Source organism: Engraulis encrasicolus, chromosome 23, assembly GCF_034702125.1.
Source record: "Engraulis encrasicolus isolate BLACKSEA-1 chromosome 23, IST_EnEncr_1.0, whole genome shotgun sequence".
Classification (NCBI taxonomy): domain Eukaryota; kingdom Metazoa; phylum Chordata; class Actinopteri; order Clupeiformes; family Engraulidae; genus Engraulis; species Engraulis encrasicolus.
In genome coordinates this window covers 15,783,626-15,855,714 of record NC_085879.1, presented here as the reverse complement: position 1 = coordinate 15,855,714, position 72,089 = coordinate 15,783,626, and the positions used below count along the sequence as shown (strand labels likewise).

Sequence of the window (72,089 nt, the reverse complement as noted above, 5' to 3'; positions counted from 1 at the left end):
GTGGATGTGTAAAATCTCAGTTATATATACAACTTTTTGACATTACAATAAGATCTGCACAGATGACTGCACAGATTGAATGAAAACAAGTTCCAAAAAAAGAACATGGTCTGACAGTATCGTAAGTGTTTGACATGAATATGTTGACATAACATGATGGCCCAGGTCTAGCATCTGGCCTATTATGTCATACCGTAAAGAAGCTGCGTATGTGTGTAGGGCGGTGGCCAGAAGTGGTACTACAGTCAAAATCAAAATATGGCAAAAGGATGTTGGGACTGGAGAACAGAGGCAAAATACAAACATAAAGTCAATATATCAAATTAGGGTATTAATGGCACCTACTTTCTTTGATTGTTTTCAGTGGATTCATTGCAATAAGTATTTTGATTTCCTTTCCATTTCTCATATTGTATGTGCACTGTGTAAAATTTCTGACTTCTATGCAAATAAAAAAAAAAAAAAACAACTAACAGCTGGGCCAGCCTGATCTCCAAAAATTCCGTGCCCCTGGACACGGATGTTAAGGACACGAAATCCGTGTCCAGGAGCACGGATTTTGCCAAAATTCCGTGCTCCTGGACACGGAATTGTTTTCCGTGCTCCTGGACACGGAATTGTTTTCCGTGATGGGCACACGGAAGTGCTTTCTATAGGCTATTAACACAGCACTGTGTTAACTGTGTTAATTAGAAAATACATACCAAATGCTAATCCTAAACAAAATAATGCTATAGCAATTTAAGTTGTGCCCTGACCAAAACATTCCCTAACCTTAACCTGTCATTAAAGACATATTTTTGAGAAATACCTTTTCCAGTTGGTTGCTAGGCTATCAAACTCATATAATGAATGAAAGAAAACTAGCTGTGCCCAGACCAAAACAATCCCTAACCCTAACCTGTCAGTAAGAAATGTTTTTTTTGAGACAAAATATTTTGAAATTAGAAAAATCCTGAGAAAACACAAGACTGTGGAAATAGCCTATAGAAAGCACTTCAAACAATTCCGTGTCCAGGAGCACGGAAAACAATTCCGTGTCCAGGAGCACGGAATTTTGGCAAAATCCGTGCTCCTGGACACGGATTTTGTGTCCTTAACATCCGTGTCCAGGAGCACGGAATTTTTGGAGATCATGTTGCCTGGGCACTGGACTGTGGGCAACCCGGGTTCAATTCCCGGCCGGGTCATTTCCCAATCTCTCTCTCCCAGCCATTTCCTGGCTGTTCTCCACTGTCCTGTCAAATAATAAAGGCGCAAAGCCCAAATAAATAAATAAACAAATAAATAAACAAACAAACAAACAAACAAAAATGCAAGCAACTGCCAGGGGGAGAAACCCCATAGAATGCTAAGTTAGATGCTAAGTTGTGCGACAGTCCTTTTCCCAGACGACAGAAATAAAAATAAGAATTTCCCTGTGGAAATAACACTCAAAACTTTTTTTTTCATTTTGTTGAGTGCATTAGATCATCTGAAATTTGATGCACGAAATGCATTTGCGGAACTGGTTTAGTGCGCCACCCAAAGCAACAACCACCTTGCAAAATATGTGAGTGACAGAGCCAAGGCAATAACATACATAATTTAGTTGCTTGACTGATATATCCCAAAGTTTGACTACTTAATACTCTGACCTTCAACAGATAATCTCTTTAAATGTCTTAGACGCGTTTGACTGACTCAGTGCTGTTCTGCTATTTATTTCAGAACCGTGTGATGAATAAGACCTGGTCATTCATGGATTTTTCCACACACTTAGAGAGCATCCATTCAAATAAGCGCAAGAACTCAAGGAGCAAAATGCAATGCAGGGAATTCAGTCTGCGCTGCCAAACAGTGCTGATAACTGACTGAAACAGGTGTGGTGTTGACACACCTCAGTAGGAGGCAGAGTGCAGTACAGTAGAGATAAGTCAATTATGCCAAAGGAAATGACAGTGTCCAGCAGCATAATAAAACAAATATCCCGGGCCCTACCGTGGCCCTACTCGTCTACTACGCGGTCGACCTGGGTTCGATTCCCGACCTCCCCATCTCTCTCTCCACACTCGCTTCCTGTTATTACCTCCTGTCGAATAAAGGCAAAACCCCAAAAAAGTATTTTCAAAAAACAAATATCCCACATGTACACTTGACTGAACAATCTTCAGACCAGCCATACAGTATGTGCATGCATACGCCCCTTGAGGGGTGAAACTCAAAAAGTGGCTTTATTCTGCAGCAAAACAAAGGCAGAGACAACATTATATTTTGTCCTTTGGCCACTCTACTCCTCTTCATAATAAAAGCAATGGCAACAGCCTGACCCTGTTGTCCTAAAGGCTCCAATTTCAGTTTGTGTCCACCAAAGAGAAAGAAAAAACTAGATAGTATCAAAATTTGACAATGAGAAGCCAGCTTAAGATGAATTGCTGCACCAGGTGAGTCAATCTATACTTTCTTTCAACTGCATTCATGTGTACTTCAGAGAGCTGTGTGACTTCCAGCTTTACTGGCTGTGGTGGCGTAGTGGGAGGGAAAATGGGTCTTTCTTTAGCCAGATTTAGTGCAACTTATATTGTTGTTGTCTCTCTGTCTTTGTTCTGTTGCAGAATAATGTCACTTGTTGGGTGTCCCCCTCAAGGGGTCTATGCCAGACATAAGCGCTTCAAAAAAAAAAGTCCTTCAATGTTACATCTCTGCCAGGTGTTCTAAGAGATATTTGGTCTTGTTACCAGACAACCAGCTAATCAGTGAATAGGGGAGGAACAGAGGAGGGACAGAATGTTATTGATTGGGTAGAATAAGATAGGCATTTCCAATCTTAAATACATATTTATTTTCACCTATATTCAAACAGGATAGTGAAGAGTGGAACGGGACACGAATAGGAGAGAGAGATGGGGAGGATCGGGAAATGACCTCAGGTCGGGAATCGAACCCGGGTCCTCCCCAGCACAGCAACGCAGTGCCCTACCGCTTGAGCCACGGCAGGGCCGGCATTTCAAATTTCACCCCTCCCACCACTCATCGTCTCTCAATTCGGCTGTTCCAGACCCTCTGCATGCACGCATGAATAAGACGGACTATAACATCAGATTATTAGTCTGGCACTGCACCAATGGCAAAGATGAAGGTTGTGTTGTCATTGTACTAAGACTTCCCCAATGACTGGCAACCCAGATTCAAACTGTAAAAAAAAGCCATTGACACACAAATAGAGCGTTGCAATCGGCTTGGAGAACAGATTTCAGCGCTAATTTCCCCTATGGCGCTGTCCCAGACCAAACCACCTGGCCAAAAAAATGTTTCCTGCCACTTGGATTGGTCTAGTTTAATAGGCTATGACTGTCTTCCCAGCAGACCACAAATGGCAGGTCTGGGACCTATAACCACTGAGTTCCATGACCAAAAAAAAAAAGACAAAAAAGGAAGACCGCCAGGAAAGTCTTCTTCAAGGTTATGACCCTGGAGTTAAACGCTGCAGCCACACTCCTAGGAATTGAACCTGTCTTTCTGTCAGACAGGCAAGACAAAAGCAGATTTTTGCATATTGCCATGAACAACAGCTCAGTGGCGACAACACACCTATGGTAGTGCACGTTGCTCGCCTCGGCTCCAAGGCTCTGTCCTGGGAGACGGTAGTCTGTCTTCTTGTCATCCGACTGTAACTGTTAAGAGTGCCTTGAGAGTGTTTCTACCTGCCCTCCCATCTGCACCCGGCCCTTTCATCAGCGGCCCCAAGGCCTCTGATTAGCCATGAGGTGAGTAGAGCTATCCCCCCTTGCGGCCACCTGTAAACTGTGTTAACCCCCGTGAACTTGGCGTGATGGGACAGGAATTTGTTTCAAAAGACTGTCACGTTTACGGTATACGCAAACCAAGTATTGATGCATCGAGGCAGCCTCTTACTGCAGATGGGACCGTCGACCGGCCTATTCACTCCCTGCAGAAAACACTCAACTACACCATAACAACATTGCTATGACATTGCTGAACCTTAAATAACAGATTAAGAGATGGTCATTACAATTTTGGTGACAGTAAGGTTATAACACTGGCTCTGCGTTAACGGGTGAAAACGAGTCTTCATAGCATCTGCTGCACATCTTTTGGATGCTTTCCATAGGAAGGGTAACAATAGCAATGACTGCCAATGCCATACAGCTGATACCCAGCCTGGGTGACTCAGAGCCTCCCTAGACACATTTTCCTCACTTACAGTAAATAAGTACAAAAAATATGCACTCCGTACATTTTTGATTTGTGTGACAGTTAGAGTCAACACTGTAAGGTATTTTTGGGAATATCACCCACGCCCAGTCACCCTCTACTATACTGCTGGAAAACAACTTCTTGTCCGTTCTGCAGTCTTTCCACTATTTACTACATATTGTGTTACAATAGGACTGTAACCAAGCACAATTGTTCTTCTTGAAGCATTTTCCCTCTAAAAGGCAGATGAGGGAAGTCCCCTTGACTGCTTTCATGCATTGGGTACAAAAAGTGGCCACCAAAAAAAAATACCAGATGTTTAACATGCTCGTCACAAGTCTATGTTGCCATGGTTTTGTGGTGTACTCAAGTACATTCTGATCTTTAAAGACCGAAAAAAAGTCGAGATGTCTGTTTGTGACTGAAATAAAAATCAACAAACAAATGACAAAAACAAACATGTTAAGATTTTACCCCTACTGACCAGCACCAGTCTACGTATGTTGCCATGGTTTTGTGATGACAGGTCTGGTGCACTGTACTTTCACCCAGCCTTTATGTTTGCGCTCAGAACCATCTCAGATGCTTAATGGCTGCCATCCTCAATCAAATTCAGATCTTTAAAAATTGAGATGTCTCTTTGCTATCTGTTTGTTTCTCAAGTAAAAAACAAACATGTCATACAACAGCCCATTGAGACCTCACCCCTAGTGTGACATGAAATCAGCGATCTCATTAAATCAATAGAGTTTGTGTTTTGATCTTGTTTTTTTCCAAGAGCACCACTAGGCCTGCAAACATACCCTCCAGGTGAAAAGTTGCTCCCTCCCTCTCTCTCATTCTCTCTCTCTCTCTCTCTCTCTCTCTCTCTCTCTCTCTCTCTCTCTCTCTCTCTCTCTCTCTCTCTCTCAGACACACACACAGAGGCACAGACGCACAGACACACACACACACACAGACGCACAAAGCATGCACACACGCACACACACGTTCTCTTCCCCTATCTTACACAAAGCAACTCATACAGATGGCCCTTTCAGAGCTGCATTCACACAGCATCTTGCAGATCCTAACACCCCTCTACACACACGCACACACACACACACACACACACACACACACACAAAGACACACAAATCCATGCACTGCACACACACACGCACGTACGCACGTACGCACGTACGCACGTACGCACGTACGCACGCACGCACGCATGCACGCACGCATACACACACACACACACACACACACGCACATACAGTATGCACAGACACACGCAAGCACATGCATTGGACGATTGTAGATAAGGCACACAAAAAAAACAAGAGTGGGGACATCTCTTACCAGCTCTGAAGGAAAGACAGCTTCAACTAACAGACCAAACGCATCCCTACCATGCTGAAGGCTCGGTGAAAATGTTATGTCACCAAAAACAAATGGCGAGTCTAACAGGCACACAATATATGTGCGATTATTACACAAGAACAGGTGGGCCACGTGTCTCTCTCTCTCTCTGTGCCTTTTATTAGCTCTGTCAACTGCAGTCGCTGCATGCAACAAGCTAGAACAGACGAGACCGCTTACCACTGAAAAAAAGGTATGATTATCATTTCAAAGAAAGCATTACTTCAGTCCGTGCCTCCGATACAGTATCTCTGGAAAGGAGCAGCATGAATTCTCTCTTAACGATAACGATGACTGCAAATCCTCATACACAGACTGATAACCCAAGCAACTAACCTTGTTTAACAAGCCTAATGGTATGATATGTGACCCCATGGGCTTACAGGCTTTTTTTTAAAGAGAACCGTAAGTGCTCAACCCCAGGTGCGCTTAACTCTTGGGATGCATGAAACCAGATTATTTTACTGAGAGGTGAAAAGCCACCCTCCTATATTCATTTTATGGCAGTTCTTTGGGAAAGCACGGCAGACAAATATTTCGGCTTATGCCATCTTCAGCATCAAAGACGTTCAAGCGCGTGGCTTTTCACTACTTAACTCCATGGAAGAAAACCTAGACCACTACAAAAAAAAAGAAAACCTAACACTGAATGGCTTCAGCCTCCCTTTACATCAGATTCAAGACCAGGGTTGTCAGATGATACTGATGATTTCCAGCCCAAAAAATGCTCAAACGCCGCCTGGAAGCACCAATCTCGCCCAATTCTATTGATTTCTATGGCCAAAAATCAGCCAAAACACCCACCCAAGTGCCATTTATACCCGCACACGGCCATCCTAAGTAGCCCAATTGTGCGGAAAACCGCCCAATCTGGCAACACTGTTCAAGACAGTGACATTAACAGTGACATTAACTTTATTTAAAAGTTTTGCCAATGGCCTGTTTGCACCATTAACTGTTGTTACCTACTATCAACAATAGTCATATACTGTATTCAGGAAGTGCTTCACAAACTACTGCATGTGGATATGGAGAAAATATGCTTCAGGCTTCAAATTATTCTCCGACACAAATGGCAAAAATACACAAAGGTCAAAGAAAGGTAAATGTCAGTTAAGACGGTGTATGCCTTGAGAAGTCCTGCTCCCTGTGCAATCTACCGCATCTTGCTCTTACAGGATGTCAGCACAAATGCACAAAAATATGAGACAACGTGCAATTATTTCTGCCTCAAACCAAAGCACCGACCCTGCAGTTGTGCTACTGTAAGACAGCATCCACCACCTGGGTCTGCCCCCTTGCATGGCTGAGGCATGAATGCAATTATAGCTGTGTGCAGTGAGCACTGTGTGCTGTGTCACAATGACAATAAGAGTTTCCCACGTGGGCTTTCACGTTCACCTTTTCACTATGAGCAAAGACTTTCAAAAGGTCTTCAGTTACGTTTTGGATATTTTCACCAACACTTGAATATATTATTGGGGTTTTTGAGGCGCTCAGGAGTTGCAGTAAAGTGTCGGGATGAGAGATGATGAGTGTGTGTGTGTGTGTGTGTGTGTGTGTGTGTGTGTGTGTGTGTGTGTGTGTGTGTGTGTGTGTGTGTGTGTGTGTGTGTAGTGGTTAAATGTCAGGACAAGGTGTGTGTGTGTGTGTGTGTGTGTGTGTGTGTGTGTGTGTGTGTGTGTGTGTGTGTGTGTGTGTGTGTGTGTGTGTGTGTGTGTGTGTGTGTGTGCGCGCGCACGTGCATCTATGTGTGTGCACGCGTGCGCCCGCATGTGTGTGTGCTGAAACCGACAACTATCTTATCTTATTCGCAAATCCACTCACCAGGCCGTCGCAGTTGCTTATGGCCACAGCAGCCCCGTGCGTGCCGAGGACCTCCCCCACGTACAGGCAGCCGGTGTACAGGGGCTCCGAATACACCGTATGTCCCGTCGGCTGCCCTCCTCCTCCTCCTCTCCTCCCCTCCTCCCTCCCTCCTTCTCCAGCGCTGCTATGCCACTCCATCTTGGCTCCGGGGGCCACCAGTCTTGAGTTGAGCCTCAACCGAAGGTGCATTTCCCGGCCGAAGATGGTGACATTGTAGTATAGTCGCTCGTGGAGAGTACTGCTGCTGCTGTGGCTGGTGCTATGGCTGTTGCTGGTTCCGCTGCTGGTGCTGCTGCTGTTGCTGCTGGTGCTGTCACTGGTCGCATGTTGTTGTGGTTGTTGTTCCCGGGTCGTCTGGGGGTCATCGTCCTGGGGGTCATCGCCACCGTCACCGTATGACCCCGCCTCTCTACGCCAGCGCCTACGGAACTGCCGATCGCTCACCTGGCCGACTGAGACGGCGTGCGAGAGGAATCGGCCTTCCGCGTCCGTGAGCATGGGCCTCACCAGTCCATAGTCCCCAAGCTTGTGCTGCAGGGAATCTGCAGGGGGTAAGAGAAGGGAGAGAGGAGGACAGACAAAACAAGAGGTTATAAGGCAAATGTGGCAAAGCAACAGGGAAATAGTTTGCATAAGAGATTAAAGGAGTAAAAAACACTATGTGAAAGCAGGGACGGATTATGATTCCATGGGCCCCTGGACCAGACAAGAAGAAAGGGACCCCTCTATGGGTGTTGCTAGTTTAAAAAAAAAACAACTGAAGGTTCAAGGCCAGACGTGAGAGTCTATGTTGATGGGGTTTTTGGGGGGGGGTGTCCCCCAAGAAAATGTAAGCATTCAGTTGTAAGTGCAATTTTAATGCAATATGAAAAATGGGAAAGGAGGCGTGGACTTCAGGACCCTCTTGACTCTTGGGCCCATGGGCAGGGCCCGGTATGCAGTAGTCTGTCCCTGTGTCAAAGTAACAATGCTAAAAAGACAGCACCAGTCCGTTGTCCCCAATCTTATGCTGCAGGGGGAAAAGGTTGGAGAGAAAGAAGACAGAAGAGACAACACAAGATCATGAGGTTGGCAAATGGGTAGGAAAGCAGTTTACATGGCAGAAAGGAGACAAAACAAGAAGTCACGAGAAGATATAAAATGTAAAAAATGTTGTTATATGCAAACAAAAGACAATGTAAGGCATGCTAAACGGATAGCAGTCCATAGTCCATTCCCCAAGCTTGTGCTGCAAGGAATCTGGAGGGAGTAGAAAGGGGTCAGAGAGAAGGACTGAAAAAAAAGGTTATACGAAAGGGTGGCAAAGGAATAGGAAAACCGTAAAATGATAAAAGGAGTAAAATCACTATGTCAAGTAACCATGTTAACCATATTCCCCAAGCTGTTGGAGGGGGCTGGTCTGAAAAAAGACGAACATTTAATGTCATTAAGCTGATGCTTTCTTCCAACATGTCTTACAGTTATTACAGAGCAGGACCCTTGGTCAGCAGCACTAACCATGGATGAAGGTGTAGAACCTGTAGCCATCTGATTCACTGACCAACTCCCTTACCACTAGGCCATGGCTGCCCAACAAGAAGGGGTCATAAGAACAGGGAAGCGGACAGGGGGGACAAAGGGGTCAGTTGTCCCGGGCCCAGGGAGAGAGGTGGCCCAGAATTGGGTCCTTGCATTATATATATTGGGAGGGGGCCCTTTTAGCTGATTTTGTTCCGGGCTTGGTATAGCTGGTATATATAAAAAGTATAGTGTATTATTTTCATATGGAAACAAAACAATACAGGACTAAGGCATGTCAAAATGACGTCACCAGACCATGGTCCACAAGGTTGTACTAGAGGGAATCTGGGAGAAAGAAAATGGGGTCAGAGAGTCGGGAGAAGCAACAAGAGGTCATACAGTGCATTGGGTGGCGAAGGGGCGGGAAATTCCCAAAAGAATTCCAAGAAAAATTCCAGACATTTTCCAATAGGAATTTAGAAAATCCATGTTTGGAATTTTGGAATGTTATCTTCAAGAAAAGATGGGAGACTTCGGCACCTTGTGTTATGGGACCATGTAAAGAAAGATTCAAACCCAGGCCTCCAACATACAGTACAACAGGTAACTACACCATTGTGTCGAGCTCGTTGGCATAACAGTAAGAGCACACACACACAACCATTTTGATGATCACACAATCAAACCGCTTTCCCTCTGTACTTAACACACTAAGGGTGGTGTTCGATAGACAGGCGATGATCCGGCCTCGGAGAAGGGCATCAGACTTGTAGCCCAAAGGTTGCCGGTTTGACTCCCGACCAACCAGGTTGGTGGGGGGAGTAATTAACCAGTGCTCACCTCCATGACTGAGCATGGTACCATCCCGCCGCACTGCTCCCTTGGGGTGCCATTGGGGGCTGCCCCCTTGCACGGGTGAGGCATAAATGCAATTTCTTTGTGTGCAGTGTGCAGTGAACACTTGCGCGCTGTGGAGTGCTGTGTCACAATGACAATGAGAGTTAGAGTTTCCCAATTGGGCTTTCTTTTGTTTTGCCAAACCAAGTTCCATCAGGCTTGGTAAAAAAAGCCAGGCCAGGCTAAGCCAGAGTGCTCTATGGGCCTGACTAACCCACACCTGCATTGCACTCTCAGGTACCCAACAGAACGGTATGAGGAACAGGGTATTCCCAAAACATTTGTGTTTACTCAGAGCTGAGATGACCTTCATTGTCTGTGCCGTTATGTTGGATTAACCAGCATGCTTATATCGAAATAACTTTTGATCTCATTTAATAAACTCCAAACTCTCTGACGAAGGTATTTGCAAATTAGGGAAAACTTCAGAAACTGCTGATAAGTGTGCATGTGTGCGTGCACACACTGACAAACACAAGCATCCCTAGAGCAAGAGCATCCCTGAATCACATCATGTTAATCCTGATTTCTATCAATGTTTAGCACGTGGACACAAGCAAACACAAAGGTCCATTAAGTTACCCATCTCTCTCCATATTTTGCAATTGGAAGTTTAAAAAAAAAAAAGTCTACACAATACTGAGCTATCTTCCATAAATGAGTGTGTTCAAAAATAATATTGGTTAAATCCCTCTTCCATCTGTGCACCAAGTAAAGTAAAACATTTTTCTTTTCTCTGTTTTCCATACGAAAACCCCACCCTGGACCCTCGTGTTGCCCGCGTGTGCACAAGTTCTGTGTCTGTGTGTGTGATGCGCGCGCCGCTTCGACTTTTCTTCCACAACCGGTGCCAGCTCCCAATCAACAGATAAGCCAAATAGATCAGGGTGATAATTGCACTTCTTGCACAGTGAATAACATATTCTCACAGTCACCACACTCCCCCCTCTGAGCTGCTGCCAAGAACTCTTTCGATACGGCTTCCAATTCGAGTGTCCAACTCAGACACACACCACAGCAAAGCACCTGCGCGTGCGTGAACATAACATTCTTGTGCGTTACTGTTAGGGGCTCGCTCACACCTTTCTACATCAACAACCTCCTGTCACCTTTCACGGCACATTAACCTGGTATATAACCAGCCATATTTCACTGAAAGAATATATTCACATCACACAAGACTGCATTATGTGCTTGTTATCCAGATGGCCTTTTGATACAGATATTGATCTAACCGCGGAAGGGACCTGGATAAATGTATCTTTGAACTACACCTTCCCACCACGTAGGCTACTTGCTTCATGCTTTTAAAGTTAATATGACGAGCCCGTCCAATGTATCATAAAACACGGTCTCATAAAACAGTTATTATCTTTAGTTAGACACACACACACACACACACACAGCCTATCAGTGGCACATCTGCAGGTGCTATGCTAGCCAACAATAATTGTATAGCCTGTGCGCTCTAACCTAGGCTACAATTCTTTGAAGCTGAATGCAATTCAATTAAGATATAATCCTGCTAAGAGATGACACCCACCATGAGTGCAAGAATAGTAAGCAGATGTTCTTTCTTATTTCTCAGGGAAATATGAAATATAGTGATACTCTCTATTTAGATGACAAGACGACCAGGTGAATCATTTAAAACTCAGGTAGCTTCCACAGAGAAATATACCTAGAATTTAGATAGACATGCTCCTTTGCCAGTTGAAAACCCTAAGTCAACCTGCAATTTAACACACTATCGTTATCTGTAACCTTTTGCGGTTGCTGTTGGCTTATAAGATTGTGTAGGCTACTCCGGATACACACTGCTCGCAGACAAGGACAAAGACACAGAAATATTAATCATTTGGCTAACCTACTACCGTGCAATTTTCCCTAATGCAACAGATCAATAACTGACCGGAAGACTAGGGAAGATGTGAGGTTGTCATGGTGCAGTAACTGTTCCATGTTTTGTTAAGTTAATAATCCTATCACATTTTCCCTTTAGATCCATATCAGCTGAGCCGTATTTATCTCCTCTGAGATGAGAGGGGTGTAGGCTACACTTCAAAACAGTAACCGATGATACAGCAGATCAGAAAACCCCACGATTGCAAAGTGCTGGAAATTCTTTAAAAAAAATACATCTACATTCGGACAGAGATGCTGACACCCTGGGTGATGGACAAAACAGCCTACAAGGTTGTCAGGAGAGGCGAGGTGAGGGTCGGACAGAAGGTTTTTGCCCGGCGGACTTCAGAGCGCTGTCTGAAAGTGTAAATTGATAAACTGTCTCACATACCTATGCTACTGGAGATATAGAGACCGCTCGTTTGCAGAAAGACCGGCAACATTATTAAAATGGCAAATCCAGGTGAAAGGTCCATGGCAGCTCCGAACTGCGCGGGTAACAGAGACGGACTTTGGGATCCAGCGTGTTGAAGTTCCCCGTGACCAGCGACCGCCACGCCAGCAACAGCCGCCTGCAACTTACTGCAAAGTGCACCAGAAGAAACCCTTACTTCTCTCTCTCTCTGTCTCCCTCCCTCCCTCCCTCTCTTCCTCTCAGCTACCCTATTGAGTCTACATGCACATTACACACGCACGCGTTCTCTCACGCGCCCACACACTCGCGCTGTAGAGTACAGGGGTTTACAGAATTCTTCTTGTTTCCAGGGCGTGGAGCCGCGCTTTCACGGTCCTCATCAATTGCGGAAAGTTTTCGTGGGATGTGGGATAAAATTGACAACTTATGTTATTGTGTGTTTTTTGTGACAAAGGTGACAAAGTAATTTCGCATGGTAGTCACCTCGCTGGGTTCGGACCGCTAAACTAAGCACAGGCCTATTGCAGATTGCTTACTGAAACGGAGGCAGGATAGGCATGCACACTGTTGATACAACAGCTCCCCCTGTGGCAAGTAAATCACATAAGAGGTCAATACGCATTAGGTAAGGTATGCATTTTAAAGTGTCAAATGGAGTAACAAATTAATTTTAAATTATTTTTGTGCGTAATGCGTGCGTCCGTGCGTAATCCACAGGATTCCAATGGTTTCTCTTTCTGCACCTGTTTAATCCTGGTAAAGATGGGGTGTTGTTGAGTTTATGTTTTAGTTTTTTTTCTTTTTCTTTTTTTTCCCTAATAATTAATTGAAATAAAAGAGCATTGCATTTTGTGTTGTGTGTTCGCGTGGCTAACGGGAATGTCACAGATTTCTTAACCCCCGAATAGGCTGCAAGGCTAGTCTAGTGCTGAACACCTTTGCTTCCCACTCTTTCCCCATCGCTGTGGCGTTACCATGGTAACGCCAAGCCCAGCGCCCTGAAAAGTACACTTGGAAGGGTTGGTGCGCATTAATATCACTCCTAGCAGACAGCTCCCTGTTTGTGTAATGCTATTACAGGAAGTCATCAATGAGACAAGCTGGGGAAAGACAGAGGGAGCCCGTGGAGCTGAATGCAACCAATTTTAGCCACAGGAGCCTATATTTCATAGGCTCAGGATGTTTCTATAAAAATAGAAAATTGATGTAGGCTACCCTACTGTAGGCCTATGTGTTTGAAACTTGGTCGACAGAATGCCAGATGCAAAGTATGAATACAGTAGGGGGAAAGATTATGGAAAAAAGGATTTTCTAATGCTGATATTCAATTATATCAATGTAGGATTAATCCAGGTGGACTCGTCATTAAACACACTAGGCATCCTTCAAGTCACTTACAAAGGCCTAGTCCTAATGGTATTCACATACTATAATTCTAGGTCATAACATGTCAGAGGCCTAGGCCCCCCTAGGCCTACAAACACAGAGAAAATGAAACGTGTCACAACCTCACCAAATGTGTTTTGATGCACCCACCCCACCCCCGCTCACACTTATCCAGCACTGTTGTAGATCGATTACTTTAAAGATAAATAGGCTAACCTTTCTTTAGATATTTTTGTGACGATATACTTGTATTTATCATATGAGCATGTACGTAATGAAAGTGTTTCTTAATAAGTCACTGTCTTTCAAATGCATTCTGATGAGCACAGTACCCACCACTGTAGATCACACTCGAGCTCTCTGAGATGAAGGGATGCTTCTCGTCCTTGGAGCATGGGGTCAAACAAATGGCAGCCATTTGCCTGGCATACATTAGCATGTCTTATGAGCGCAGGGACATATTTTAATTGTGCTCTTGAAAGGTTATGCCATTATAGATCTTACACACAGCAGCAAGGAGAACGACGTATGCTGTTGTGCGTAATGCTGTCTCGAAATGACTCGTGAACAGATTTAAAATGTTACCAACTGGATCTGTGGTGTTTATTGGCTTCTTCTTTAAGTCTTTTATTTCTTAGTTCTTTCTTCTACAGAGAGTCTTTAAATTATTCTGCTGAATTGAGTTGGTATGGCACTGGGACTGACAAATAAGTGAACAGATTAAACATTAATGAACTCAACTTAATCATTACGTTGCATTGCATTTAGAGAACACTTTCATCCACTACGACTTACAAAATTAATTTAAAATGTTATTAATTAAGAATAGTGCAGGCTATTAAAATGTATGTTCTTTGTAATTCAGTAAAACAATACAGTGGCATAGTACAGGATATGTTCCCAACCCATTTGTCCCATAAGCCACCATCATCGTCACGCAAATGAGCAGAGAGACGTGTAGAATTTCACAACCAAAAAGTAAACAAGTAAACAAAATACTGCCAAGACTTTCTTCTCTTTTATTGCGCTGCATTTCATTGATTCGTAAACAGAATCATTGTAGCACTGCATGCCGAGACATACTACCACAGGCAGCACCACTTCAGTAGGGTGAGCCATACAGCTTTACAGCCTGACCCGGGACAAAGTCATCTGAAAGGCTCCCCGACTCAATACATGCCATATAATGAAAACCCAATTCTGGGGGGGCCCGTCTCTCTGGGCCCGTGACAACTGACCCCTTTGTCCGCCACCTGACGTCTTCCCGGCACCCTGGCACGCTTGACCGTTTAGTATACATGCACAAAATCCTGTGCCACTGCTGTGGCCTGTTGTTGCATTCCACTCTCAGGTCAAAGAATAGCACTGTCTCCACCCATGCAGACCGAGTTCAGCCAGCCAGCCAGGCAGCCTCTCCTCTCAGCGGAAGCAGGAGCTGAAAGGCCTGGTAAGCCAAGCAGGTCAAATTCCAGCAGCCAGACAGTACAGTACAGTAGGGCTGGCTAGTGGTTGTGGTCATCACGCCTGCCCACATCTGGGCTGAAGGAGGGTGACGGAGGTCAAGGCCAACCACTGGGAGTGTGTGAATGTGTATATGTGACGGATGCCAACTAGCAGAGCCCAGTGTACAGGACGTTTGTGAACCTCCCCCACCAAACTCTCATATGATTATGCCACTGCCTTGTGCTACTGACTATTGACTGAGCTAGAAGCATGGCTTTTTAGGTCATTTGGTAGTGCGTCTGACCCCTACAGGAGGCTGGCTGGGTTGCGATGCTATGATACCGACTTACAGTAGAAGTCTGGCTTTTAGCCACCTTGGTAGTGTGCCTGCATCTTAAGCATAAGGTCACAGGTTTGTGAGGTCACAGGGTTGTTTTTAAAAATATATTTTTTGGGGGGGGGGTAACCTTTATTGCGACGGGACAGTGGAAAACGAGACAGGAAGCAAAAGGGGAGAGAGAGGCGGGAAAGGGTCAGCAAAGGACCCGGGCCAGACTCGAACCCGGGTCAGCCGAGCAGCAGACGAGTGTCTACGGTTAGAGCCACAGAAGGACCATGAGGTCACAGGTTTGACAACGGGCCTGCCACAGATTTCGTGTCCCAAGGGTCTGTGTCGATTTCAGGGTATTCTGTGAGATCAGGCTGGGTCACAGGTTTGATACCATATCTGGACTAGACAGTGTGACCGCAGTTACTATGGTGCTGTGACACGGATGGGAGTGAGATGCAGGAGCAGTGGTGGACGAAGTACACCAGTTATGTACTTGAGTAAAAGTACAGTTACCTTGCATTGAAAACTACTCAAGTAAAAGTAAAAGTATTCACCTCACTTTTTTACTTGAGTAGAAGTACAAAAGTATCTGCCGTCAAAAATACTTAAGTACTAAAAGTAAAAAGTAAAAACTTAAAAATGAAGCCTTTGGTGCAATTTTAATATGTAAGTGTTGTAGGCCTAGTTTGGTCATAACTAATTACATATAAATAATAATTGCATAGGCTATACCAACATGTTAGAACTAGGCCATAACAGGCCTAAGAAACACTGTGGAGTAAGTCCATGGATGTTATAGCATCAGAAGTTCATTTTCACCTCTCTAAACATTTAATACTGACTCTAACATGCCCAAAAGAACACATGAAAGGGCCATTAATATTAAGAATGATTAGGCTGAAATTGGTTATATGCCTATTAGAACAACTACTATAATACCCCCCAGCCGTAGGCCTACAGTCCAGTATATGCCTACTTATTTGTGACAGCAAGGAGTTAGAGTAGCCAATAAAGTACTTTATGTTTAATTTTTGTTATAATTATGGTTTTGGTAGACCTCTTCTTCTTCTTCTTCTTCTTCTTCTTCTTCTTCTTCTTCTTCTTATTATTATTATTATTATTATGTCGTGTTTGGTTATGTTAAGGTTGGCTTAGGCCTATGTATGGACAAACAGACTTCTTGTGATTCTAAGCAACCTTTAAAGATAGGAACATCTTCATATAGGCCTACTTGTAATGGTCTCTATTTGCTAGATGCCAATGATTTGCAATAGCCTACTTGATACAACTTAATTGGAACACTTATCTGTCTGATCATGAAAAAGCCTTTTGTGCCTGTGCACATCACTGGGCCAATATTTAGCCAAAGTCCACTTTTTTTTTACTTTGTTACTGTTGTTTTTTACAATCTCACTTTAGTGGTATTGCCACATATCCACTGTAGCCCTGACTTAAGGGAAAGGATAGGCCTACATGTTGCAAGGATACATGTTGCATGTAGCCTCACTTTGCAACATATGGTGGGCATGCCAATCCTCATGTAAAGATACAAACCCTTTACACAAGCCTCTTTTCCATAAAGTTGAAGCAAATCATTTTTGGTGACAGGGAAGTCTATTAGACAAGTAGGCCTAACTAATTGATATCCCCAACTACTTCAGAAAATACTGCAATGTATTGAGGGGAAAGAATGCTCACGGAGTTGTGCGCCTGGATGGTTTGGAATAAGCATTTAGGCATCCTGTGTACTTGACTCAAGAAACCAACACGCTACAAAAGCGGCAATTATGTGACTCTATTGTAAGCCATAACACAGATATAACACAGTAAGTCAAATAAGCAGTAGGGCCTACATTAAGTATCAATTCGCTGATTATTCAGTTCAAACGCGAAGCCTATCTGACAAATTTCGTCTGGTCAGGCGAGTGCAGCCTGCGAGCTAAACCTCTCCCCCCTCACACAACGAATACGGCGTGCAGATTAATACACTCTAACAACGTTATTGTCGCCTGCTTTATTGTTTTGCTGTGCTTTCCGCGTGTTACTAGAAAGTACCGTTGGCGTTTCTTCTTATTTCAATTCGTCTCGCAAGACGCAACAGTGGGCACATCAGTGGTCTTGCTCTGCTCGCTTTCCTTCTAAAACTAAATCTGTACAGTAGAGCTTGTTGTCACGTGACACATTACAACCAATCACAATGGCGAATCTCTGAGTCTGCCAATCGGATTCAGTTTCACTTCCTTCACACAATCTCAGATTTCATTTGATCAGGGCATTAAAAATGAATTAATTCACCTGCCGTGTATCGCCTAAAAAAAAGGAACGAGTAAGGAACGAGTGTTTCTGTAAATGTAACGAAGTGAAAGTACTAAATTTCGCTTTGAAATGTAGTGAAGTAAAAGTATAAAGTCTTACCAAATAAAAATACTTGAGTAAAGTATGAAAGTATGAAAATGTTACTTAAGTAGGGTGACTTCAGGTAATTTGAGCCATCAGCTAAAATGAGCCATTTAAGGTTTTGGGGTTCTAGCCCCTCTGGAAATGAGACCCAATGACTACAAAGTATGGGAATCTGTTGCCACAACAGTTCATTACATGTAACAGGGGATTTTATTGAGTTTTGATTGATATGGTGGGCGGGATACTTATTCCAATGAAGGCTGCACCAGAAAGTTGCATGGAATTTAGCATGGCACGCTAAAGTTAGCCAAATTATTATAAGTATTATAACTTACATATACCAGTAGATATACACATAAAAACAAAGTATGTTTTCTGTGTGGATGGTATGCACTATATTAATGTTTGTTAGTGTGGCATATTATTACCCTTTTTGGAAAAAAAGTATGTTTATGGTGTTTCAACTGTTAGCTCAGTGGGTTAAGGTAATTTGAGCCACCACGTTCAGCTAATTTGAGCCACCATTATAATCAATGGGAGTTTGCTGCTGTTTGCTGCTGTTTAGCGGTAGCTAGCTCATGTTTGTGTACTTTTGGAGGAAAAATTAAGGAAGATGACAGGTGAAAAGAAATGAATGCAGATGAAAAGAGAGGAGACAGAAAAAGTGAAAAAATAGGATGAACACTGTCCAGAGACATGTGGCTGTACAGAATTGTGATTTAGTATGAAAAGGAATTATGAATTATTGACTTTTTCCCTTTTTTATTTAACCGGCTCAAATTACCAGATAAGGTGGCTCAAATTAGCTGAAGCGGCTCCTTCCAAAAAAGTTGCCACATCCAGGGTTTCAAGACTTGTGGGGCCTAAATAATTATGTTTTATAATATAATTCCAACACAAAATAATGATGAAATATATTAGTTATTAATTATATATACACATTAAAAGTGCATAGATGGTATTTTGTTATTTTCCCAAGCGATTTACCAAAACGTGGCTCAAATTACCTGAAGTCACCCTACAGTAACGAATTACATTTACTTCGTTACTGTCCACCACTGTGCAGGAGGGTGAATGTAATGGATGGCAGCTAGCAGTGCTCTGTGTGGGACGTTAGCAAACCTCCCTGCCGAAGCCTCATAGAATTGTGTTTATAACTTAGGTAGAAGTCTGTTTTTTAGTTCACATGGTAGCGTGTCTGTAGTGTGAGGTTTTAGTGTGAGGTTTGACACTGAGTTAGGAAGAATGCACAGGATGACGTCTGTTACAGAGATGCTGTGACCTGGACAGCAGTGAGATCTAAGAGGGGGATGTATGCTAGCCAGCAGTGGTTGCCTTAGTAAACCTCCCTCAACTCTCAACCTCTCTCCTGAAGTCTCATACAATGTTGTGGTCATCAGCTAGCCACACACACACACAAACACACCACTTCACATTCACAAAAAAAGCTTTTGTGTCCCCCTCAATCCTGCTGTTGAATCTGTGCCGATGTCTGGTCTGAAGGAGGGCGACAGAGGACAAGGTCAACCACAGAGAATATGAATGTGTGCAAATAGATGGGCAAAGGACGCTGAATGTACTTTGCTGCCAGAACTTTCATCCAGCAAGAGTAAGATCTTGATTTCATGATCAAAAATTGTGTTGCTGTCCATTTCCATAAATATTATCCTTGATTTTCCATTATTACTTTCATCCTTGAATCTTTTGTTTGAACACATCGTGTGTGTTCCAATATGTGACCTTGCATCCTCCACTTGCACTTGTGGCCTCGTACCAGGAGGTAATACGTTTCTCATTTGCAAACTGGATAATAAATGAAGAATAGTCCCACAGAAGTTGTTGTGGCTAGGATGACAGCGAGGAAACGCAATTGTTTTCTCCACGGAGGCGGGGCATCAGCAAAACGTGAGGCCACAAGCAAGTGGTGCCACAAGTGGAGAACGCAAGGTTGCATATTGGAATGCACTCATTATAGTAGGCCTACATCAAACAGTGTCCAACCACCATTTTCATGTGCCATCTTGAGCTATACCTAACGTAACCAGAGACATACTGTACAGTACATTATTTTGTATTTCTTATGCTTTCAAAGACATAAACTAAAAAAACACCTCACGAAAGCAAGGCCTGTGGAGCTCATATTGTCACTTGACTGTTTTTAAGAGGAGGGAAATCTTCCAATGACAATATGTTTTTGAGCCTTCCTTGCCTTTACCGGACAGGACAGCCCTAGCCTGATTATCATCGACTTTCAAATCTCTTCGAGACTTGGTCTGACCAAGAGCATAACAATTAACGTTTCCCAAACGGCATGGTTGACCCGCCGCCCTACTACTACGTTTGCTACTAGTTGACTGGATTCTGACAAAGTGGGTGGAGTTCCCGATTTTTCTGGAGATCAGAAACGATATTTACATTGCTCTTGGCCTGACTAGAAGCAACGCCGAAGGTGTTGGAAGGTGTCGAAGGTGTCTGTCTTGGACAGCCCTAGAGGAGACAGGAAAGCGGAAGGAGAGATTGGGAGAGTGGGAAGATAGGGAAATGACATCAGGCCGGAATTGAACCTGGGTCTCCAGCGTAACAGTTAGTGTGTCCTATCTGTTGGAGTCATTCGGACAGGGCCAATCAAACTGCAACTTTAAGGTGAAAGTGATTTTTTAACTGCAGGTCATCGGAGGTAACCTCCCCAGCGTGGGCTTTGGCACACCTTAAAGTTTCCGAGAACCTCAGTCTTTCTGACCATGGCCCATTATAAAAATCCAAATTGTGTTTTGAAAGCTTCCACATTGGTACTTTGGCTACGGTCATCATGATAACAGAAGCAGACACACAATAGCCAAGCGGTCCCTGCAATTTTTTTTTTTTAAGAAATAAAATGTCCACCCACACCTGTGTTCTCGTGCAGTACTTTCCGAAACCAAACGAAGGAGAGACCCAAGCAAGCCAAACTGAGACCCATACTTAGAAATGATTCTAGGTTTGCTGCTTCACCATACTCCAGGGTCTGAGTCTAGTCTAACAAAGACTGGCTGAGGAGATACAACTGTGGCTTCAAAAGGCGTCGGTTCCCAAAGACTGGGTCGGGACCCACACAGGGGCTTGGGGAAGATTTATTTTAGGTCACGTTTGTTTTGGTCTCACATGGGCCCCTAGTTCACAGTCATTCAAGCTCTCTGCATCAAACCTCAGGATATAGCTGCAACTTCTGAACTACCATTTATTAGCTTAGTCTTGTTTAAAACTTGAGCAGGTAATACTAACAACAGTATGGATTTGACAATAAAAAATAATATAGTCCCAATAAAACTAATAAGTCCCTACCTTTATTTTTTTATTTAGGAATAATGCCTTTTGACTTGGGTCACAAAGGTTTGAGACTTGAAATGTGGATCCGCAGAAAAAAAAAGTTTGGGAAATATGCTCTAAAGCACCGGACATAAGGTTTGAGAGAAGAACCAAGCCCAGCCTTTGCAGCTGCTCTGATTAGAAGGTGCGTATTAGATGCATGAGTGAAGTTCTGTTTTCCACATTTAATAACGCACTGCACTGAGATCATCCAAAACCAAAAGTTTATGCGTAAAAGAGCCTTTATTTATGGGGTACTTCAAGCTCACCTCGGCTTAAGTTGCTTAGATTTTATTTTTAGAGCATACCAAAATATTGTGTGCCTGAGTGCGTGCATTAGTGTGTGTGAGTGTGTGTGTGTGTGTGTGTGTGTGTGTGTGTGTGTGTGTGTGTGTGTGTGTGTGTGTGTGTGTGTGTGTGTGTGTGTGTGTGTGTCTTCCAGAAAATAAACAGTATTCTTAATACAAAGATTTTTAAAATTTTCCATTTTTATCTAATATCAATCTAAATCGTGTACATACATCTTGCACTCAAAGTGCTTCCTGAAACAGTATAGGCCTACTGTATATGACCTGTCATAATGTTGAGTACTGTATATTGCCAAATAGTTTTTACAATTGTCTTCATTTTCCTTTGTTTACAATATTCCTTTTACCTGCATTCTGTATTATTGTGTGTGCTGCACATTCTAGAAAAGCGCATGAAAAAACAAAACACAAACAAATGTAAATAACAACCCTGCAAAGGGAACACAGTATGCATGGAATGTTAGTGCCATGGAATGTCAGTTTTCTCATGCCTTTAAAATTCTAAATTCTGTAAATGTTAAAAAGAGAAAAAAAAGTCTACTGACAAACAATACTTTGGAAGTCATGGGAGTTTCCTGATTTATGTTCCTTCAAGACAAGACTGTCGTAGCTTTTCTGCAGCCATCCAGGCCTGACAATGTTATAATTACAGGGCCTGGTGGCGGGTGAGGTTCTTGAGGGCTTTGGAAACGGAACAGTGCAGCTCTTAAGCTCTTATTAAAATGAAACTGTGGAAGAACTTGGATTGAACTTCAACCAAATCAGAAAATAAACTGAAAACATGTATTTACACGGCAGCCAACTGTCTACTGGCCACCTGTTGCTCTCTCTCTCTCTCTCTCTCGCTATCCACACTGAGCAGACTAGTTACGTTGCGTAGCCTACTTTCAGAAGTCTGTTTGGAAGGAGACAGGAGAAATGTATACATCATGCATCATTGAATTCAGGGGCAGGTCTTTACATTGGAGGACATATTTATACGTGTGGAGGCACACTTTTGGGATGTGTTATATTGTAATATTAAAGACTGATATGACTAAAATACACTATATTAATTTTATATTTCTATTTTAAATGCAAGAGCTGTTGAAATTTACAGATATTATTCTACCAGTCATGATATCAGACCAACGCTGAAACTGTTTGTATGTTCTAATGCTCAACATAGTCAATCATTTGGAATGTGTGAAATAATAAACTCATATTCCCCATCTCAGATGTGGGGTATGAATTGGGTCTAGTCTGACTTTGTTAGACATATTCACATGGCTCACATGGCCAACTCGTAACTGGACTGGATGAAGAGGATGAGGAAGAGAGACAAATCAACTGCAGAGATGAAGAAAGAGGTAGGCCTACAGGATACGCAGCTTCAGATGTTGTGGTCTCTACCTTGATCAGATATGAACAGGAATCTGCAATGTTGCATTATATATCCCTCATTGATATATTATAGACAACTACAGTATCTACTATGTTATATGTTCTAATATACTAAGTTATTATTTTCACATATGGTTTATTATTTCATTCCGTTGGTAAAAATGGGAAATAAACAATATACTGTAGTGGGCACAGTGTTATCCTATCTGTGTGCTTCACCTGGGAAAGTGAATGCGGTGTTTATCTGAGGTGAGACCGCCGTGTGTGAAAGTGAGAGTGAAGAGACTGTCAGCGAGAATAAGTGAGCGAGCGGACGAGTGTGAAAGAAAAAAAAAATGAGAGGAAGTGTGTACCAGAGGAAGAGAGACAGAGAGAGAGACTGTGGGTGTGTGAGTGAGAAAAAGAGCTCATGTCTGTGAATTTGTAGTAAGATGGTATATTTCCAGCCAACCAACACAAAAGCAGAACTAATTTTCGAGACTCAAAAGGCAACGGTGTAAAAGCAGAACCTCATGAGAGGCACCAAAGAAAACCTGTGAACTTTTAGCAAAGTCTAGAAGATTGTGATATTGGCATTGGGACAAATGTGGATTTTCAGTAATGTACATAGGCTTTTGGATGAGATCGAGGGCCTATACTACAAAGCTGGTTCAGGTTAAATTAAAGTTAAGTTAAGAGGTAAATCATCTAATACAAGAGCTTTTCTTAAGAAAATGAGGAGCCCCTAAATATATATATATATAAAAGAAAAGAAAATGAGGACTCCAGTCTCTTCTATTGGATGATTTACCTCTTAACTTATCCTGAACCAGCTTTGTAGTATCGGCCCCAGGTGGCATGGTATGGCTGCAAGCGGGCATTAGGTATTAGGGTCAGAAAGGAACTTCTTCATGCCTTTATTATAAGATTGGTGTTACCAAACTGGTAAGGACCAAGAGTTCATGTGCCTATCAAGACCCTTCGTAATGTCATAGCGATGTATACGGTTACGGTTATCTTGGTAAAAGTTTGCTTAAGAGTGATTCTCCGATTCGTCTACACTTTTAAGTCCGTGGATTTTATTTGCCAATTCCACTAACTATTAACTGCATCCAATGATGTTTTGGACATTAGAAAACATTTATCTTTCATATAATACAGAAAGTGTAGACATGGCATTATTTCCGTCAGCAAGAATTAATATTTAATACTGGTTTTGGGCGTTTTCATGCCGTCCTGTTTTCCAAATGTCAGATTCAGTCTTCATATTAGCATGTAAAGAAACTTGTTTTGCCCAAGACGATTACAAATGTTGATTCACAGTAATCATCACAATATGACAAAACTGTCAGAAAGACCACTGTCCTTTCCATTATACATGAAATTTGCCATTTTGTGTGTGTCCACGAAAACTGTGTTAACCGTGTCACTGTCTGAAACCCCCTCCATAAATCAGTAATGGTTTGGTCTTAGGCCATACGAATAACATCACGTGATGTCATAACCTCTTTGGCAGGATATGGGAAGACTTTTTGGTAAGTTTTGAGCTCCATCCTTCCATAATTTAATCCATTCTTTTTCATGTTCTCGTAGCCGGAAAATTTCCTGTCAACTGTGTTATCAACTTATTCATAAGAATCTGAATTAGAAATCACATGTAGAAAAACACAGATAAAGCATACAGATACATGAATTGATTAAGGTGTTGTGGTGGAACTTCTGAGGTCCTCAGTTAGCACAACACCATAAAAATGGCTGAAATGTCAAGCCGTGTTACCGTCAATGGTGTTACAATTAGCTATGACAGTCAGGGTTGCCAGATGAGGCTGATGATTTCCAGCCCAAAAATCTTTCAAAATCCGCCTAGAAGCACAAAATTCTATGGCAAAAAGTGGGCGGGTTTTTCTGATAGATGCCATTTTTACCCCCACACGGCCATCCTAAGCATCCCAATTGGGCGGGAACCAGCCCAATCTGGCAACACTGATGACAGTTGAGGAGGAGTATGTTTTTGCCAATTTATCTCCATATCGACAGACAAACAAACAAAATAATTTGTGTTCTAGGGAGATGGGTTTGTCTGCTCTGTTTTTTCTCCTAAAAAAGTGCCGACTTGTTCCCCTGCACTGTTGACCGTAACACAGTTGAGTAACACGGTTGACTGTTTTGAAAGTGTTTTTGAGCTATTGATCCCTTATGTGTTGGAAAAATCCTATGAACAGACACTAGGGATTATCTCTGGAGAAGGAAGTCTTGTGTAAGGAGGGTGACTAAATTCAAATCAGACGTTACAGGGATTTATAATGAAAAATGTGTCAGTCTGTATCACAGTGAATCATAAAATCCTACTTATGAAGCTCAAAAATCACATTTTCTATATCAGTTGCACAGATTAATGACAACATTATTGCTAAGGGACATAAGCACTTTCAAACGTATATTGTTTCAACTCTGTAGTATTTTTTATATATGTTTGAAATTACATAGTATTTGTCCATAACACTGTTGACAAAATAATCAAGCAAATGTTTGCTTTCATTAGAGTATTTATCAAATGATTTAAGATTAAGCTTGGCAACTTAAATATATACACTATGTAAACATCTAGGTCATTTAGTTGAAAAAAAAATACTGATAATTGACATTTTGCTTTTGCCAAAAGTGTAGGCGAATCGTAGAATCACTCTTAAGAGGCCATTCCCCCATGGAGAATGCTGGAGAAAAAGTCTATGGACGAATGCCATGGTGTGTATAAGGAGATTACTGGGAAAGAGACAGGAGATGGATCTGCATTATCGAAGAAACACAGGTAAAATGAGAGTATTGGCAACCATGCACCAAGGGTAGACAGAGGAAAACACCCAATGAAATTGCACTAATTGGCCGATTGACTGTTGGGAGCGGAATTATCCTGACCTCGCCATACGTAAGCTCCAGTCAAAAAAAAAAACCCTTCCAAGTTATGTATGGGCTGGTGTTCTGGGAGGGCTTATGTCTTGTTTCCAGACAAACGGCCAATCAGTGAATGGGGGATGAAAGAGGGAGGAGGGACGCACATTTCAAACTTTTAAGGAGTTCACTCTTTCTACCAACAATCGTTTTGTCAATGTCATGACAAAATAGTAGCGATTGAGTGAAATAAGACACAATTCCTCCATCCATTGAACATTTTTCAATTTAGTCGTTCCAAACCCTCAGCACGAATGAAATGTATGTAGTATGAGGGTATGGAAAAAGACCAGGCTAAATCGCCATATAGCTCTGCCTACATGCCGACTGTGCTGGGGTCTGAGAAATGGAAGAGACACCAGGCTAAAATGGGAGCATGGCACCAAGGGTATAACACAGGAAAACACCCACTGAAATCGGCAGAGCTGTTGTCCGATGGTGGGGGAGCGCCATCGCTCTGCCTACATTGCCGACTATGTTGGTGGCATGGCGCACATCACAGCGAAGACACCACCACCACCACCATCACACAGAGCCATCTCTCTCGCCACCCACCGCCAACACATTTTAATTTCATTTTAATCTTCCTGGTTCCATAGGGACCTGGAGGTATAATTAAACTTTATGGCATTATCCTGCAGCCCATGCACAGACACACGCACATGGAGATGCATTTTTTTACTCACTGCTCAATGAGAATGGCAAAACAAACAAAAAAACAGAAAATGCACACACACGCACACACACACATACACACACTTTAGGGACGCAAAATAAACTCAAAGTAAATAAATATTTAGATTATGCAAAAAAAGAGGTTGGCCACAACAAAGATCCTCCCGTTTATTAAGAAAAGCTGTCTGTCAACATATATAATAAATAGTTACGTAACACAGGCGCCTCATTGTACATTATCTAATTCCTGTGTGTGTTCGGGAAGATAATGAAATGCAAGTGTGTGCATTTCTGTGCACACAGAAAAAAATTCCATTATCTTTCGAATGTTTCAGAAATCAGATGGAACTAGTCTATTAATATGCTTCCTTTCCTAAGCCAAGCATTTTAAAAGTAATGAACTAATAATTGTATTACCAGTCGCAGGGTTGGAATTTGTGATATTGGGACTTTGACAGTCAGGTCCTGTGATCGTAACTCAGTCACACAAAATTATGAACGTGTTTGCAGGGGCAGATTGTGATTCCATGGGCCCCTGGACCAGACATCAAGAAAGCCCTATATTGCCCTAATTCTACATTGTTGGGAGTATAGGGGCTTGTCCTATGAGAGAATTTGAAAATGCAGTTGTTAGAAGTGTGATTTTAATGCAATGTGAGAATGCAAATTTATAGACTAGAGTTTCAAGCCCCCCTTGACTCGTGGGCCCCGGGGCCTAGGCCCCGTAGGCCCATGCAGTAATCTGTCCATATGTGTTTGTTTGGAGCTACACAGCAACATATTATCTGGCGTTTTCCGTCATGAAGGATGAGAGAGACGTCTGCTCGGAACACTGTGTTCATTTGAAAATGCTTGAAGTCCCTGAAGGAAAAGCAATAAGGGCGCACGCTCGTTTGTTTTCCAGATGACTCGTGCATGGCTCGTCTTTATTTTCGTCTCATCGTTATTGTTTAGTGTGCAGAGATATCGATACAGCAACATACAGAGTATCATGATACAATACATTCCAGCATATGTAAGGAGTCAATGGTATTATTTAGAGCTGTCTGCAAACACATATTTCAATCTTTTTTTTTGGTGTGTGTTTGTTAAAACAAACCTTGTTTTGAAGGCCTATTTGTTTGTCTCTATCTCTTATAGAATTCAAGGAAGCATTAAAAGTAATGAAGTGGTGTATTACGCAAATAATACTGTATCATAAATGGGCTTGCATGACCATGGGGACCCGGGTTCGAGTCCAGCTGGGACTGTAAAACGCAGGGGCGCCGCCGTTGAAAAGATTCAAAAATTGAAAAAATACTATTCTACTTGTCTCTTACTGTAGAACGTGGTGAAGAGTTCTTAAACTCCAATGTTTTTGCATTACGTATTCTTACTTTATCTACACTTTTCACATGACATTCCATGCACCACCATTTTAACATGAGGGAGAACTTTCAGCTAGCACAGGTTTGACATAGCAGGCATGTGATTGTGACGACTCTCCAACTCAATTAACATTTTGCCCAACCCTGTATGCTTTAATCTTCATTTAGGCCTACGCCCTCTCATTCTACTGACACACAACTCTCACATTTTAATTTGATCAAATCTGAGGGATGCCAGCCACTACACAGACGCATACTGTAGACAGTTGTAGACTGATTTTCTCTCAAGGTTAGTGATGCTTGATTATTTGGCAAAAGCAGACACACAATTGAACACCATTGAATTCTGGTTGACACTTGTTACTGCATTTTGTTTTTGTTTGACACTAAATTATTACATTAGGTATTGCAACAGGACCTCATCATTAGGGGACACTTCTAATAAAAAAGGAACAGGTTTTGCTACCCACAAATGCTTGGCCCCTATATTGCTGCTTGCAACTACAGCACATTTTAATAGAATTTTAGACCATTAGAATGTTCTAGAATGTCATAAGACATTAGAATGTTCTATAAGGCTCTCCTCAGAGACAACGCAAAGGCAACTTCGTGTGCAGACTGAGTGCTGTGGTGTTCATGTCCATGGAGGTCTGCTCTCCACTGATTGGTACCTGCTGTTTGTGGATTTCTGATCGATTGTTTTTTTTTCTGTAGGTTCTTGCAACTGGAACAAAAACCCCCATGCTCTCTGGAGATTGGTGTTCGCCCCTCATTTCACTTGGCCTACTTCTCCCTGATTGATTTCTTTTATAACACCTCGTTATATAATGCTGACCCATCCCTTTCACCCCCCCTCTTCTCCTCTCACGCTCACCCCTGCTCTGTCCATCGCTGGCGAGACCTGTTAATTGGAGACATGGAAGAGATTGTCTTTACTGAAATTCTTTGACTCTATTCGACTAAAAAAGAAAAGGGCGCCAGGCCCTATCGCTCATTCTGCTTTTATGATACATGGGTCTATGATGATGTCTCATGTCCAGTGGCGGAACAACTGCACATAGGGCCCCAGGGCAAGACACTTATAGGGCCCTACATACGACTTGCCATGGTCACAATAGGGCCCCCACCACCAATACAGGAGGGCCCTGGGCCCAGGGGCAAATGCCCTGCTTGCCGCCCCTATCTCCGCCCGTGCTCATGTCCCTACTGTGTTCCTCTCTGCCTTCTGCTTGTATGATACATGGGTCTGTGCAACAGAGGGAGTGTGTAGTAGCTATAGTGTTGTTTGGCCGTTACTGTATTTTTAGCCATCGTACTTTACCACAGACCATCTGTGTCCTGTCTCTCTCTTTTACACTCCTGCTGCCAGTATGCCTGGTTCATCATGCCACATATACAGTACACAGCAAACATTCACAGTGTTAATTCAAGACTTTGAATTTGACACACTCAGAGTAGGACCAACACTGTAAGTAGTAGTACATTGAGTTGTCACTTCAAGTGTTTCTGCGAAACGTACTGTGTTGCTGCGAAACTTACTTTGCCATGCATTTTCTTCAAGCATGCAGAGTACAGTACTTATGTGCACTGCACACACAGAGACAGACAAACAGAGACACACAGACAAACGGAGACACAGACACACAGACAAACACACAGACACAGACACAGACACACACACACTTCATCCACGGCTGCTTCAATCACCATGGTGCCGTCAGTATGCAAACAACGACAGAGTGAAGTGATCCATTTGGTCTAAGAAGGAAAATTATTTTCGTGTCATTCATGTGGTAGGCTTTGATACACAAAGTAAAACTGGTGTCAGAGTGAAAAAAACAGGTTCAGGTACACACTCAAGTAGACTACACTGTAAAACATGAAGGTTTCAAAGAACATTTGACTGATTTGTGGGTGAACTCAAAAGTTATCTGAAGAATCTAAAACTTATAGGGAGCATCCCATGGTTCCACAGAGAGAACCCTTAGCGCCGGCCGGATAGTTCCTCAAAGAACATTTTGTCACTTTGGAGGACCTTTTGGAAAGCCTAGGGGTTCCACCAAGCAACTACAGTTCCATTAGAGAGGCTTTAGGCTAGGGTTAACACTTAGCCTACTGTACAATGGAAACTGAGGTTTCTCCAAGGAACGTTGTCATTTTTACAGTTACCTGTATTCTACTTCTATTTCTATTACACTGCACCAGTCATACACACCCACTGATACAACTGATGCTGTGTCTAACTGTTTATTACTCCATGTACTGTAATGTATGTGTTGATTTTTTCTGTGTTGAATAGTTCAATGCTGTAAAGATTAGTCTGTGTCTGTTCCTTGACTATCCAAACTACCTTGCGTAAAAAAAACAAGCTATGGTCTTACTGTTGAAACAACACTTCAGGTGGACGTTCATCTCAAACCTATTATACACTGTATATCAGAAGTCATAACTTGACTGTTGAAACGACACTTCACTCATGAAAGTTCATAACAGAGCTATTGTATACAGAATATCATACGCCATGACTTGCCTATCAGTTCATCCAGATTCACAGTTTGTTTAGGCAGTTCTCATCTCACATTTGGCAACTCATCACCGGTGTGTAACCACTAGCCAGTGACCACTTGCCACTCTGGCGATGACAGGAAAAATCAACACGTTCACTCTCTACAAAAACACTACATGCAACCATTGCTGTCACCACGCGATGTTGTTGTCAACTGCAGGGTGCCACTTGAGTGATAGCCTATAACAGACATTTAATGCTGCATCTGGAAGGATGTAAAAAACATTTGTTGATACTGTAACAATTTTCTGACAGTGGTAAAAGCCTACATGAAAGAGGGCAGCAGCGGGCTAGTGGAATTGATCTTTCAATCTGTGGGTTATAGGTTTGACTCCCACCTGACCTGTCCCTAAACCTCCATGCATGGCTGAAGTACCCTTGAGCAAGGCACCTAACCGCACATTGCTCCAGACACTGTAACCAGTAACCAATAATAGTTGTAAGTCGCTTTGGATGAAAGCATCATCTACGGTAAGTGTGATGTAATGTGAAGAGGAAGTCAAACATCGCGTGCAGCACCCTTGGTACCACCTGTTGCAACAACCCCTTGTCAGATATACTGTACGTATAACCCCCACTGACTGGCTGTAAGAGTGAAAGGAAAGTGGTAGCCCCTGCTGTGCAATTGGGCCTGGCCCCTTGGGATATACTATAGGACTGTTCATTAACCTACCACCACCCACCACAGCCTCTCATTTATACAGTGTGTATGCCGACGCGCATCCATGAGAGAGATATGTTTGAGTTGAGCAATGTGTATTATGTGTATGCATGTTGCTTTGGAATTAATAATCAAGGAGCTCCGTTGCGAAATGACGTATATCCATTTTGAGAAATGCATTGCTTTTTGCTTTTTTTTTTGCATTGGGCACTGCATTGCAAAATGTATTTTATATAGGTTTTAAAACTATGTTCTCAAAATACTTGAATGGCAAGACTTCACACATAGATGATAGGACAACTGAACTGTCATTTCCAATAATAAAAAAATAATAAATGCAAATAAAAAAATAAATTTCTTGTTCACTCAGAAAAAAACTAAATGCTATTAATGTTTGAAAAAGAAATGAATAGACCAAGGATATGGGTCACTGGAACAATGTCGTGTGATCTGAAGAGACCAAGATAAACAACTTTACCAGAGATTCTTTAAGTATATAGAGATATGCCAACATAATAGGTTGCTATGGGCACCTAACGTGACCAGGTTGCAGTCTGCCTAAAGGGGTGTGTCATAATGCTCCTAGAATAGAACAGTCCTTAGGTCTGCCTAGGTCTGCCTAAAGGGGGATCCCCCCCCCCTCCCTCTTATAATAGAATAATAATTATAGAACCCGGAAACAATGGGCCAATGGAACCTCTCTCTCTCTACTCTCTCTGACTTTACTTTAGATGGTGTCAAGCATGTGTGGTGGTAAACAAGTGAGTTTTACAAAAAAGTGAATCCTCTCAACAGCCAAGCATGGTAGTGGGACTGACATGGTTTGGGGATGCATGAATGCTGTCAACATTGGCAATCTGAAATACACCTAAAAGAAACATGCATGTCAACATGCACTGTGACTACTGAGGCAGATCATGATATTCTCCATAGGATTGCATTCAAATCTCATACCAATCTATTTAAGCCAGGTGCACACTCAAGTTCAATGAAAAGAAAGGTTGAAATGCACACCGATGACCTCCCTTTTAATCCCTTTTCATTTTGAGACGATTCGAGCCAACACGGCCCCTTTTCTACCGGGTTTCAATCTGGGGTGTACTCACTTTTGTGGGTACATGTTCAAACATTAATGGCTGTATTTTGTTTTTTCCTGAGTGAACAAGACATTTAAGCGGTTAAATATGTTGTTAAAAGGTCACTAAACTTTGTGTCAAAGTGACATTTTTTTATGCTTTCCCATGAAAAGATATACTCACAAATCTGCCAAAACTGCAAGGGGTGTACTCACTTTCGTGATATACTGTACTGTATCTACAAGGACACAAGGGAATGTTATTGTCACATAGCCCAACAGTAGATGTGAACTCAGATGGCTTGTCATATCCAGAGATGGATTTTGACTCCCCTGGCCCCTGGGCCTGACAACAAAAAAGCCCCCAGCCTTCATGGGTGTTGCGAGTTCACAAAAGGATTCAGGCTGTCATAATAGACACGACAAGACGCCGTACATTTAAAAAAAAAAAAAAACATGAAAAGCTATTTGGAATATCTTTTGAAAAACAGCTATCCATGGTCTGTAAATGTCAGTTCTAAAATACCCTGTGTCATGTCACTTGTGAGGGGGTGAGCCTTTCCTATTTTGTTCGTGTTGGATCTACAGTAGACAAGTAATCTCAGACATAAAAACACAAATAAGAGAAGAATAAAGTCAGAAAGACCTCTTGTTTGCACAGAGCAGTCACGATGTACTCACAATGTCCCTGGGATGATCAATATGTAGACAGCATCTGCAATTGCAACTGTGGAAAGAGGAGACCTTGAGAAAGGATGAACCCCTGAGTTGATGCGAAGTGTGTGTGTGAGTGTGTGTATGCGCGCGTGTGTGTGTGTGTGTGTGTGTGTGTGTACACAGATGTGCCCTGACACCCTCATTGACAAACATACCTGTCCTTGAGTTTGCTGTTCTTCTATCCCCCGCAGGTTGCCATGGTTACCGCTAAAGACAAATGTTTGTGTTTTCACACTCTACAGGTAACCGCCGTTGCTTGGTATCTTCCATGGGGGGAGACAGACACAGGGATGGAGGGAGGGGGTGTGCGTGAGAGAGAGAGAGAGAGAGAGAGAGAGAGAGAGAGAGAGAGAGAGTTGGAGGATTACAGGATTTTGGGAGCATTCTGATTAAAATGATGTGGCCCTCTTTTTTTTTTTTAAGATTGGATTACCACTACCGACTCAAAAACTCGGCCGCACTTTAAAAAATGAATTTCTCCTTTCTGGGGTGATTGTGGAACCAATGTGTTGTCTGTTATGTAGCCTACTGCTCCATCAGAGATTTGTCAACCTATTTCAGGCCAAGGATCCCATGCCCAATTGTGACTAGGCAGAAAAGTACATCACATTCCATATTGTGGCCTTACGGGCATCGTGTAGCTCATGTTTAAAAGTGCTTTTTAAGGGCGTACATAACGGGAAAAACATTTTTGTGACGTTTAACATTTTTGTGACATGGTTTGTTTATGGAACCTTTTGGTATCTCTTTAAGGCTGTGGTTGGGTTGGGGAAGGGTCATACTGTATCACATTTTGGAGAGCCCCTGCACTTACTCTACCATACTACTCAGCACTTGCTACCATTAAATTACGTACACTTAGCTGACTATTATCACTACATTATAAAATTACTACTACTCTTGAAATGCATAAACAGGCTGGCTATTGGTTTCATTTTGGTCTGTATACACAGAAATGTCATTGCATTACATTACACAATGCAGATGCTTTAGTGATATGTTGGAGTATTTATTCATTTATGGAAATGAAAATAAGGTGGAGTATCATATGCTGTGAAGTTGCAGTTGGGATTAGACTGGCTCTGCTGCGTGTAGGAGGGGGGCTAGCATGCGCGTGGTGCACTGAGTGCTTAGTTCTGCAAGCACTGGTACTACTGAAGCCTAATCTTGTACTATACTATATACTGTATTACAATAGTAGTCCCCTATGTTTTTCACAATGTACACACCACAGTCTTAAGTTAAAAAATACTGTTACTGTAGTACCTTTTCCAGGAAAATATGGTCTCTGTCTCCTCCCACCATTATTTGTATTTATTTATTTTAAAATATTTTTAGGGGCTTTTTTATGTTTTTATTTGACAGAACAGTCGAAGATGGTGACAGGAAGCGAATGGGACAGAGAGACAGGGGAGGATCTGGAAATGACCCTGGCCGGACTCGAACCGGGGTCCCCGAGGGCATGCAAGCCCAAATGTGGGGGACTTGGCGCGCTGCGCCACAGCGCCCACCCCACCATTATTTTTTACAGAGCAAATATCATAATAACAGTTAAATAATAAACATGCATGGTTGTTGAAGGGCTGGTCTGAGTATTTAAAAAAAAACTGCTGATCTCCTGGGATATTCATGCACATCCCTCTCTAAGCTTTACAAAGATGCTCAGAAAAAGAGGACACATCCAGACAGTTGCAGTTCTGTGGGTGGAATGTCTTATTAATGCAAAGGTCAGAGGAGAATAGCCAGACTGCTTCGAGCTGATAGACAGGTAACAGTAACTCAACCACTCGTTACAACCAAGGTATGCAGAACAGCATCTCTGAACGCACAGCACGTCAAGCCTTGAGGGAGATGGGGTACAGCAGCAGAAGGCAACACTGGGTGCCACTCCTGTCAGCTAAGAAGAGGGAATTGAGGTTAAAATTTGCACAATTGGACAATGGAAAATTGGCAAAATGTTGCCTGGTCTGATGGGTCTCAGTTTCTGCTGAGACACTCGGATGGTAGCGTCAGAATTTGGCATCAGCAACGACAACATGGATCCGTCCTGCCAGTGTGTCAACAGTTCAGGCTTGTGTGTAATGGTGTGGGGTATTTTCTTTGCCACACTTGGGGCCCCTTAGTGCCAATTGAGCATTGCTGCAATGGCACAACTTACCTGTCCTGAGTATTGTTACAAGCAGTTAAGGCAGTTTTTTGTTTTTAAAGAGATGTTTTGGTCTTTTATTTCTTTATTTAAAACAGGACAGTGAGAGTGTGACAGTAAATGAGTGGGCGAGAAAGAGGAGAACTATCGGCACAGGATCTCGGATTGGAGTGGTACGGCATCTTAGCTCATTTAGCCACCGCGCCCCAGGTAGGGCAGTTGTGAAGGTGAAAGGCAGTCCAGCCCGCTACTAGCAAGGGGTACCTAATAAAGTGGCCAGTGAGTGTACATAGTGCATTTAAATCCAAACATACAACAGTGTGAAATGCATGTGGATATTTCATGTATGCATGTGTGTGTGTGTGTGTGTGTGTGTGTGTGTGTGTGTGTGTGTGTGTGTGTGTGTGTGTGTGTGTGTGTGTGTGTGTGTGTGTGACTTTTAAACCTTTGCAATATTACAGTATCGGAACATGAACGTATCAAAATTGGGATTTTAACGCCATCTGCTGGTAGATTATTGCCATGACTAAAACAGGAATATTTTTTTCACCAACACCTGCTTAGACCGATAGGCTATTGTCATTGGCATTCACATGGCATTGGCATTCACGTTCCCTTTAATTAGTTTGTCAATTACAAAATCATTCTTAATTACTGGCTCAGCAAGATAGAGGAAATGTAAAGAATGAACCGCACTGTATGCTGGTGTAAACGAATCAGTCCATTACCAGCTACGTCTAAATTCCTCTCAGTGTGTGGGATTGTCCCTCACGCAGACACATTATGAAAATAAATAATGAATTTAAATGTACAAATGGCACATTTTTTTATTTTTTCAAATATTTGAAAATGTGAAAATAGACACTCTCAGAGGTCCACAAAGCTTAAATTCATAGTAAAAGATTATGCTACATTCCAATAACACATTAGTAAATAACACATTGTTTTAAAAAAAATGTAACAAAATAAATTATTGATTTATAAAAACATTTCAATTAAAATAATATTCCCTTTTCTAAAAAAAATAAATAACCTGTATTAACTTTCTATTTACAGTTTTTGGGCTTTAGAATTTGGAAATAAAAAATGTAATCTATGAACAAAAGAATTAAATCCTATGAACCACACAATCTCCTTCATCAAGTAGCTTTTAACTAATCTTGTAAATGAGCCCTCAGAAGAGCCAGTGGGTCCTGCACCTGTTGTGGAGGTGGGCAGCCCAAGTCTCTCTCGGCTCTGGCCAGAAAGGCGTCGCTGGCGTCCTGCACCATGGATCGCGTTACCCTGTCGTGGACCGTCCAGTTCGGGTCCCGGCTGTACGTTGAACGATCCGTTATGGAGCAGCGGAGGTGACCTGATAACAGAAAGGGAGATGCTTAAAGTCTTAAAAGTTTGACCAAGTTATTAAAAAAAAATATTGCAATGCAATGCTTGGCGTTTCACTGCATTGCAGCAGTAGTACACATTAAATTATTCTTGTTACAAACTATTACAATGTACAGTATGTATTAGCAGCTGACCATTGCATGGCACAAAGTGGATAGGTAACGGGTTGTAAATAAATAAATAAATTAATTAATTTAAATAAATAAATAGATAGTAGTGTTCCTGCTAGATTAACAATGCAATGTAGAACTAACCACAAAAGGCTGTCAAATAATAGATCTTTCATAGTTTTATCCATTACCGCAGTACAGGCCAGAAGCAGAAGACATTATTCTACACACTATGAACAGCTTTGTGTATGTATGTGAGGATCTTAAATGGCTCTCATAGCCAACTCACACCATCACGTTAAGCTAGAGCAGGAGTGCGCTTATCCATGTTTTACCACAGAACATGTGAAGAAAAAACAGATAATTCCGCACACTGTTGCTGCTCACCGACTTAACACAACGTTGACACCTGCCGAAGACCTCTTGAGGTCAAAATATTGTCTTCATAAATTGGTGAGCAGCAACAGTGTGCAGATTTTTCTTCTAATTCTTCACGTTAGTAGTTTGATCCGGCACCTGTTTTATTTGATGTGCGCACATTCTGGACACTAGTTTTAAGCACAAAATACAGCAGTGAAAAAGAACCACAAACACAAACACACACCAACACACATACAGTCAATCCGGAAAGTATTCACAGCGCTTCACTTTTTTCACATTTTATTATCTTACAGCCTTATTCCAAATGCTACAAATGAATCTCTGTTGTCAAAATCCTACACAAATTATTCCATTATGACCATATGAAAAACAAGTTGTCTTGACAGTTTTGAAAATTTATAAAAATAAAAAACAAAGAAATCATATTTACAAAAGTATTCACAGCCTTTGCTTAATACTTTGTAGAACCACCTTTGGCAGCAACTACATTCCTTTTTTCATTTCAAAATGAAAAGGGATTAAAAGGGAAGTCATCGGTGTGTGTTTCAACCTTTCAGTACATTGAAATTGTACATTTTGAGTCTGCACCTGGCTAAAATAGATGGGTGTGAGTTTTGAATGAAATCCTATGGAGAGCATCATGATCTGCTTCAGTAGTCACAGTGCATGTTGACATGCATGCTTCTTTAGGTGTAATTCAGATTTCCAATGTTGACAGCATCCATACATCGCCAAACCATGTCAGTCCCACAACCATGCTTGACTAGCCAGATGATGCACTTTTTGTGTAAAACTCACTTGTTTACCACCACACATGCTTGACGCCATCTAAAGCAAATTTGTTTATCTTGGTCTCAAGAGAGATGAACAGACCAAGGATATGGATCACTGGAACCATGTTGTGTGGTCTGATGAGACCAAGATAAAAAATAATTGCTTTAGATGGTGTTGTTAAGCATGTGTTGTGGTAAACAGGTGAATTTTACCAAAAAAGTGCATCATCTGGCTAGTCAAGCATGGTAGTGGGACTGACATCGTTTGGGGATGTATGAATGCCGTCAACATTGGAAATCTGAATTACACCTAAAGAAGCATGCATGTCAACATGCACTGTGACTACAGAAGCAGATCATGATACTCTCCATAGGATTTCATTCAAAACTCACACCCATCTATTTTAGCCAAGTGCAGACTCAAAATGTACAATTTCAATGTACTGAAAGGTTGAAACACACACCGATGACCTCCCTTTTAATCCCTTTTCATTTTGAAATGAAAAAATGAATAGTTGCTGCCAAAGGTGGTTCTACAAAGCATTAAGCAAAGACTGTGAATACTTTTGTAAATATGAGTTTTGTTTTTTATTTTGAAAAATTTTCAAAAACCTCAAGACAACTTGTTTGTCACATGGTCATAATGGAATAATTTGTGTAGGATTTTGACAACAGAGATTAATTTGTAGCATTTGGAATAAGGCTGTAAGATAATAAAATGTGAAAAAAGTGAAGCGCTGTGAATACTTTCCGGATTGACTGTATTTATCCAGGACATGAGTGTGTACCTTTCATGACCTTCTCATAGCTGAGCAGGAGCATCCAGATCATCTTAACCAGCTCCTCCCACCTCCTCCAGTCCTCACTGCCATCCTGATGACAAAAAATAACAATTCATTATCATTCTTGACACCACTTTGAATGTGCAATACAGACCCTGGCAGCTGCGTTTTGGACACACTGTAGTCTGCCCAATGCTTTGATGGGAAGACCATAAAGGACACTGTTATAGTAGCCAAAACGGGAGGTGATGAAAGCATGGATCAGAGTCTCTGCGACGGAGTCTGGCGGTGAGGTTCTCTGCAGAGTCTGCAGATGTTTTTGAGGTGGAAGAAGGCAGATTTGGTGGTGCTTAGGTTACAGTCCAGGATAACATCCAAGTTGCTCACTTCTTGGAAAGGCCTGATGGTACAACCATCCCACATTCAATAGCATATCACCAACTTCTTTGGACAGAGATGGGAGGCCATCAGTATGAGCTCTGTGATGTTCAGTTTGAGTAGGTTGGCGGCCATCCATGTCTTAATGCAGGCAGTGAACTAGTGATAGGGGAGGGAGATGGGCAGATGTAGAGCTGGGTGTTGTCAGCATAGCAGTGCTGAGTCCATGTTGACGGATGATCTGGCCAAGAGGGAGCTATACAGTATGTAGATGGTTAACAGCAGGGGACCAAGAAGTATATTTATTATCTTAAACATACACTTGGAAAAGGTTCGATCCGTGTGAGTGTGGGTGTGTGTGTGCATAAGTACAGTTTGCATGAACACATTTAAAATGTTAATTTTATTTCCCTGTGTAAAATTAATACACACGCATATACAATTTTTCAGCGTATTTGAGTACCATGAAAAGCGCTAAACAAAACAGATCTATTATTATTATTTCTGTCCGTTTGTCCATGCATCTATCTACCGATCAATCGTATGTGTGTGCATGCATGCATTTCTAGAGACAAAGCAATTTAACTAGATGGCTGCATTGATCATGTCCTCTCCTTTTGCCAACCTCTTCCTTTTTACCTCAGGTGCTGTTTACATGTACACGGATATTTTTTAAAATGCAGATATTTTTATCTGCTTAGGTTTACATATAAACGAGACATCCATTTATATGTAAATCATACATCCGTTTATACGCAATACGTATACCAGAGATCCGTTTACATGTAAACAAGAGACAAAAACCAATGTGTTTTAAAAAATATCCACATACATTTTAACAGCTTCTTAGTTTCAGCTCCTTTTGTACGCCTGTGGTGTATGTGAAGAAACTGACCATGAAGAGAAGTTTGTTGGCATGTTGAAGGAAGTGACACTGCAGTGAAGCACATTTTATTCCTCAAAGGAAAATACTTAATACAGAGAACAGTTAATAATGTCTATCTACGTCTATAATTTCTGTCTATTACTCTATCCATCAACTCATCTACCCATCCATCTGTGTTTGTCTTTATAAATACAACTATCTGCTTCAATTTATATATAGCTGCAAATGCACTCAACCTTTTGTTCCTTTGGTGCCTATGATCTCATTTCGCTTCTCACTGTAAATCAGCACTCGATTCCTTTGTATAGTCTAGTGCACATATAGGCATCGGCAATAAAGAGGACTTTGACGTTTGAAGTCGTACCGTTGGATCTGGTGCCAGAGTGGTGTGTTGCAGGAAGTGTAGCAGCAGGGTGAGGGACATGGGGATGGGCACTTTCTGAGGACACTCGTAGTCCAACAGCAGCTCCAGGAGCTTACACCTCAGCAGACTGCTCTCCAGCGTGTCCAGAAGAAGTAGCCTGGTGGAGAGAGAGAGAGAGAGAGAGAGAGAGAGAGAGAGAGAGAGAGAGAGAGAGAGAGAGAGAAAGAGAGAGTTTCACACTTTTTCCATGCAAACACACACCCACAGCGACACCCACAACGACACACATACACACAGAAAGAGACAGGCGCGCACGTGCACACACACATGCGCACACACACACACACACACATGCGCACACACATGCGCACACACACACACACACACACACACACACACACACACACACACACACACACACACACACACACACACACACACACACAGAAACAGACAAGCGCCCACACACCTCTGTTCCCGCATTGGAGAGGCGATAATGATCTGGAAGAGCTCCTGGGCGAGTTTGTTGGAGCTGCAGGTGGGGGTACGATCTACCTCCAAGGTCAAGACCAGCATCTTCTGAAACAGCATCACCATCCTGTAAAATACAGTGGACATGCTTCATTGATCCAGAAGGTAATTAAAGTGCCCAGAAGCATACACAAAACATGCAACATTGCACAAATCAGATAATCTGTGTGGACACTTTTTATTTCTGACCGAGTCCAATTTTCATTGTGACACAGCACACCAAAGTACACAGTGCACACTTCAGGGGGTGGTGCGATAGCCTAGGCACCAGACATGGAGGATGGGGGAGAGCGCCATTCACTCCCACCTGGCAGAGTTCAGATTTGAATCTGCAAGCAAAACGCCTTAACTACTTGCTTGCATGGGTGACCCAATACTACCACACACTGCAACAAAGCACAGGGAAGGCCACGCCATATCACTGACAGTGACACATAATGACCTTACTTCGGCAATAAAATGCAAATCACAATCACATTATTTGAAGGTTCTGAAAAAAATAAATACGCTTAATTAATAGAAATGCAAAACGTTCCATACAGGGCTCTAAATTAACACACGCCAACCCGCCAAACACGGGTGAAAATTAATTTTGGCTAGTAGAAAAAAATACCTACCCGCCAATTTGGCTAGTAGCGCCCGAGTACAGTAAATTATGAACGGTAAACCGCTGCTCTGACGAACGTTAGACGGCGAGATTTCCTACATTACCCATGGACCCTAGCGTCACGACGTAGCCTCCCACCGTGGGCTTTCCAGTGCAGAGAGCGGCAACTCCATGCTGTTGCGCACACCAGGATTGAAAACATTTCAGACGACCAGCCTTCTGTCAGCTAAGCTGCGCTCACACTATTCTGACAGGCAGCTCTCCTCCTATGCTCTCGTCGCTTTCGCTACAACCTTTTTTAACGTCACTACTGCTATTATTACTATATGAACCTTGCTGTAACAGGCTGCATTTTTGAAGCAGCGAGGCACTGACCGTTTCAATAACAGGACGCAGATTATGCATAGAGCTACAGCTACTGTTCTGTAGACTATGTTTTGTGCGAGTGATGAGAATGTGTCGGGGGTTAGAGCAAGGTTCTGTGTGTTGGTGAATGCAAGTAGGCCTAGTAATTGTAACAGTAATAATAGTGACGTTAAAAATGAGTGGTTGTGGAACGAAATAGCGACAAGGGCAGAGGAGGAGAGCTGACTGTCAGAGTAGTGTGACCGTAGCTGTCAGTTCAGTTGTCTTCTGAAATGTTCCGAGTCCTGGCGCAACTAATTTGGAAAGCCCACGCCATCGGAAAGAAAAAAAGCAACCAACGACGAAGCTGTGGAAGTAACAAAGGAAGCGAAGATTCCCGAGATATTATTTACTTTTAGTTAAACTAGGCTTCTTGTCATTTTGTTGCGCGTGGTAGAGAAGAACTCCTCCTAACCTCTCTCCCCTCCTTTTCCTCTCATCTCTTCTGTGTGGTTTGGCTGTGTGCTTGGTTACTGTATGTTAAAGGTCTGTTATGTGAGTGGCTTGTGTGATGTGATTCAGCTGTTTTCAGAGGAATTGAACAAAAACTAATCAAATTGATTAGGCCTAAGTAATGAAAGTAAAAAATAAAGCAGAAGTTAAAAAATAATTTAAAAATATATAGCCTATAATATGCTTATTATGTAGGCATATAGTAGGCTAGCCTATGCAGGCCTATAGTGTATCTGTGTTGTAGAAATAGTTGAACAAAATGACCATAATAATAATTTTTTTTAAAAACTAGCCTAGGCTAATGCATAGTTTATTTTGGCGAGATAAAAATGGCTAGTTGAACTTCTGTTTGGCTGGTAAGAAAAAATGTCCACTAGCCAAATTGGCTGGTGGTGGAAAAAGTTAATTTAGAGCCCTGGTTACATACCTGAGATGTTCATTCATTTCTTTGATGGGCCGTTTCCTTTCCTTGCAAGTCACAACCATGGAAACCGCTTCAAACAGCCAGGAAATAAGTTCTCTGAAAGAAGATGGCATATATTTAAAAATATAGTGGTGGTGTGAAAGAGAGGTGTCAATCCCTGAGTTCAGAAAGTAAAAAAACCCTAGTGGGTTTTCCTGCCAATACATGTGACTTCCCCAAATAGCTGAGCTAACTGTCCTGGGAGTGATGATCAGCTAATCGAGAGCTGGAAGGTTTGTGTCAGAACTTTTTAATCCGTCTGAACACTGGATTTGTACCTCTGCTGTACTTGATTGTGAAGAAGAATGTCATGTTGGTGCCTGAATATATGGAGCCATGCTTGAAACATCCTCACACAGGAGGATGGAATAGAACGCTGGTTAAGCTAGTCCCCCGCTGGCTACACCTGTACATATTCCAGGATTTTCATGACCAGTGGGAACCCTAGCCAAAGATGGGCCTAATGCTTACTTCAGAGGTAGCTCATGGAGGCTAGCAAATTCTGATGTGCTCCTCAACAAATAGTGTTTCAATGGCTAATAGTGCTATTAACTGATATCCCATGACTGTCCATAGTTACAAGCACATCAATTGCACTAATCAGTTTAAGTTATTAGTCAGTTATAGTCAAAATCCTGCCACAATTACCTAATTATTAACTCTACGAAAGTAGCTGCAAACCTCTGCATCGTCGGCTAAGCATTTCAGACCCTGAGCCAAGACCCATGATCCATCCATCCATGTGTAGTGAGTGCTGTATGTCCTTACCTGACATGGGTGAAGCTTTGCTCACAGGACAGTATGGCCTTGGTGATGGTCAGGTGCAGCTTTTGGAGGTAGAGGTGGCGCTGGAAGTCATCTTCCAGAATTTGCAGTACGTACTGCAGGAGCATGCGTCTGACTTCAAGGCGAAGGCTTTTCGTGCCGACCTATTGGTGAACATCATAATAAGAGCATTACATCACATGATGCATTACACATATTCACACGTTGTTGATGAAATATGAAAACATATGAATACAATGAATGAATGTTCTTTTATTAAAATAAAATAAATTTATATTTTTTTTACACGACTAGACGTCTTCCGCATTCAGATAAATACAGCCCAGGCCAAAACATGAACAAATAATAAACCAACATTAATACCAACCTGCTGGTCCATCACAGATGTTAGGAGCTCCCAGTCCCATGTAAGATTGTAGATATCTGCTGGACGAAATCTGTGTGTGGAAAAACAGCAAGCCATAGATGACCTTGTAAATACTATGCCCACATCCTTTCAAGAGCCACAATGCAGCCATTCTTACAAATAATACATGCAGATCTACCCCATTAATAATCACAACAACTGTAAATACTGTTCTGAATTAGTAGAGCGCCATTCAGATAAGAACTATTACACATCAAGGCGCTGACATTTCATGTCATTATAAACCATTTCATGTGCAGTTACAACTACTTTCGTAAAACTTGGTTGACACATCCTCGTTACCAATTTTGCCTGCATAGCATATTAAACAGATTATCAGATAAGGGACAGTGGACACCTAGGACCCCTAGTCAGATCTAGCTGTTCCTTGTTATTGATTGAAAACAACAAGTCAATGAACTCACATCTGAACTCTCATCAGTAAACTGTAGGCCTCCACCGCCAACACGTCAGGGCAGCCTGGGTCCAGCAGAATCCCGTTCAGGAGGTGCACCTACAAGTACCAGAGGACAAGAGGACAAGAGGAGGAGAGTGATAGAGTGAGAGGTACCATGAGGAGATGAGGAAGAGAAGAGGAGGAGAAGGAGAGCGACAGCGTGAGAAGTACCATGAGGTTCAGCCAATTCCATTGACCTTAACGGTTCATTTTTACACAACAATGGCGGCTCATGCTCCAGAACGTGGGCATAGAACACACAACACATAAAGTGAGATAAATGCAAATGTAATTCACATTGATTTAGTCTTGTTCTTCATGTCTTTTTCTTAACATGCTTAATCTTGCTTGTTATGTAGAGGTTCTGTGTTCCTCTCAAGTGAACAGAAAGCCACTGCCTACAATCTATCTATCTACCACTACCTAACAACTATCTTTGAATCTATGTGAATCGTGTCACCAGCTACCTTCCTGTACCTAGCTTGTCACAACCCTGAATTCCATGGCTCTGATAATGTCTATATATATGCATACCATGATGTCAGGGGGTGGGTAGTAGCGCGGCTGCAGGAAGTCCGAGAGCAGCTGCAGGGTGCCCTCTGGGTAATTCTCCTCGATGGTGCTGTAGACCAGACTGAGGCCCTGTCTGCACAGCAGCTCAGGCGGCCCGTAGCCTTCCTCCTCCGCCTCATCGTCAGCCTACCGTGGTGTGATAACAGGGAGGGAGGGAGAGGGAGAGAGAGAGAGAGAGAGAGAGAGAGAGAGAGAGAGAGAGAGAGAGAGAGAGAGAGAGAGAGAGAGAATTTATGAGGGGGGGGGGTCACATCAAAAACACATCAAATGTGCTGTCCCAACACTTACAGTAAAAGGTGCTGTAAAATGTGTTTGCTGCTAGTAGTCACATACTGTAATAGTGCTGCTATGTCACCAAGGGAATTGTGTTCTTTTCAGATTCCAGTAAGAAACAACACCTGCGGATGATCTTCACATTTCAGTGCAGTAGACCAAAATAATTGGTTCCAAAGGAAATGACAGTGTCTTACAGCTTAAACAAGGCCTAATAAATAATAAAGCAGGGGACAGCTGTGGACTAATGCTTAGGGAGATGGTCTTGAAATCAGAGGGTTGCTGGTTCGAATCCCGCCACTAGCCTCTCCCTGTAACCAATACCCAGTAAGTCGCTTTGAATAAAAGCGTCAGCTAAATTTAATGTAATGTAATGCAAAGCCATTGCAGGACAAATCAAATATGTACACCACTGTATACATACAGACATTAATACAGATGGAAACATAATACACGCGGCTTTGCATACAAGTATTGAAGAAGAACAAGAAGAAGAGCTTCTCACCACATCTTCCACCACTGCCCCCATGTGTCTCTTCAATTTCTTCAACTGGATGTGAGAAATGATCTGTTGCTGATGCGGGCCCAGCTCTTCAGGCATCCCGAGATCAGGATCGGACATTGTTATACAGTCTGATTCGTCCAAAGAATTACTAGTGTCAACGGGCCTTTGCTGATTGTCCTCCAGTCGCTCGCCCTGTTCTTCAGGTGAAGTAGGGCTACTTTGAAGAGGAGGAACGTCATGTTGATGTTCTGAAGATATGGAGGACTCAGAAGGTCTACTGACAACAGACACAGACACAACAGAACTTTCTTGGGTATGAGCGGTCTGACTTGCTGCTATGGTCAATCTGAACATAGAATTTGGGGCTGAGGCCTCATGTGAAGATGGACAAGATGCCGCCATCGCCGCCGACTGTTGGTCATGTGAATCAGTGATACCCATCCTTTCCCTGAAGTCTGGAATGTTTGGTTCGCACAGTGATGGAACTGGAGTAACATCAGATGGGTTATGGTGGCTGAGGGCAGACAATATGCTTTCTGAAGCAGGTGACTTGAGTAGATCAACCCTTTCCAACACACGCAGCTGAACACCTTGAAAAAGAGGACCAGGCTCTGTTGAACCTGCCGTTGGGGAATTTCCAACAGAAATGACTGGGTCTGGATTTAGTGTGGCAGGCAACATAACTTGACAGTCATCCTCAGGTTGAAGGATGGGTTCTACTTGGTTTGGCACTGTCAGGTCTACACACACAGGGGGCAAAGATTTCACTGTCCCTGTGGTCTTTGACTTTGGTTTCTTCCCAACTGTGAGAGACGGCAGAATCTGACACTCGTCCTGATCACCCCCGCTATCTGCCAGAGCAGAAATATCAGACACTATTTCCTCAAGTTGACTCAAGTCCACAACTTCAGTTGAATCCACCGAGATAGACAGGGCTGAATCACGTTGGCACCTCCGGGGGCGTCGCCGTCGAAGTTTGGACAAGGGAATAAAAACCTAAACAAATACACAAAGAATTAAGTCTCAGTAGGCCTATGTGGCCACTCTCCAACACACCAGTTGCTTGGATAGTTTCTGTACCAATGACAGAAGGTTTGTTATATGATTGAAGTTTGGTGGTTGGCTTCATGTTTGTTGGCTTTAGCCAGTCTACTGAAGATATATGATTTACATTGCTAACTAGGCTAGCATGCGCTGCGCGGGATGTTGTGGTTGTTGACTGGTTTTGTGCAATGTAGACTACATTAAAACACTACAACTCTTCTTTGGGAGGAAACGGGTAACTAAGTCAACGGCTAGCTAACCTCATGAACAAAGAGTCCCTCGCTAACTTACTTAATGGTACCAGTACATGGGCTAAATGTCAGTGAAATTATGGTATTCATAAGGAAACATGTAACAGTATTTGCATCTCACCCACCTAATGTCAACTCCTGCGCGCGTAAACTGTCAAGCACAAGTTAGCCAAGTGCCAACAGGTGTAATCAAGCTTCAACCTACTGCTAGCTTACCTTCAGTTTTACCTGAACATACAAGTGACAAGTGACGTTACAGTGCAGTGCACGTTCTAGGTTTATGATTGACACAATGAAATAGTCGCTGCACGTGCAAATAACAACAGGTAATCCACTGCAACGCACCGGCTTTACAGGAATCCAGTCCGTTGTGATAAATGGTCTCGCATCTTCTTTGGTGGCGTCACTGAAACAACCCACCACCTCTAGGTCGGAGTCCGAATCACTACCTGAGCTTAAAGATATGATGTCCTCCATTCCTTTGGCAAATATACAAGCCATGTAACTGCACTGAGGCACATCTGTGTACACAGGCACTGTTGTGACCTTCACTTCCGCGTTGTTGTGACAGCCCCTTCCTAGAACGTCTGTGTTTTAACCCTGTAGTTGCCAATCCCATTACAGAGGAGGTGGGCGAATGTGAGTAGGAGCAGAACTGGACATACATGCAAATCTTTCCAACAATGTGGATAGATAGATAGATAGATAGATAGATAGATAGATAGATAGATAGATAGATAGATAGATAGATAGATAGATAGATAGATAGATAGATAGATAGATAGATAGATAGATAGATAGATAGATTGATTGATTCATGGTCTTCACCCCCCACCTCTCTCTCTCGTCTCACACACACACACACACACACACACACACACACACACACACACACACACACACACACACACACACACACACACACACACACACACACACACACACACACAGGGATCAGTAATAACAAGGCCTATTTGCATTCTACAGCAACACACACTAGGCCCCACAGCGAAGCTTCACTATCTCAGTAGGCTACTAGTTGAGCCATAGATTCTTTAGGTCTCTTCTACAAGGGATGTGGTTGAGCTGACCACAGCACAGCATCACACAGCCTTGATCTGTATGAAGAGAGCCATAGGGGCTTCAAAGATAACATACACTGGGCCCTATAGCTGAACTGCATCAGGAGTTCCTCCTACATAGCGGAAGTCCAGAACAGGGGTTTTCAAAGTGGGGGCAAGGGACCCCTGGGGGTCGCAAGGAGGTGCGAGCTGGGGGGCACAGCAGATTGGACAGTTGTATTAGATTCGAAACTGGACATGCATACGCCCAGTATAGCAAGAACACTGACTGGGCCCATGGTGGAGATGTTAAAAAGTGAATTAACCAATGTGAATTGTTGATTTAAAATGCAATAATGCATTCACATATAACACAATTACAGATTGGCATAGGCTATGTGCAATGGACACCTTGATTCTTTTTTCTGATTATTTCCAGCATTTGTCTAATTGATGGGACATGTTTTTGACAAGGTTTGAAGAATCAGTGTTGCACGGCATTGAGGGTTGAACTTGATCATAGTTAAGTAGGCCCCTAGCCTATAAGCCCCTAATTCTACTTTATACAACTCCGAACTTGATAGTGTATGTAAAAAAATCCCTGAAACTGAAAAATGTAATGATGGCCATAGCCTGTAAATTGTGCAAGGATAGGGCCCATGGTCTGCCGTGTACAGTGTCGACAAACGATGTGTTTCGTACATTACAGGCAAAACATCAACCATATCATGTCAAGGTAATCCATGCTGATTAAGACAAACGAACTGATTTTTCGGCCAAACGTAACGCACTGTACAATCAATTAACGAAACACCGGTGTATTTCCCACTCTTTTCATCACAACCTGACCTTCAGAATGTTACTGCGCCTCTGTCAGTGTACATGCCTGTTTCAATATCATTATATATTTCGGATACACTGCTGCCTTTCTATCATGATAACAACAACCATGATTAATAGTGTCTAAACATGTTATTACAATGGTGAAATCTGGAATCCAATCTCAAATAGATTATATAAAATCCACAAGTCTGTTCAGGCACTATTACGGGCTTCTAACTGGGGGTCCTTTACGCAATGCATGCTGCATGGTGCAACCAGAGGTGCATTTCACATGTGTTAGATAATTCTAGAACGCAGTTACATTGAAGAAGCTGGAGGTTGCAGTTTGACAGTCTGTCGTCGAAGTTGTCAGGCGAGGTTGGCTTTTAAAGACCTTTATTTACTTTGCAAATCGTAACTGCCAGTTAAAGACAAAAGGGTGACATACGTCTAAAACGGGACCTGCTTGAATATTCGCTTCATTTATCGGTTCGTGTGAATTACAAGGTAATCTCAAGATGATGAACTTTGCGAGGACAGCGAGAACCCTCTCTTGCTCACAGAACAATATGAGAGGTGTATCGTCTCTGGTGAAGAAGGTAAGTCTCCAAACACCACATTACCCTTTTACATTTTGTTAAGTTGGCATTATGTGTCTGCATTGAGTTTTGACATGTACGATTTTTGGGTTAAATGAAGATGTTCTTAGTCACCCTTAGCTGGTATGCTAACCGCTAATTAGCTAACTAGGTATCCATTAGCTCCTGGGGATTCTAACGAAAGTCGTTTCCCCACTTTAAATTAATCGTGCACTCCATTAATCCGTATGTGGACCCCATCCAAATCTAAAGACAGCATATTTCAAATTCGTTTTTGAAATGCCGAGAGAACTGGAGTAGTTTTGACCGTCAAAAGATACGTTTGGGTTCTGTCAGTTGCTGTTAGCTAACTGTTAGCTAATGATGTGCAGTGCCGGTTGTGTAACTTGTCACGTTACTGAATTTTTGGTGTGGTTGAAATCGTGTGGGCCTTATTTTCTACTACAGCAACGTGATCATACATGACTGTAAGATGTCATTTGCACCTGTGTTGTATGTTGCTGTTGCAAAAGTTAGCTGATCAGCTAACTGAAGGGGGAGGGTATTGCTGTGAAATGATGGGCAACCATCTAATGTCAATGGGAATTGGTAGCGCAGTGTTTTTTATTAACTGGCCGGATTACACCCTGCTCCCTAAATATGATTGTTGTGGTGCTTTAATTAGTTCTACGAATCAGGACCTTGATGTTAGGTTGGGTGAGGTGGGTTTCATTCATTCAGTTCTCACGTGTGCGTCAGCGATGTCTGTGACCTTCGTTAGGTGTCCCTGAACAGTCGGCTCCTCCTCCAGGAGAATGTTCCATAACCCTGTCGTGCCAAAAAGCGAGTCCCTGCCAGAACATGAGTGCCCTCATTGAAACCAATGGAAACCAATGACCAATTTTTCAGATATGTTTTTACCCATTTTTGCAGATAAATCCAACACAATTTAAGATGGAAAGCCTATCAATAAAGCATCTACATTCCTTCTGGAAGTATTACAAAGAACTGGTTACAATTTCGGTATTATTTCCATAAAAGAATCTAAGAATTGTCATAACAAATGATACAGTTTCATTCAAATAGCTCATATTAAGTGGAGGACGAGTACTGTTTCATAAGCATATTTTTAGTTCATAAATTATGTAATTAATTCTGCAAAAAATAGTATAATTTTCCCTCAAAAAAAAATTCATTGGTTTCAATGAGGGCACTCGTGTTTTGGCAGGCACTCGCTTTTTGGCACGACAACCCCAAATGGCACATTGTATTTGTTTTGTTTGCCAATGGATTCCAGTATCTTTATCAAAATGAATGAATTAATGATTAGATCGACCCATTTGCTTTACACGGCTGTGCTAATGCGTGTGTACATTTTGTTTTCTTTCAGGCTTGCTCCAATGGGTTGAGGCCAGAGACCCTGAGGATGTTGACCAGGAGAGATTATGCGTGAGTTACGCAGTACATTTTGATATCTGTGTAACCGATTTGGAATACTTGAAATATTGAAATGTTTGAACTTGTTTCTCACGTTATTTTTTGTGTATTTTTCCCTCAACAGGTCAGAAGCAATCAAAGGGTCGGTCATTGGCATTGACCTGGGTACCACAAACTCCTGTGTGGCCGTGATGGACGGTAAACAAGCAAAGGTGAGGACCTTTTTCTCTTAAATTTAAGTGGTCACTGGGGTTTTGTAAAGCAAGTTTAACACTTCAGAGTCCTGTATGTCAAATGTATTAGTAGCTTTCCAGTCAGTATATTTGAGTCTTGTGTACTGTGGGGAACAGACAGAAGGGGAATCCTTGTCACATTGACATATTCGGTATGGCCACTTAATGCTGACTTATCTGTGTCAATCAGCTCTATAAATTCTACAGAAATGTTGGCCATATATGTTGATGTGGTTGAACAGACTTCCAGTATAATCTAATTACATATATGAATAGATGAGATACTCCCTTCACTTAGTGAATGTGCAGTGGTTGGCCTAATGGTTAGGGTGGTAGTCTTTAGATCTGGGTTTTGCAGGTTTGAATCCCACCCTTACCTCTCGGTACACCTCCATCCATGGCTGAAGTGCCCTTGAGCTAGGTACCTAATCCCACATAGCATCAGGGGCTGTAACAATACCCTGAAAATAACTGTACATTTTATTTGGATAAAAGTGTCAGTCAAGTGTAGTGTAAATATAATGTATTACTTCTTAAATGAAACACAATTTTTCAAATTTTCACTAGGTCCTGGAGAATTCAGAGGGAGCCAGAACCACTCCCTCGGTCGTCGCCTTCACTGCCGATGGTGAGCGGTTGGTCGGCATGCCAGCCAAACGTCAGGCGGTCACCAATCCCGAAAACACCCTGTATGCCACAAAGCGTCTCATTGGTCGCCGATTCGATGACCCTGAAGTGCAGAAGGATCTGTAAGTCTCATTCTATAGTTTGTCTGTGTGAATGATGCTATATTCAAATGAAGCATTTAATTCAGGGACTGTAGAATTTGGCATACAATGAGGAAGTAATTTCCTGAGGGATTCTTGAAGCCTCAAAAGGCAGTAATTCATTTACCTAATTGAGTTTAAAGTATAAATTGACCTTGTAAGACATCTTTTGCTATGTGACTAGGTCTTTCTTTGTCCTATCAAAGTACACAGTCATTCCATGTTTGCCTGGACAGTGTGACAACTTAAAATGCATTTTGATCTGTTTATATTTACATCTTATTAGACTTTGGCTTTATGGAAAAACAATTATGCTTACCATACATGTTGCATTTACTAATGCCCATTGCAACCAAATACTCCCCATTGAAAATTCTACAACTCCTTTGGTACAGGCCAAGGTTTATGTATGGTCAAAAATAATTTTAGTTAACCATGCCACCAGTCATTTGGAAATTAAGTGAGAATTCTAAAACGTCTTGCTCTGTCGGACATCAGCATATAGCATACAGGTTTTCAAAATGCCTGGGGGTATCCATCCAGAATAGTCTAGATGTCTGGAGATGTTTCTTCTTCTTTTTTATATGTTTAGGGTGTGAGTCATAGCGGTCAGTCAACAGTTGCCTCCCCCTCAGAACTGTTGTCTTTGAAAGATGATGAAAGCCCTGATCAAGGTTGAGTGTGTCAAGGGCAGCACTGGATTGGTGTCAAATTGAGTTGTAGGAGTTGTATGTTTGAAGGGGTAACTGATAGGAAATCTACCAGTACTTTGGTTGTTTGAATTGTCTTATCTTATTATCCCATTGACTGGGTGAGAAGAATACGTCTCCAGACAATTGAGATGGCAGGCATGTAATGGTAGATGGTTGTTGCATCATCATTCATGCCCTGCCCCCTGGCTCTATGTAACTGCTGCTGGTAAAGGAGATGGGAATGCTATTCTTAGCTGACACTGGCCTGCTTTCAAAATGGAAATGGTCAAATTGACAATTGTATCCACATTTTTGTGTTGAATTCCAGTTGATATGAAAAATTGAAAGGTGAATTGTCTACCATCTCAAATGGAATATGAAAGTCAAACAGAGCGTTTCTACATATGGGAGTTAAGAAAGGGATGGATGCTTAGATACTTTTTTCATTGTGAGTAAATTTAGGGCCTTGAGAGCACGTTTTCAAGTAACCCCATTTTGTTATGTGCACAGGAAAAACGTCCCCTATAAGATCGTGCGGGCGTCCAACGGGGATGCCTGGGTGGAGGCTCATGGGAAACTCTACTCCCCAAGCCAGGGGGGCGCCTTCGTACTGATGAAGATGAAGGAGACTGCAGGTAACTGGCCCATTTCCTTAATGTGTTTTTGTATTAATTACCTCCGGAGACTGTAGATGACTAGTCTAGTTCTGTTTTGTTTGTTTTTGTTTTGTTAATTAACTCTGTCTGCCGGTCATTATTTTTGCAAAATGATTCAAAATAATGTGTGTATCTTTCCAAAATGGAAAGTAATGTCACTGGGTCAGCACTGTCTGATGCAGGTTTATGCTCAAGTATTGTTTTAGGTTTTCAAAATGTATGTAGTTTATTGGTCATATGGCCCATATGTATTGCACTTATATTGAATTTATTTGTGTCTTGTGTTTTTTTCCAGAGAGTTACCTTGGACACAACGTCAAGAACGCAGTCATCACTGTCCCAGCTTACTTCAATGACTCCCAGAGACAGGTAAATATTGTTATATTACCCCTTACAGGATACAGTTTTACAAAAGTTGTTACAGTTGGAAATGTCATCAATGAATCGCAAGACTTCATTCGTATGAGTAAATTCTTTTGTGATTTGTTTTCACCCAACAGGCAACAAAGGATGCTGGTCAGATTGCAGGCCTGAATGTTCTGCGTGTCATCAACGAGCCCACTGCTGCTGCTCTCGCCTATGGTCTGGACAAAACCCAGGACAAGATGTAAGTTACTATTCCCAAAATGGATGAGCCCAGAATACAGCATGCTTTAGGAATTATGTTATGAATTGGCGTACATCCTACGTGTTATGCTGAATCTAAATTGTATGCACTGGCCTTCACTTGAACATTTGACACTTATCACGTTGATACTCTAGATACCTTTGCATCGTTTTGGCTTTGTACGTAAAGTCATGCAAAACATCCTGCAAAATGTACAGTAGCAAATGTGAACCATCATTTTCCTGATATTTATGTGATGACTTGCCTTCCATCATCCCCCTCTCATTGCAGCATTGCTGTTTATGACCTTGGAGGTGGCACCTTCGATATCTCGGTGCTGGAGATCCAGAAGGGCGTCTTTGAGGTCAAGTCCACCAACGGAGACACCTTCCTGGGGGGCGAGGACTTTGATCAGCATCTCCTGAGGCACATTGTCAAGGAGTTCAAAAGAGAGGTTGGTGATTTTGTGGTACCGAGTTGATGTTTCTTTCAGCTAACCGAGTAGGCTGCCATAGAGTAGGAGGTGGATGGAAAGCGTCCAGGAAAGTACTTGTTGCGCTGTACCTTTTGTGGACTTGCCCTTTTTTAAATATTGGACTATACAATGATGAAAATGTGTCAGAGAATGTAATACATTTATAGCTAAATTGCTGTGAAGAGCCCAAATAAACAAGTGGTGTGTCTGTTTTGTGCAGTCTGGTGTGGATCTGATGAAGGACAACATGGCCCTGCAGCGCGTGAGGGAGGCAGCAGAGAAGGCCAAGTGTGAGCTCTCCTCTTCTCTGCAGGTGAGTTTAACCCTGTTCCATTTTTATGCCTCCACTTAAAGGTACAGGAGGTACTGTGTGGCCTGTGTGATCATCTGTTCAACCCATTTGAAAGTTAACATCAATTCTTGTAGGCCAATAATCGATAATCCATTGATTACATTAAGAGGTCAACCCGAACAAGCTCCACCCGTTTTCGTTAAACCACACCCCCTTTTGCATCCATGGTTTCTGATAGTCATTCTTTGTTCTGGAACCCTCTAGAACTGTCCTACACCAGGCTGAATCTAGTATTTTTAAGAGTCCGATCAATGAGTCATGTTGCCCTGTTAGTCTTAGTTCTAGAACCCTCTAGATCTGTGCTATCCCACAATGATTTACAAACTACTTGTAGCATTTTTGCGAGTCAGATTAATCAGCCCTGTTCCACAGTCATTCTTGGTTCCAGAACTGCGCTATCCCAGGCTGATTTCCAATCTAGTTTTTCCAGTTATGTCGATGAAGCATGTTGCCCATTGCATTGTAATGACCGTGCAATCTTTCAATTGTGATATCAGACTGACATCAACCTGCCCTACCTGACCATGGACGCGTCGGGCCCCAAGCACTTGAACATGAAGCTGACGCGCTCGCAGTTCGAGGGCATCGTGGCCGACCTGATCCGCCGCACAGTGGCCCCCTGCCAGAAGGCCATGTCGGACGCCGAGGTCAGCAAGAGCGAGATCGGAGAGGTCCTGCTGGTCGGCGGCATGACCCGTATGCCCAAGGTACGTACTGTAGGGATGGATGGATGGATGGATGGATGGCTGTGTCTGTGATAAGAAATGCCATCCCACAACTAGCCTGATTATCATCGACTTTCAAATCTCTTCGAAACTTTTTGGGGGTAGTCCAAGAACCTGTTTCAGCGGTAAACCAGGTTAGATTAACCATGAGGTAGTGGTAAATCGTCTAATAGAAGAGCCTTGCGTCCTCCTTTTCTTGACAGAAGGTTGACTGCAGGCTGTCTATTAGCAGGTTTAGCACTTACTGACCGCTAATTTAGCCAGGTTTATCAGTTAACCAGGTTCTTGGAATACTAACCTGGTCTTGGTCATAACAAATAAAGTTTCCCAAACAGCATAGTGGATGCGCCTCCCTTAGATTGTGGGTGGAATTCTTGATTTTTCGGGAGACCAGAAATGATCTTTGCATTGAACTTGGACTGACTAGAAGCAACGCTGAAGGTGTTGCGTCACTAGGAGTGCATGGCCTGGCTATCCCACAACTGTGCTGAAACTTTTGCCAGCTTTTGCGTTCCTGTTGAGCTGTGAAAGCCTTGTGAGCTGCATGATTGTAAGAATTATGCTGTAAAGATGCAGTTAATTTTATTAGCATTTATGTTCATTGCTTTGCAGTATGCATGACCTTAATCATAAGCTTTTATTTAAGCCATAGCTGGTCATTGTGTGCACCTTGTAAGTACGCTGGAGCCGAAAGCGAAACGTTTTTTTGTTGCTGTAACAACAAACATTCCATGCTATCATGCAGTGCTGCAACTTGTGTTTGTTTGCACAGCTTTCCTGTTTACCTTAGACATTTTGATGAACATCGGTGAACATTTGACTTCACCATCAAGGATACATTTTAGTGGTCTTGAAGTATGCACCAAATCTACTTCACAGCTCTTGCCACTAGAGGTCAGGCAAATGATATGTGGAACAGAGCGGGTCTGATTAGGGAGAGGGCTCAAATGCTTACTTGTAGTCTTGTTTGATACTGAAGCACACAACATTTTTTATTGTCTCATATCATGTATAGCATTGTAATAGCATTCTAATCCATTTTCCAATCCCTTTTTCTTCTCTATAATTCCCTTTCCTGTCTAGCCTCCCTTTCTTCTTTTCCCCTCTTTTTTTCTTCTCATTCTTTGGTTGTGGTAGTGTAGTGTGTATTTGTAGTGTAATATTGTAGGGCTCAGCCCTTTCTGTCCTCTTGGCCGCCTTCTATGGTTATCTTCTGCTCCTGTGAAGTGGAACATGAACTCATCCTGTCATTGTTATCTCCTCGTGTCATTCAGTATCACATTACCTCATATCCCCTTTGTCCTCCTCCTCCTCCTCTCCATAGGTCCAGGCGACGGTGCAGGACGTGTTCGGCCGGGCGCCCAGCAAGTCTGTGAACCCAGACGAGGCGGTGGCCATGGGCGCTGCCATCCAGGGTGGCGTGCTGGCAGGGGACGTGACAGACGTGCTGCTGCTGGACGTCACCCCTCTGTCCCTGGGTATCGAGACCCTTGGAGGAGTCTTCACCAAGCTCATCAACCGCAACACCACCATCCCCACCAAGAAGGGCCAGGTACGGTTGGCCTCCTTTAATGTCCTCATCCCCAGTCCTGTGTGTGTGTGTCCATCAAACACAACCATCTTTACTAACAAGAGCCGTATGTGTCTGTCCAATACAACCATCTCAGTCTTTTCTAAGAAGAGCCCACTGGTTGGTGCCAACTCCATCCCCACTGAGAAGATACATGAAGGTGGCAGTGATGGAAGAGTTCATCTTTGTTTAGTGTTGATAATATTCGGTCATCATGCCCGATTTAACACATTTTATTCCAAAAGGTAGTTGGCTAAAACAGGTCTACTTAGACCAAAAAGTGTGTGTGAGAGAATGACACTGTGGAACGGTGACGCTCTTCTCCTTCATGGTTGATTAATGTAAACCATGGGTGGGGAACCTATATCCTGAGGGCCGTTTGCAGCCCCTGAGGCCGTTTTTTCCAGCCCACGATGTAGTTTTAATGTTATGCAGCTTCACATGAAATATGACATATTTTGTAAAGTAATCTTAGAAAATACATTTGCAATACAATTAGGTTATATTCAGGGGACCTACAGAAGGTGGGGTCTGTTTTAACCTTAAAGAGTGTACGTGAAGGGAATGTTCGGGCAGTGAAAGTTCTATCGATATCTTTCAATAAAATTTGGAATTTTAGAATCTTGCATTGTTATAGAACGCATTCTTTTTATAGAATGTTCAAAAACCCACACTCTTTAAGTTAAAGATGGCTGCCTCCTATATAGGCCTAAAGTGCAGGAGGAAATCCTGGTTTGTGTTCATAATACGGCCCTCTGAGGACTTTTACAGCCCTCGAGTGAAAATGGTTCCCCACCCCTGATGTAAACCAATCAATTCCAACCCCCGCTGTTCACCTTGTGGATTCCTGCGAGCAGCTAACCCATCCCCTTCACCCCCACACAGGTGTTCTCCACAGCTGCTGACGGCCAGACCCAGGTGGAGATCAAGGTGTGCCAGGGAGAGCGAGAGATGGCCGCTGACAACAAAGTGCTCGGACAGTTCACCTTGGTAAGAGAACAGTATTCATCCTTATTTATTACAGTGCACTTTTAAGTCAGACACTTTAATCCAAACTGGCTTCATAAAGAGGACATTCGTCTACAGACATGTAGAGGGATGCAGAGTAAGTTGGTTATCAACTGTGCATGATTGTGAATAGCTAGGATATCAAGGGAAGCATTCTTTGCAAAAGAAGGGAATTCTCAAGCTATTTACTGTGCTCTTAGCAGAACTTTCTTATCGAGCATCATCTGTTTGATGGCATGATGTGGCAGCAGCAAAGTGCTCTGTATATGGATGTGTTCCTACTTTTTTCCTTTGCCCCTCTCAGCCCTGTACTAAGCAGCCCTCTCCTGCCCCCTACAGGTTGGCATCCCCCCTGCTCCCCGAGGCGTCCCCCAGATCGAGGTGACCTTCGACATCGACGCCAACGGCATCGTCCATGTCTCCGCCAAGGACAAGGGCACCGGACGCGAGCAGCAGAGTAAGTGTGCCTTTACAATAAAGGAGATCATAAATAATGGATACTTCTTACATTTAAATGTGACTGGGCTACTGTAGTCCCAAGCTCCATTTTCTGTTCATGTGCAATAGTCGCATGATATGTGTACGTCCTGTCTTAAGCGAGTCAGAGTTGCAAAATGAATTTCCGTGAAAACTGAGTCCTATCATGTCGCAATAAATGGTGCAGCCAGCTCTAGGTCGGTATCTGGTTAGTCCAGTTAGATATTAACTGAGGGTGGACAAGCCTTTTTTTTGCTGAGAACTACCACAGCATACAAGCAGAAACAGTAGGGCTGGGTATCGCAGCCATGTTCCTGTATCGATTCTATTTGATTCTTAGGGCTTTGAATCGATTAATCACGATTCGATTCATTCCAAATCGATTCAATCCGTTCCCTTCTTGGTGCCAGGATTTCCCCCAAAAGATGCTGTTGCCTATTTTTATATAAAAATGTCAAAGGGCTGTGGCTTCAGTGTTGTCAGATTGCTAATTTGTAATAAGTAGGCCTAGGCCTAATTGACTAATACCTACTGGGTATTTTCCATAGACCTAAATTAAACAAAAAGAACAAAAAGAAAAAGAAAAAAAAAACGATTTTGTGCCCTGTGAATCGATTATGTGAATTTTAAATGAAATCGATCGAATATCGATTAAATCGATGATTTTACCCAGCCCTAAGAAACAGTACTGTGACTACTTTCACTCCTTTTGATACTTAATTTTACTTTGTTGCAGCTAAGTCTTTCTATGCAAAAAAAAAGCCACAGTGATGATAATAATTAATCACAAGTCTTTGATTGGTAAGAAGCATGCAGATGGTTTATGGTTGTTTGCTTCTTATGCTTTCTGCAGTTGTGATCCAGTCCTCTGGTGGATTGAGCAAAGATGACATTGAGAACATGGTCAAGAACGCCGAGAGATACGCTGAAGAGGACAGGAGGCGGAAGGTATGTACCTCTGTGTGTGAGGGTGTGTGTTACTTTTGTGTCTAATTTGTGATCCCTGCTATTGCATGCCTCCATTTCTGTCGTACTAATTAAGGGCTTGTGTCCCACAGGACCGCGTTGAGGCTGTGAACATGGCTGAGGGCATTGTACACGACACAGAGTCCAAGATGGAGGAATTCAAAGACCAGCTGCCAGCTGAGGAGGTAAGCTTTGAAGCTAGTAGCAGCAATTAACCTGTTCAGACTAATGTGGAAGAAGTAATTGGTCCTAAAAGTGTGTGGAGGGCGGTTGTCCCCATGAACTTCAACTCTGAAACAGTCTAGAATCGAATTGATTTTTGTCTGTTAATGGCAATTTACAGCCTGTGAACCAACATGTTAGTCTTTCAAATTGGTGGGAAGCAATGTTCACTGTATTCTGGATATTTCAGAAGCAATAGGAGTTGAAATGAATGTGCGGACATGTGACTGGGACTTAAAATTTCGCTTTTCTATGTTTTTGTTATTTTAGTGCAACAAGCTGAAGGAGGAGATTGTGAAGGTGCGAGACCTGCTGTCGCGGAAGGACGAGGAGACGGGCGAGAACATCAAACAGGCCGCCAACACCCTGCAGCAGGCATCACTCAAGCTCTTCGAGATGGCATACAAGAAGGTACAACTTCACTTAATACTTTTTCACAAAATTACTTATTAAACTAATAGATTCATAGATCCTCATTCTAGTCCTGGCCACATTACTCTGTACATCTACTGAATACAGGGCAATTATTGCCAACGATAGAAATGATTATGGTGATTAAGAAATCTGTTTCTCAATTCACACAAAGGATGTCAAACAGTGAAGCGCAATGAACTACAAGGGAACACATTCCATGCTTTGTTTATAAGCCAACAGTGCCAGATGAATCAGGACAGGGTTGTGAGAAAATGGTCTGAAATTAAATTGAAAGTGAAAGTGAAAGCCCATTGGGAAACTCCAACTCCCATTGTCATTGTGACACAGCACTCCACAGCACACAAGTGAACACTACACACTGCACACAACGAAATTGCATTTATGCCTCACCCGTGCAAGGGGGCAGCCCTCAGTGGCGCCCCATGGGGAGCAGTGCGGTGGGACGGTACCATGCTCAGGGTACCTCAGTCATGGAGGAGGATGGGGGAGAGCACTGGTTGATTACTCCCCCCACCAACCTGGCGGGTCGGGAGTCGAACCGGCAACCTCTGGGATGCAAGTCTGACGCCCTAACCGCTCATCCATGACTGCCCCCGCTCATCCATGACTGCCCCTGCTCATCCATGACTGCCCCTGTAATGTTGACAGTGTAGCGTACCTTTTTTTTTAAATGAAAAAAAACCCTTTGGTAACCTTTCTTCCCTTTCTCTCTTTCTCTCTCTATCTCTCCTCAGATGGCCTCAGATAGAGAGGGCAGCAGCGGCTCCAGTAGTAGCGGTAGTGAAGGAGAGAAGAAGGAGGGTCAGCAGTAAGGACCAGTGCGGCGCAAAGCGGTTGGAGTGTTGAGCACGTTTATAAACTGTGCTGAAGTGAAAAGGACTGAAGGGCTTGGGAATTTGGAGAACACACTTGTTGTCCCGAGCGTTCTATTGCATTGAAGTCATTCTCGCATACTGTGTTTTTGCAGTAAAAAAAACAAAGAAATATCCGTATGTTTATCAGTCTGTTAAACGCCCGGACAGATCCCCCCCTCCCTCCCTCTACTTCCTATCTAAATTCCTGTTTGTAATTCATTAGCTACTAATTGTTATTTTTATTTGATGACATTTCGTCTCGTCCTCATCGGCTGCGATATCTGTAGTAGTTTCATGTTGAGCTGATTGTTTTTCCTCGTCCATCTTCAACTCTCTTCATGGCTAGCCCGTCTTTTGGTTGACACTTTTTTTTCTCAGTGGTTTAGGAAAATGATTGCCACTCACTTTCAATAAGTGGGCAGACACAGAGAATATGCACAATAATCTTGTCCTTGTCACAAAACAAATGTTAAGTATGGTATCACTAAAGCAGTCAAACATGGGGGGAATGTAAAATGGCATACGAACGACCAAGTCTGGACTGTGATGTTGTAAAATGGCTTGGGTGTTTCCCAGTCGAAGACAGAGGCGTGATATGGCTTGGCTGATCCCCAATACCATTTTGTTACACTATTCCCCCCTTCTTTTAGTTTGAGGGGTTTGGATCGCCAAACTCTAAAACCCCTCTACCCTCCCCAAGTTCATATACTTCCATATAACAAATGTGTATAATATATAAGATGCCCCCTTTCCTTTTTTTGTGAAAATGGTAATTCTAAACAGTTGTAGGTCGATGTCTGTCAGATGACCACCTGGAACATACCAGTAATTCTACATGCATTGTTTCTGCCTCGAGGTTCATGGTGTTTCTTTTAAAAAGAGAATGCATCATACCTCTAAACTGATTCAAGATTTCAGTGCTGTACAGATATACAGGCTGTGGAATTATGTATGGGGTGAGGGTATTGAATGTTAAAATATGGAGTTGCTGAAAAGTACTATTACATAAAGGTGAAGTTGATGAGTGAAAAAAAAATCTACAGCAGTCTTTTGTAATAAAATGTTTAAATTATATTCGTGTCTGACAATTTCTTAACATCCTCATTCACGAGTGTGGACCATGTGACGTTTAGTAAGGTCGTTGGATTGAATAACTCAATATACAGTACAAGTATGCTAAATAACCATATACTTGTATCCTGAACTGGAAATCATTGCAATACACACTTTGAATTAGATTGGTGCACAATTAAATTTCAAAACCTATACATGGGTTCTAAATTTTGTTTATAACCTGACTGCACAAACCTAGCTGCGCACAACTCCACCTCTGATTGTTGGAAAATACTGTCTGTCAAAAAATTAGCTCACGTGGTTGGCTGCCAGTGTCTTGCCCCTCATAACATTGTGTTGATAAACACTCAGAACCCATGTATAGTTACAACAGGCTGTACTAGGAATTATTGAAAAAAATAGACTAGAATCTCATATTGGTTATAATATATCACAAAACCCATTTTAAAGAGCATTAATGCTATGACATTTTGATCTTCACCCTTGCTATTGATGTGCTTCCCTATCATTTTAGCTGTACTGAAAATGTCAAACCTTAATTCAAACTAAAGTCACTGATGACCCTTCTTGGGTGTTAAAATGTTTAACATAATACATCATATCAAACGACTAGAGGAAAATGTTTGACACAGGCCATGGAAGGACCTCATCAACATCATGATATAGCCAAAGCTGAGAAATTGAAGGAGAGTCGATTACAAAAGCCATTCTGCGCTGCTTGATAGTGGGGAAATACAGGGGGAATAAGGCAGATGCTGGAGGAAACTCTGGGGTGCATTTCTCAGAACCGTAGTTTATAACTATGTAAGATACGTTCTTGTTTGCAATGCAATATCCCATTGACAACTACCCAAGTTGCTAACTAACTAACAACTACACTTCTGAGAAATGCACCCCTGACTTGTACTCGTAGGTCACACACGTCAATTCACTCCAGTAGCTCGCTCTTCAAGCTCCCCTCGCTGTCGGACAAGTTCACCACTTCCTCCACCTCCCCATCTCCTTCCGTGTCCTCCTCTTCCTCCTCCGCCGCCTCTCTAGAGGTCTGGGGCCCGGTCTCGCCCTTGCTTCCCAGCTCCAGGTATCCTTTAGACGGGGCGTTGGGCCCACCACCACCGCTGCCTCCACCACCACCACCACCTCCACTGCTGCGTACGCCCATGACCTCAGTGACTTTGACCGTCTTGATGCTCTGGGTGTGGGCCATGGACAGCAGCTCGCCCCAGGTGGTCATCCCAGCATCACTCATCTGATTGGGAAGATTGATTGTTACTTTAATTTAAGGCCCTTTCACACTACCCTGTTTTATCATCCCCTCATAGTAATGATTAAATTAATTAATTTTAAATAATGTTAAGTATTTGTTTAAGGGGATGGTAAAATGAGGCTACTTTCACACCACAACAACCATCTTTTGTAGCCCAATGGAACGTTTGGTGTGGTGGCATGTCAAAGTTGCATACTGGCCTAAAAAAAAAAGTAGTTGCAGCCTTGTATGAATGCACACGTGAACACACACACACACACACACACACACACACACACACACACACACACACACACACACACACACACACACACACACACACACACACACACACACACACACACACACACACACACACACACACACACACACAAACTACCCTAGCCAAGCACACATTACTCTAGGCACACATACAATAGTCTACTTAAACTACACACATCACACACTCACCTGGTCCTCCGTGTCTGTGTGGCTCAGCACATGTGCGTGAGGAACCAGAGACACAGCCGACCTGCTGGTACAGATCCCCATAAATTCGTCCCCTTCCCTTCCTCGCACACTTTGTAGTTGCCTAAGGACACCTACTTCCCTTCCCCTTTCCTTACACGGCGTAACCTATTTGGGACCACCAGAGGTGGTGAAGAACTTTTGATCAATTGACTAACTTGATATTGTTCACTACTATCGCCCAGCCACTGGAAAACAAACTTTGATGACTTTGCAGTGTCACAAGCCAAATTAAGTTCACAAATTAGCCTCACTACCACGCTCAATCGTAGACTGTTGTTTTGAGTCCAAAAATATACCAAATATACCAAAAAGGTACCAGCCACTTTCGTATTTCAATAGAATTTGCCTAGTTGTGGTTGGTCTGTGGTAGCTGGATATTTCCATCCCCTGGTACATATCCTCTCCCTGTGAGCCGAGGACCCAACACCAGTGCTGCCTACTGAGAGGACTGTGAGCGTGTGGTCCATAGATCAGCTGTTGGATATTGACTGGAGGCTCTTGAGTGCCTTGTCAATGGCTTGCAGGGTGGGAAGTTTGGTTGAGGGCGCTCCCGTCTTTTCATGCCACTGACAGAAGGTTGGACATTGGTGGGTCATTGTTTTGAGTGCCACGGATAAGAGTTAAAACAATGAAGGGCTCTTCACCTGAGGTGCGGTGCTAATTTAGGACTGTCTGAGGCATATGGTTGTGACAGCGGCAGCGCAAGTATGTTGGTGAATATGAGGGCAGGGCAAGGACAAAAAAAACCTACTTGATTGGCGGCTAAACTGATGTTTAAATACTAAATTATTGTACAATTCTCTCTCTCTCTCTCTCTCTCTCTCTCTCTCTCTCTCTCTCTCTCTCTCTCTCTCTCTCTCTCTCTCTCTCTCTCTCTCTCTGTATGTCTATGTGTGTGTGCAGGGCTGGCGCTAGGCATAGGCTGATTAGGCAGTCGCCTAGCCCTAGGGCACCAAATGTCAAGTTATACAGAGTGTAAAACTGGGGCAAAGGGGGTGCTTGCCTAGGGCACCATACTGTGTAGAATCGGCCCTGTGTGTGTGTGTGTGTGTGTGTGTGTGTGTGTGTGTGTGTGTGTGTGTGTGTGTGTGTGTGTGTGTGTGTGTGTGTGTGTGTGTGTGTGTGTGTGTGTGTGTGTGAGAGAGAGAGAGAGAGAACGAGAGAACGAGAGAGAGAAAGAGAAAGAGAAAGTTGATCTAGTACTTGGTTTAAGTGGGCAAACTAGTATGTTACTAAAACTGGATCCATGTTCACTTCCTCACATTCATGTATGCATACTTTCCAGTGCAGTTTTCATGTGCCTGTGTTTCTTCATTGCTTGCATGTTCTGTGATGATTATTCTGTACGCATTTAAATGATGAAGTTTTAATTAAGATGTTTGTATAAAATAGAAAATAACTGGACTATTGGGTAGAGAAACTTGTAGACACTTTATTGATCCAAAAGGGAATCACATGGATTTATAAGTTTAACCTCTGATGCGAGCCACAGCCTGAATGACCATGTTCAGGCCTTGTCAAAACGAAACATCTCTCTATCTCCATCTTTGTCACCTATCTCAAACAATTTCTATCATTTTCCCAGGAAATCGCTGTCAAAAATCAGTTGAAATGTTATTATCTGTTACAAGCAAAGCCCAGCAAAACAAGATAGACTGTTTAGGTTTAACAAAATTGTAGAAATCCATCTCCTAAAATGCAACCTTACTATACAGTATAATCCTCAAATGCAACCTCATTACCTGTATGTTTTTGATGGACAGCAGAGGGCAGTAGATAGTTTACTTTGCACTGTTATTTTTTTGTTTTGTGAGGCATTTTATAGATAACCATATAGGCAATATATCAGAAATAGGTTTCACATTATCTTTTAAAGTTTACACATACAGTGTACACCATTTGACATGCCACATGGACTTTGGGCAAGCCTCTGATTTGCATTTGCTAGACTTTTTTTCAAATATGTAGGTCCATAGGCGTGGTGCTAGAGCACCTGGCCCGTTGGCCTACTGGACAAAAATGCCCTTTCTGTAAGTTATTTTTCACACATTCTTTTGTCTCAGTGTCAATGGGAGATTTCAAACTTTTTTGTCTCAATGTTGGACTGTGGTCCAAGTCGGCATGATAATCTACAAATGCTTCATGATCAAAACCATGTGACAATGATGCCCAGACACAATATACTATATAGCGTATATAACCTGTGAGACAGCTGGAAGTTCCACATGCCCCCCTCCCCTTCCCTTCAGCACCTGCCCCCAAAATGTCTGTGCATGCCACACTGTTTATACGTAGGTCTACATCATATAATTCTTCATAAATGATTGAGAATACTAATTTAGTATTACAGGGGAACGAAGCATGGATGTGTGTTGTTGCCAGCATAGCGCATTCTTTTAGAAGCTATTGCTTTTGACACTCAGCCTTTTTAACAAGTCTCTCAGGAACATAAGCACCTACTAGTGCCTCCAACAGGTTTATTGGAATCATCTTCAATTATGACAGCATGGCTTCACACAGCTAATGGGCCACTTAGATGTCCCTCCGCAGTGGCACCTTGTGCCTCTTTATCTCCCTCAAGGGCACATTATCTTCCATTATGTCACAGAGCAGAATCAACCTGTCATGACAGTTCCGCCTTGGGCCTTGTTTTATTTTACGATGGCCTTGTTTTGATACTGGACTTGACAGTTGTTTGGATAGGTGACTAATTTGCTCATTAAGTAGGATTAGGTGAGAGTTGTTTATGTTTGGACGCTAACAGTGGCTTGGGTGTAGCCTATTTCTCCCTACAGTAAGTCCCGGAGGCGAGGTAAGCTTTCATAGGGGAAATATTTCAGGGAAAAACATGTCATAACACTCCGTAATAAGAGACAAAAAGGGAAGCCATGTGTACATGTTAAGTGGACTGGAAATGACTGACACCAAGGCCACCTTTCACCTTTCCCAGAGTATGACATTTTGTTTAGGGAAAAACCACACTCTGCTGTAGCTCTGCTCAGCAAATATGGTCAAAACATTTGCGTTTGTCATGCTATCCTAAGAAAAGTGAGAGCAGCAGTCAAGTGTGGCTTTTCTCTAAACACAAGGGCGCTGCTAAAAGAAAGATTCAAGTTTTGGGCCCCCAAAATGACAAATTATGTTATCAGCATCCTTCCAGGGGCCCTGTCAATGCTGTTGGGCCCTTAGAATATGTAACACCTTTCCCCCCCTCGCGGCACCCATGGTGGGGGGTGGTACAAAGACAGCGTATAAAGACAGTCTGGTTTTGCAAACTTTCCATTGACAGGGTGTACTGGGAATTCACTTCAAGAATACCGATGTTATGAGGGTGCAGCATAGCGTGCGAACACACCTATAATCATATGTCGGACATTTGCCATGAGGGCCCAGGTTTGAATCCTGTCGGGGTAATGTCCAACCTTCCCCTATTTTTCTCTCCCTCTCTCTTCTTATCACTGTCACTATCAAATAAAGGCTCAAAAATATATAGTTATCATCTACAAACCCTCCAAAACAGTTTCCCCCTGACTCAGCAACATAGCGGTGCTGCATGCAAAATAGGTGACATGTAAACCGTTCCTTTCATTTGTAAATATTCTTCTTTCTGTTTTTTTGTTTGATGCACACTGGAGCTGGCCTGGTCCTGACCATCCCATAATACTACCATTTCATTTCGTATTTATGGTCTGGCATTTCTTTGCTCTGAAGCGATTGTAGGAAGCAGGAAGTCTGCATTCATTTATGGTTTAAAATGATTGGACACCTTTCACCCAATCGCTGGCAGTTACTCAACAACAACATAGCGCAGACCAATGGCTCTGGCGCAGATGTGTACGTCATTGTCAGGAGCGTCCTCCCCCTTTCGCCCCCACGTGGGGGGCGTATTCGATTATTGGCTGTTTTCTGGGGGGGGGCGTTGCAATCAAAATTCTACTGCTCCAGGCACTCCACAGAGAAGCACGGCCAGATTACAGTAGTGGAGCCAATCCTTTGGTGGAAGTACGTAGGATGGCTCGCGAGGCTACACTGGAGCTATACCAAGGCCTACTGTAATTTGGAGAGAGAAAAGGTTTAAAGCAGGGGTGGGGAACGTCTCGAGGGACGTTTGTGGCCCTTGAGGCCGTTTTATCCGGCCCCTGATACAATTTTAATGTTATGCAGCTTCACATGAAATATGGCATATTTTGTAAAGGAATCTTAGAAAATACATTTGCAATAAAATGAAGTTACATTCAGTGGACCTAGAGAATGTGGTGTGTGTTTTAAAGGTGACTCCCTTCAGTAAAGGCCTAAGGTGCAGGGGTAAATCCTGATTTGTGTTCATAGTACGGCCCTCGGAGGACTTTTACGGCCCTCGGATGAATTTAAAGTGGCCCCCCAAATGAAAAAGGTTCCATATCCCTGGTTTAAAGGTTGGGAAAGAGACCCAGGCCAAGCTCGACCATGCGGCCTAAAAAATATGCCACTGGCCTCTTCATTGTGCAGGTGCTCCACATTGGTCAGCGGAGTGTCATTGATCAATGTCATTGAGAGCCATTTGGTTGGTGGCATCCCTTTACCTCCCTAATGAAAAACATAATATGACAGGCCTAGTATGCTGGTCAAACCATATGGACTCCCACCAATATGATGAATGCAGTAGACAACAAAACACAGCATTACCTCATCATAAACATAAAAAACAACCACTGCACCCCATTCTCCTGCCCTGGTTGTCTGAGGGTAACTCATTTTGTGTAACAAAACCACTGTGATATTGGCACCAATAAAGAAAAGCAAATTGATAGTACAGTAACTGTCTTTTCCCACAAATTGCAGCAGCAGTTGCTCTCAGCTTTGTCAACTCAGATATGTTCTCTTTGCAGAGCCATCATCTGGCTCATGGGAGCAGCTTGACAGCCAGCTGAAAGTGTATATAACAGAGGGGTTTCCTCATGTCTGCAACAGTTCCCAGGTCGTTCAGTTGAACCAACTATGCATATCCAAAACTATACCATACCGTTGTCTGTGCATTTCGATCGTGTAGAAGACTACTTCATATATCTTTTTCACATTTTATTCGCCACCAGCTCAGTTCTGGTGGCCGGGTCTGTTGTGGTGGGTATTCTGGGCACGCGATCCCTGCGTCGCCAAAACCGCTGTATTTTCATGTTGAACACGAGTATCAGTGACACTTTAACAGGATTTTCTGTTTACTATCTTGGTCTTTTTGATGTCCAAGAAGGATATCCATCCAGGAACGGCACATTTTACATACTCCCTTCATTTCTTGGTGTGAATGTACTGACATTTCTCTTTGCGCAATTCGACAGGTACCTTGCCGTGTGCCACCCGTTTTTCTACAACCGTTTCATATCGCGTGGATGCGTTATTGCAATGTGTGCAATCTGTTGGATTTACACATATTCCATACTGATTGTCCAGAACATGGTGCCTATATCAAAAGCCGCCCAAATCAACGCGTTTGGTGTCATTGCATTGCAATTAATTGTTCTAACCAAAATCATCATGACCATAAAGTTGTACGTCATTGCTAGGCACCAACTCGGCCGAGAGGTGCCTTCAACAGAAAGAGAAACGAAGAAAGAGTCATTACGTATCATACTGCTTGTTGTGATATGTTTTCTGATTTTATGGTGCCCGTCTTTTGTGAACATTATTGTGAGACAACTGACTGGAAAGGGACTGCGGTTTAGAAATGAAGCGACAAACCTTTTCTCCACCATGTCCAGGTGCAATGCTCTCTCCACTCCTGCGCTGTACATATGGGGCAGCCCCTCTTTACGAGAGGCCGTGGGTAAACTAGTTTGGTACAGAATCTTCCCTAAACTAAGGGAACAACAAATCCATTGCGCGTAGCAGTTTCTGTTTACATTGGCAATTATCTGTTTTATGTTCTCCCCCACAGTGACAAAGAAAAGCAGATTGTCTTTACCACAACATAATGAATGTTCTTTGTAGTTCTTTGAGTTGGACTTGGAGTCATTTTCTTTATAAAGTGCAGAAGTGTGCTTGAATTAAAATTAGGCTACCTTTTGTGCGTTATGTTGGTGACTGCAGTGTGCCGGTTATCTCATTCATCTCCAACCAAATAAGTGTGCAGGAAAGACTTGCTGTAAACATTCTCAACACTGACGTTTGAATTGTGACTTGCTTTGTCATTTTCCATAGGGTTATGTTGTATTGACCATAACATGAGTTTACCGGCTTGTTCATTATCATGTTCCACCAATGACTTTACGCTGCGTAATTTCTGTATTCAATGTATTTCTTGCTGCATCTCACTGTGGGGAAGATTTGTATGCCAGGCAACGGTGTAAGTTTGGTTTTGAGAGTGGTGATAAATTGTTCACCATATATTTGTTTCAAATTATATTTGTAACAGAGTTGTGGGGACACTTAAAGATGTATCAGAAGTGGGACATCCCCCCTCCATTCATAAACTATGTCTATGACACATATGCACCACAACTGAAGTTATGGTGATATAATAGGCCTATACTGCTGTCCGTTCTTAAGGTCATCTTAATGTTTGGATGCAGTTTTGCAGATATAAAAACACAGTATTAATATACTATGTACAGTACATTCTGAAAATTAGCTTTGAAAATAATTTAACTAACTGAAATATTTAGCTTGAAGAGGTGATCTGTTCAGAGATCATATGACCTTGCAGCAATCTGTCATTTTGTTGCATTATTGTGATGAGATGTATCTCTCTTTTTATTTCTGTTGTTGTTTATTTTACGAAAATACCTCATGCCATCTACTTGCTTATATGCTCATAATATGCACAGTTGTTGTGCTGTCTGAATGGAAATGTGTATTTTGCATCTGACACAGTCTCCCCCATTCTACCGGCCTCAGCATCGCTCCTGAGCACAATACCCCAATGCCACACTGTCACCTTATTATTCATTATTTCATAGCCTATGTATTTTGTAATTCCACGATTGCCTTAGAGCATTTCATATTGAATGTGGGCACCACTGGTCTATATGGGTTGATTTATTTTACCCATGTGGGTAATTTATGTACTCCATTTTGTATGTATAGTGGAACAACCCACTATGAACATTGAATGTGTGCACCACTGGTGTGTATGAAAATAAAAGTCAAGTTCTGGGGACTGCGGCCCTGTTTTATCCAGCTATTCCACTCTGTATAAGCCTCTACTTCTATCTCTTTCCACGTGTGCTGTGTTCCTGTGAGTTTGAATACCAGTATGAGCAGAAACACAGCACATACCGTATTAGCTCAGCTCACTTACAGGTACTGAATATAAATGGACTTTGCACGAACATTAATAATGCTTTTGTATTGGCCATAGTGCACTCCTTGAAGCGCTGAAAGTACAATGAATGCCTCACATTTACCCATTCACAGCAGTGCTGCCACACAAGGTATCCTCTGCCCCCAGGAGCAATTTGGGGTTAAATATCCCTCTCAAGAACACCTCGGTGAGGTCAGGAAGAGCAGGGCTGGAACCTACAACCTTCCAGTTGCCAAACAGGCTCCTCTATCACCTGAACCATCACCGCCCCTTAGTATATCTGCACACTATACTAACGTTTATGTGAAAGCAGTAAAGGTGTGCAGACCTTCATAAATTCTTTTAGTTTATAGGCATACTGCTCTCCACCACATTGAATAACAGTGGAGTCACCCTTTTTTTCTGTCGACATACCAATTGCCACTGCTAGCTGTGGCCACTTTCCTGCTCTTGTGTGGGTGCCTTCTGACAAATATTAAACTAAACCGTACATGGCTTTAGGCCCTATATATTTAAAATCAGATCATCAAAATCAGGTCACCATTTCCAGAAACAACATTTGCAGTAGGCCTACACTATCATGAGGCAACCACAACCCAACTATATTCTATGGATTTTAGCAGCAGGCCTAGATGTAATAATACAACATGGGCACAAATTTGTTTATTTTTTCCACATCACTGAACAATTATGTCACAGACTCTTGCACACCTGTCTTCCGTAGGAACAAACAACACAGGCTCCCTGGAGGGATGAAGCGCCAAGTTAAATATCCTCCAAGCCAACGCGCCACAGCACCGCACAAGAGCGTGGCCAAATGACCATGAGCTCTGTTAATTAGGCTGTATTCATGACAAAGGGTCGTAACAGCACGGGCCTTTCAACCGTGCTCCCTCTCAATTCTTTTGAAAACGTACTGTTGTTTTTGTTTCACATAATGTTGGCCTCCGCCATCATATTTTTCAACGTCTCGGTGTTTCTGTCTATTCTGGTGAACCGCACTTTACGCACGGAGAACCGTTTCATGTACATGCTCAGCACTTGTTTCAGTGACATCTGCTCGGGTGTTTCGTACTACTATTGCGGTGCTCTTGACGTGAGAGACAGCTATGACTCTCCAACGCGCACGTTTTACATAGCACCTACCTTTCTGGGGCTTTCTTACATGGCCATATTGGCTGCGCAAGCGGACCGTTACCACGCGGTTAGCTCTCCCTTCAAGTACTCGCAGCGCATGACGCGCGGCAGAACGCTCATGGTTATCGTGGCCTACTGGGTTTACGCATTTGTCAT

The 72,089-nt window shown here is 42.6% G+C and overlaps 4 protein-coding genes across 5 annotated transcripts in view; 2 read left to right on the top strand and 2 right to left on the bottom strand.

The window, feature by feature from the left end:
- LOC134439660 (A disintegrin and metalloproteinase with thrombospondin motifs 2-like) overlaps positions 1 to 12,366 on the bottom strand; it is a 228,877-nt gene extending 216,511 nt beyond the window's left edge. For both annotated transcript variants that reach the window (XM_063189561.1, XM_063189562.1), the window contains exons 1-2: positions 12,164 to 12,366; positions 7,429 to 8,012 (exon numbers count right to left, since the gene is read on the bottom strand). In XM_063189561.1, coding sequence (XP_063045631.1) covers positions 7,429 to 8,012; positions 12,164 to 12,248 — 669 coding nt within the window. In that variant the 5' untranslated portion in view covers positions 12,249 to 12,366. The remainder of the gene's footprint in view (positions 1 to 7,428; positions 8,013 to 12,163) is intronic.
- Positions 12,367 to 35,574: 23,208 nt separating this feature from the next.
- On the bottom strand, positions 35,575 to 47,278 carry simc1 (SUMO interacting motifs containing 1). Its single transcript, XM_063190514.1, has 11 exons — positions 47,078 to 47,278; positions 45,438 to 46,433; positions 44,621 to 44,785; positions 44,055 to 44,143; positions 43,591 to 43,660; positions 43,206 to 43,366; positions 42,402 to 42,494; positions 40,448 to 40,576; positions 39,979 to 40,135; positions 38,357 to 38,441; positions 35,575 to 36,272 (listed from the first exon to the last, which is right to left on the bottom strand). The coding sequence occupies exons 1-11, from the start codon at positions 47,231 to 47,233 to the stop codon at positions 36,073 to 36,075; spliced, it is 2,301 nt and encodes a 766-aa protein (XP_063046584.1). The 5' UTR covers positions 47,234 to 47,278; the 3' UTR covers positions 35,575 to 36,072.
- A 1,644-nt stretch (positions 47,279 to 48,922) lies between these two features.
- On the top strand, positions 48,923 to 60,801 carry hspa9 (heat shock protein 9). The gene is made up of 17 exons (XM_063189829.1): positions 48,923 to 49,214; positions 50,584 to 50,642; positions 50,755 to 50,842; positions 51,431 to 51,612; positions 52,833 to 52,957; positions 53,274 to 53,347; positions 53,479 to 53,585; positions 53,877 to 54,039; positions 54,281 to 54,373; positions 54,910 to 55,119; positions 56,462 to 56,689; positions 57,593 to 57,697; positions 58,055 to 58,172; positions 59,046 to 59,140; positions 59,251 to 59,343; positions 59,651 to 59,791; positions 60,550 to 60,801. Exons 1-17 carry the CDS (start codon positions 49,134 to 49,136, stop codon positions 60,625 to 60,627), a joined length of 2,040 nt encoding a protein of 679 aa, XP_063045899.1. The 5' UTR covers positions 48,923 to 49,133; the 3' UTR covers positions 60,628 to 60,801.
- Positions 60,802 to 68,497: 7,696 nt separating this feature from the next.
- Positions 68,498 to 69,382, top strand: LOC134439927 (G-protein coupled receptor 183-like). Its single transcript, XM_063189853.1, has one exon. It carries the CDS (start codon positions 68,498 to 68,500, stop codon positions 69,380 to 69,382), a length of 885 nt encoding a protein of 294 aa, XP_063045923.1.
- The last annotated feature ends 2,707 nt before the right edge of the window (positions 69,383 to 72,089 follow it).

Coding starts and splice junctions, on each gene's coding strand:
- LOC134439927 (XM_063189853.1), top strand. CDS start 68,498: ATGCATATCCAAAACTATACCATACCGTTGTCTGTGCATTTCGATCGT.
- hspa9 (XM_063189829.1), top strand. CDS start 49,134: ATGATGAACTTTGCGAGGACAGCGAGAACCCTCTCTTGCTCACAGAAC. Junction 49,215..50,583: donor TATCGTCTCTGGTGAAGAAG/GTAAGTCTCCAA, acceptor GTTTTCTTTCAG/GCTTGCTCCAATGGGTTGAG. Junction 56,690..57,592: donor TCCCCACCAAGAAGGGCCAG/GTACGGTTGGCC, acceptor ACCCCCACACAG/GTGTTCTCCACAGCTGCTGA.
- simc1 (XM_063190514.1), bottom strand. CDS start 47,233: ATGGCTTGTATATTTGCCAAAGGAATGGAGGACATCATATCTTTAAGC. Junction 46,434..47,077: donor ACTGGATTCCTGTAAAGCCG/GTGCGTTGCAGT, acceptor GTATTTGTTTAG/GTTTTTATTCCCTTGTCCAA. Junction 38,442..39,978: donor CTCTGGCACCAGATCCAACG/GTACGACTTCAA, acceptor TTTTGTCATCAG/GATGGCAGTGAGGACTGGAG.